The sequence below is a fragment of the Hevea brasiliensis genome, chromosome 10, assembly GCF_030052815.1.
Source record: "Hevea brasiliensis isolate MT/VB/25A 57/8 chromosome 10, ASM3005281v1, whole genome shotgun sequence".
Lineage (NCBI taxonomy): Eukaryota > Viridiplantae > Streptophyta > Magnoliopsida > Malpighiales > Euphorbiaceae > Hevea > Hevea brasiliensis.
The window spans coordinates 4,559,325-4,630,108 of NC_079502.1; the positions used below are offsets into that span (position 1 = coordinate 4,559,325).

At 35.4% G+C, this 70,784-nt stretch overlaps 1 protein-coding gene, 1 non-coding gene and 3 pseudogenes across 2 annotated transcripts; 3 read left to right on the plus strand and 2 right to left on the minus strand.

The window, feature by feature from the left end:
* Positions 1 to 10,729: 10,729 nt before the first annotated feature.
* LOC131170107 (small nucleolar RNA R71) lies at positions 10,730 to 10,836 on the plus strand. Its single transcript, XR_009141050.1, has one exon. It is a non-coding gene; the product is annotated as a small nucleolar RNA R71 (small nucleolar RNA).
* Positions 10,837 to 23,131: 12,295 nt separating this feature from the next.
* Positions 23,132 to 24,847, plus strand: LOC131169468 (high affinity nitrate transporter 2.5-like; annotated as a pseudogene).
* Positions 24,848 to 43,250: 18,403 nt separating this feature from the next.
* LOC131169000 (polygalacturonase At1g48100-like) lies at positions 43,251 to 50,347 on the minus strand (annotated as a pseudogene).
* Positions 50,348 to 53,265: 2,918 nt separating this feature from the next.
* LOC131169469 (high affinity nitrate transporter 2.5-like) lies at positions 53,266 to 54,918 on the plus strand (annotated as a pseudogene).
* Positions 54,919 to 64,947: 10,029 nt separating this feature from the next.
* Positions 64,948 to 67,515, minus strand: LOC110631649 (polygalacturonase At1g48100-like). Its single transcript, XM_058128700.1, has 8 exons — positions 67,255 to 67,515; positions 67,043 to 67,171; positions 66,661 to 66,828; positions 66,530 to 66,565; positions 66,200 to 66,407; positions 65,647 to 65,728; positions 65,451 to 65,559; positions 64,948 to 65,352 (listed from the first exon to the last, which is right to left on the minus strand). The coding sequence occupies exons 1-8, from the start codon at positions 67,513 to 67,515 to the stop codon at positions 64,948 to 64,950; spliced, it is 1,398 nt and encodes a 465-aa protein (XP_057984683.1).
* Between the last annotated feature and the right edge of the window lie 3,269 nt (positions 67,516 to 70,784).

The window sequence follows — 70,784 nt, forward strand, 5'->3', positions numbered from 1 at the left end:
CAAGCTTTTGCTTGTCCTCAAGCAAACTTTAAAATGTAATGCAAAATTTTTAGGGGTGCCTTATCCAAAGAGCTATGAAAATTACCAATTGAAGTAACTAAACACACCTTTAGCCATACCAACAATCCATATACCCATCCTTCAAAATGCAAAGAATCTAATGCTTATCCAAGCTTTCACCGCTTAGCCATCAAGTCAATTATCATTCAAAATCCCCAAACCAACCAATCAAAAGAGAGAGAGTCATGCTCAAAAGGAATTCTAGAACAATCAATAGTCAAAGTGTCTCTATATAGAGTGATGGAATTGAATGAATGAATGGATAATTTTCCAATCCCATAGGCAAATTCCCTACTCCTATCTCCACTAATGTAGCTAGTACTATCAAGAGATCAAAGGTCTTTTTAGGGATGTAATGGGGCCATGGGGTTCAAAATGAGGCTAAGAAGAAAGATGGGTAAAAAGTATTCAAAACATGAGAGTATTTTCAATTTTGAAACATAAGGTACACTTTATTATATCTTTTTCTTTCTTTTTTTATACATAGGAGAAAGAAATACACAATGAGGATTGTTAAGTGCTAGCATATCTTACAAGACACATAAAATGGAGGGACATTTTGATACTTTAGACTTGTATTTTGCATTTTCTTTTGATGCTTGTCCCTAGAATTTGCCACCCCCAAACTCATTTCTTTTAATACTTTGGGTGGATTTCTTTCAATTTGAATGACAATAATGAAAAGTACATATACTAGCACTTTTACAAAATGACAAGCATTTCTTCTCCCTTTTATTGCATTTTTTTTCCTTTTTTTTATTTTTTTTTATATTTTTATATATTTTTTTAGAAAGTGTACTTAATATTCAATATTATTCTCATGAAAAGGGTTGGAGTGTTTGGTTCATTGGCTAGGTAGCAATAAGTATTTCAAGAAAAATTAGGGATAAAAAGGCTCAAAGGGGTTTTCAAAGGTCAATTTTAATTAGGAAAAAGGCCAAAGGTTTAAAATGAGATGGTTTTAAATCGAGGAATGCCTAATCATCTCTCTTTTCAAGTACAAGCTGGTATTTCGCCTTGAAAGGTTTAGAAAATTTGTTCTAGGATTGGTGAGACATCATTTGACTACCTTATATCCAATAACTCCCTCTAAACACTTCCACCTCCAAATGACTAGTTGGGTGGCTTTTTGGCTAAGAAGATATAGGCAAGGGATAGACACTTCAAAACCTTGCACCTTTTAGGAAACTTTCAATCCACAAACCCAACTAAAAGGTGAGTCAAATCACTCTCATAGGCACATTTTCAATACTCAAGGGACTTGGCAAAAGAATTTAATGCATGATGCATGATTCCTAAAAATGAGTAATGCATTAACTAAATGGAGGAAGTCTATTTGTAAGCAATGTGTACAATTTCTAAGTGATATATAATGTGTGTGTAAATGTGTAATGAATATGTATGTATGGATGTATATGTAAAATATTTACAATATATGTAAATGGAATGGGATGAGATGCTCTTATACTCAAAATGTGAAAACTGAAGCAAAAATCAAAATGTGCACCCCCAAACTCAAAATTGGACATTGTCCTCAATGTCTCATGCAATGTATTATCAAAAGTCAAAGCAAATAGTAATTACCAGGAATTGTAAAGATTAAGAGCAAAAAGAAAGAGTTACCTGGTATGTAGCAGATGAGAATTCAAGATAAAGGGATGCATAAGAAACTGCACAGGTCATGCAGAGTTAAGTGCTGTCCTGGACATGTGCATAAGTAAGGTGCATAAGCCGTGCGGTGCTGCATAAGAGGCAATATATGTTGCATAGGCTATGCAGATGCTTGCATAAGGGAATACAACTGTGCAAAGGCTGCATAAGTAGCAGAAAGGGTTGCACAGGCTATGCAGGACATTTGCATGAGGAAATTCATAGCCTGTGCAGTGTGTACAAAAGCTGCTGCATGGGAATTGGCAAGGGAAATGTACAACCAGCAGTAGAAACATTTGAAATATATACAAAGTATGGGCAAATATGTACAAAAGGGCAATAAGTGCAATAAAAATCAAAGAAGACTAATGTAATAGCTAACTAATAAAACTTCAAGAAAAACAGAATTTAAAACAAACTAATTCAAAACAAACAAACATAATTTGAAACAAACTATAAATGTTTGAACATATTTACAAAGAAAAGGTCCTACAGGATTGAACAAAAGTAAAACAGAAGCTAATCTATGTCTATTGTTTTGCCCTTGTCCAAAGATGTTGCTATAATGGTGGGTCACTGCCATTGTCGAAATGATGGTGCTGGAGGAGGTGATGGAGGTGGGGGTGACATGCCCAGAAAGATCATGAGTTGCTTCACCATCGCCTTCAATTCTTTCTGCTTGTCCCTGGTTTCCATGACAAGGTCAAATAGGTGATCATGACGATCCTTGAGTGTATCAAGACCAGTGTCAAGCTTCCTATCCACAAAGTATATATCATCACTAAGCCTGTCAAGATAGGTGAATAAGGCTTTAGTGTTGAATGCAGGAGGGGCTGTGGATGAGGAAGGTTCAGCTGTAGGAGGTATGGGCTGAGCAGAGGCTGCTGGGGTGTCTTGTGCAGGCTGAGGGGGTGGGGTAGGTGTAGTAGGGTGCTGTGGGACTGATGGGAAAGGTTGGGTTTCTGGTTGTGCAATAGGCTCAGTTTCTGCTGCAGGGTGGGCAGTATCAAAATAGGACAAATTGAACCCTGTTTTGGTTAAGTGTGCAGTATCAAAATATAAAGTGTCCACAAGTGCTGGTATTGAGTGCTCTGCAGGATTAAAACCAAAATGCTTGGCTATGACAGTGATAAGCCCACCCAAAACAATGTCACCTATGGATTTGGTGGCAATATGCAGCACATGCTCACAAAAGAAATAACCAGGTGAAACCTTAACTTTGTGAAATGCACACCATAACATAAATAGTTCAGATTTCCCACAAAGACTTAACTAGTCCCTCTGCCCAATATGGTGCTAGCAATCAGCCCATGAATAAACCTAAGTGCAGGGTCAAGTATTTGGGATGTTTTTGATCTTCCAGCAGAGAAAGTTTGAGGTTGGTTTGTGATGATTCTCCAAAATTGGGCAGCATTCCAAATGCCCTTGTTGGCTACCTCTACTCCAGTATGTGGTACTCTAAATAACCCATCAATTGCAAAACCAAAAATGCTATGAAATTGGTCCAATGACAGCTCTCTATTTTGCCCCAAGCATCTAAATTTCATAATTGGTTTATGGTCTACATCATGCAATTTAAGGGTAGTAGAGAATGAAGAAATAAACTCCAAAATTAGAGTTGGATAAACTATCTCCTGTTTATGCACAAATTCCATCCAACCCATCCCATCAAGATATGCAACTACATTATCAAATAAACCAAGGGATTGTAGAGAATCAGCAGATATATACCTAGTGGGTTGTACCCTTCTATCCTTGAGGCATTTAAAAGCTGCTTTTTGAATTGTATCAGGAAAAGGCCAGGGTAGCTTTGATACATGTGAGGCTGCCGAAATTGTCTTTTTGCTGGAAGAGGGTGTAGAGGCTGGAGCTTTTGGCTTTTTGGGTGGCTGTTCCGATAATGGGGTGGGTGGGTCTTTGCGTTTGGACAGAGGAGGGGCAGAGGACATGGGTAGCACAGATTTGGACCGGATTTTACGTTTGTATGTGGTTGGGGGAGGTGGTGGGGGTGTCGTTTGTGGAGGAGAATTGGGAGTGGGGGGTATCGTTGACAATGGCGAGACTTCGAGAGGAGAAGCTGGACGGGAATGGGGAGGGGACTCCATTGCCGATGGAGAAGATGGAAGAGATAAGGGGGAAAGAAGAAAATCGAAGAATAATGAGAATTAGGGCAAATGTAGTGAGAATCGAAATGGAGAAGAAGGTGTGAGGAGGAGTTATGCCGGAACGAGGGTTGTGAGAGAGGAAGGAAAGTGAACAGGGTTTATCGGGATGAAGGTGGGAAAGAAAAAGGAAAAAAAAAATTGATTTAAATGGGTTTTGTAAAAGACTGCATAAGTGAAAAATGATTGATGCATAACCTGTGCACTCGTTTATACATGTTTCAGAATGATTTGAAATTCAGAGAAATAGCTTATGCACAAGTGCATAGGTCATGCACTGTCCTTATGCACTGTTCGGCAGGTATTGAAATCTTAGGTTGGTGGTCATGCAGTTGTGCATGAGTCATGCACCTTCCTTATGCAAGTTTCGGTGACCCTTGAAATTTTGAGGAGCGAAGTCATGCGGGAGTGCATAAGTTATGCACCCCCCTTATGCATCTCTCGGCAAAAGTGGTTTTTTTTAGAAAATCGGGTCATGCAGAAGTGCATAGGTCATGCACTCTGCTCATGCACTGTTCGACAATTTTTGGAATTTGGGTTGGTGGTCATGCAGATATGCATAACCTATGCACTCTGCTTATGCACTCCTCGGTGGGTTTTGAGATTCAGAGTTTGAGGTCATGCAGAAGTGCATAAGCTATGCACTCTGCTTATGCATGTCTCGGCAGCTTTTGAAATTCAGAGTCTTTGGTTATGCAGAAGTGCATAAGTCATGCACTCTGCTTATGCACTCCTCGGCAAGTTTGGTTTTTCTGGGTTTCTGGTCATGCAGAAGTGCATAAGCTATGCACTCTGCTTATGCACCCCTCGGCAGAATTGGAGTTTTGGATTTTTGGTTATGCAGAAGTGCATAAGTCATGCACTCTGCTTATGCACCCCTCGGCAGAATTGGAGATTCAGAGTTTTTTTTGGTCATGCGGGAGTGCATAAGTTATGCACTCCCCTTATGCAAACTTCGGCAGAGAGAGAAAATGAAGGATTTGAGGTTATGCAAATGTGCATAGGTCATGCACTCTGCTTATGCAAGTTTCTAAAGATGTGAAATTTGACAAAATTAGGCTATGCAGAGTTGCATAAGCTATGCACTCTCCTTATGCACTTGCAATAAAGGTGAAAAATGGCAAGAATTGTGGTTATGCAGGATTGCATAAGCTATGCAGTTGCTTATGCACAATTTAACAAGATCAAGAATGCAATAGAACATGGATTGCAAGTGTGAAAAATACCCTAGAATGAGGAAATATAATTCTATGAAGCATAAACCATGAGAATTTTCACCAAAAACACATCAATATATACAAAGTGTATCAAAAAGGCAACACACAAGCATGTAGACATTGATCCTACATAAAAGACTTTTGAGAACTATGCCATTTTGACTCAAATTCTGCAAATCAACATTTAGCACATAAAACTCCATAAAATCTGCATAAAGTTGCATCTAACCACAAATGAGAAATGAACTCTCCAAGTTTTGCCAAGAAAATACAGCATTTCTACCTTGAATTCTACAACCCAAATAAGCTCGTAACTGCAAAAATGGCTCACTTACCACCACATTAACATTAAAAGCACAAGTATTAAAAAATTACACACCCAACCTCACCAAAAACGCAAGCCATTTGCTGCAGACATCCTTTTTGCTGCAGAATGTACTTTTCCTCTGCATAAACCAGATTGCAGCCTAAGGACATAATTCATCTGCTGCAGACCTTTCCTTGCTGCAGATTTCATTTTTCCTCTCTGCATAAACCAGGTAGCAGACCCTGCACAGATTATGCAGCAAAAAACCAATCAGTTTTTGGGAAAATTTGAAGGACAAAATTTTCAAGTTAAGAATTACTTCCCCAACAGTGCACCAGCCTTTCTTCATTGAATTACATCTACAAGGGACAAGATTTAACAATGTCAAAAATTGAATTTGGGAAGATTTAAGATAAAAACAAAATCAATGAAAATGAAAGTAAATTAGCAAAAGCAAAATAAAAGGACTTGGGATGCCTTCCAAGAGGGCTACTTTATAGTCCTTAGCTGGACTCTCCATGAATTTCACTGAAAAGAGGTGAGGGATTGGAGAGCTTGTAACAGCTTGCTCCTATTATTGGGTCTCCAGTTATGTAATGTTTCAATCTATGCCCATTGACCTTAAAATTCCCAGATTTTTCACTCCAAATTTCAATTGCTCCATAAGGGAAAACCTTAGAAACTCTATATGGACCAGTCCACCTTGACTTAAGTTTTCCAGGGAACAATTTCAATCTTGAGTTGAACAACAAAACTAAATCACCTTCTTTGAATTCTTTTTTTCTCAGATGCTTATCATGCCAAACTTAGTTCTTTCTTTGTAAATACGGGCACTTTCATAAGCATCCATCCTCAATTCCTCAAGCTCATTAAGTTGTAACAACCTTTTCTCACTAGCTTGCTTAAGATCAAAATTCAAGGTTTGAATGGCCCAATATGCTCTATGTTCTAGCTCCACAGGTAAATGACAAGACTTACCATACACCAACCTAAAGGGAGTAGTTCCTATAGGGGTTTTGTAGGCAGTCCTATATGCCCATAAAGCATCATCTAGTTTGATAGACCAATCTTTCCTAGAATTGTTCACTGTTTTCTCCAAAATATGCTTGAGCTCTCTGTTAGAAATTTCAACTTGTCCTGAAGTTTGAGGGTGGTATGGGGTAGCTATCTTGTGCACTACACCATACTTCCTCATTAAGCTCTCAAATTGCTTATTACAAAAATGGGAACCCCCATCACTAATTATAGCCCTAGGAGCTCCAAATCTGCTCAAGATAAATTTCTTCAAGAATTTCACTACCACTCTAGCATCATTAGTTGGAGTTGCAATAGCTTCCACCCACTTTGACACATAGTCAACCCCAACTAAGATGTATCTATTACCATATGAAGGAGGGAATGGCCCCATAAAATCTATTCCCCAAACATCAAATAATTCCACTTCAAGAATATTATTTAGGGGCATTTGATCTCTTTTAATTTCCACTCCTTTGACATTTATCACAATCCAACACAAATTTCCTCACATCCTTAAAAAGATTTGGCCAAAAGAAACCAGCTTGCAAAATTTTACTAGCTGTCTTAGAGATTCCAAAATGACCTCCATAATCAGAAGCATGGCAATGATGCATAATACTCCGTACCTCCTCTTCAGGAATACATCTTCTAATTAGACCATCACAACATCTCCTAAAGAGTAAAGGATCATCCCATCTATAAAACTTCACCTCATGCAAAAACTTTTTCTTTTGTTGCCATGTCATTCCTAGAGGTAAAACTCCACAAGATAGATAATTCACAAAGTCTGCATACCAAGGTAGTTTAGCAACAAGAGAGAAAAGTTGTTCATCCAAGAAAAACTCATCAATAGGGATTTCATCCAATTCTTCACCATCCAATTTCAACCTACTAAGATTATCAGCAACTACATTTTCAGCTCCCTTCTTATCTCTAATCTCCAAATCAAATTCTTGTAACATCAGAATCCACCTAATGAGCCTAGGCTTAGCCTCCTTTTTACGGAGCAAATACCTGATGGCTGCATGATCTGAAAATATAACCACCTTTGAGTCAATAATGTAAGGTCTGAATTTTTCCAATGCAAAGACAATTGCTAAAAATTCCTTTTCAGTTGTTGCATAATTTGTTTGAGCCTCATCCAGTGTTCTACTAGCATAATAAATAGCATAAGCCTTTTGTCCTTTCTTTGACCAAGAACAGCCCCAATTGCATAGTTGCTAGCATCACACATAATTTCAAAAGGTAGGCTCCAATCAGGTGGTTGCATGATTAGTGCAGTGATAAGAGCTTGCTTCAACCTGCAAAAGGCATCCAAACACTCTTGGTCAAATACAAATGGTGTATCATTACTTAACAAATTAGACAAAGGTTTAGCTATTTTAGAAAAATCCTTGATAAAGCGTCTGTAGAACCCGGCGTGTCCTAGGAAACTTCGAATTCCTTTGACATTGGTAGGAGGAGCCATCTTCTCTATCACTTGAACTTTAGCTTTATCAACCTCTATTCCTCTGTTAGACACCAAATGTCCAAGCACTATCCCTTCCTGAACCATGAAATGACACTTTTCCCAGTTTAACACAAGGTCGATTCGCACATCGCAAAACTTTAGAAAGGTTAGCCAAGCATATATCAAATGAAGATCCATAAACAGAAAAACCGTCCATAAAAACCTCCATTATGTCTTCAATGAAATCTGAGAAAATTGCCATCATGCACCTTTGAAAAGTGGCTGGTGCATTACATAACCCAAATGGCATCCTCCTATAAGCAAAGGTTCCATATGGACAAGTAAAAGTGGTTTTCTCTTGATCATTTGGATGGATAGGGATTTGAAAAAAACCTGAATATCCATCTAAATAGCAAAAGTAAGAATGCCTAGCTAGTCTTTCCAACATTTAATCAATGAAGGGAAGTGGAAAATGATCTTTTCTAGTGGCAACATTTAATTTTCTGTAATCTATGCACATTCGCCAACTAGTCACTGTTCTAGTGGGAATTAATTCATTATTTTCATTTTTGACCACTGTCATTCCACCTTTTTTTGGAACAACATGTACTGGGCTCACCCAAGTACTGTCTGAGATGGGATATATAATCCCTGCATCAAGCAACTTCAAAATTTCCTTTTTAACAACTTCTTTCATATTTGGGTTCAACCTCCTCTGATGTTCAATAGATGGTTTACAATTTTCTTCCAAAATAATTCTATGCATGCAAAAATGTGGGCTTATTCCCTTAATGTCATCTATGGTGTATCCCAAAACTTTCCTAAATTGTCTCAACACTCTTAACAACTTATCAGCTTCTAAAGTACTCAAATTTGCATTTACAATTACTGGATAAGAGTTATTAGTGCCAAGAAATTCATACCTGAGCTGAGAAGGAAGTTGCTTAAGTTCTACCTTAGGTGCATCTTCTTCCTTCAGTGATGGTTGCTTAAATTCAACTTTTTCCTTTTGTGTGAATTGAAAAACTGGAGCAGAAATGAATGGTGGACTTCCCTCTAAGTGTTGGGCATATGCAGCTACATGAGGGTTGTCATAATCTATGCCTCCTCCATGAACCAAACAATTTTCAAGTGGATCTTCTGGATATTTCTTTCTGAAGTGTTCTTCAACCAGCTCATCAATAATATCAACTCTCAAGCAAGTATCAGCTTCAGAATGATGCTTTTTCATAGCATTATTAATATTGAAAACCAATTGCTCTTCACCAACCCTAAGAGTCAACTTTTCTCCTTTCACATCAATCAATGCTCCTGCTGTAGCCAGGAAGGGCCTTCCCAAGATAATTGGGATATTAAAATCTTCCTCCATGTCCAAGATGACAAAGTCAACAGGTATGTAGAACTTCCCAACCTTCAGAGGCACATTCTCCAAAATCCCTTTAGGATACTTAATTGACCTATCAGCTAACTGAAGAGAAATGTGGGTTGGCTTTAGATCTCCCATGTTGAGCTTCTCATAAATGGAGAGGGGCATAAGGCTAACACTAGCCCCTAAATCACATAGAGCTTTTGTAGAACATGATTCCCCGATGTGGCATGGAATTGAAAAACTCCCTGGATCCTTGAGCTTTGGAGGAAGTTTCCTTTGAAGGATAGCACTACATTCTTCTGTCAAAGCTACAGTCTCATGGTCTTCAAGTTTCCTCTTGTTTGAAAGAATTTCTTTCAAGAATTTGGCATAAGAGGGCATTTGTGAAAGAGCATCAACAAAAGGCACATTTATGTAAAGTTTCTTCAAAACCTCTAAGAACTTCCCAAATTGCTTATCAAGCTTGGCTTTGTGAAATCTTTGTGGGAAGGGAAGTTGTGACTTGTAGGGCTCAGGAGGTATATATTTCTCTTCCTTCTCTTCAATTTTCTCTTTACATTTTTCTGCACTCTCTTGTTTTTCACTCTCATCAGTTTCTTTCTCATTTTCTCTCTTCTCACTGTTTTCACTCTTCTCATCATTTATAACTTTCCCACTTCTTAAAGTAATAGCTTGACACTGCTCTCTTGGGTTTTCTGGTTGACTTGGAAGTTTTCCAAAAGATTTAGCACTTGAGGAAGATGCTTGTTGTGCAATCTGGTTTTCCAAAGATTCTTGTGTGTTTGCATCTGTTCCAGCCTTGCTTTCATCTCTCTCATCTCCTCATCATGCTTGTTTTGGTTAGCAAGAATCTGTTGCAATAAAGCTTCAGTGGTGGAGTTTCGTTCTTGCTGTTTTGGTGGAGGGTTCATATTTTTCTGCTGAAAATTAGGCAATGGTTGCCTATTTTGCTGATATGGAACTCCTTGTTGCTGATGTGGTTGAAAATTCTGATTTAGAACTTGACTTTGCTGATTTCCCCATGAAAAGTTGGGATGATTCCTCCAATTTGGATTGTAAGTTTGAGAGTAAGGATTCCCCATTTGCTTGTTTCCATAATTACCAACATATGCTGCTTGTTCTCCATAATCTACTCCACAGCTGGTAGTTTCCTCTGCATAAGCCACTTGTTGTGAACTTCCAGCTGATGATGATGAACTAACCAACATACTCAAATCTTCCATCTTCTTAGCAAGGACATTTGTAAGTGCATCAAACTTTGCATTAATCATGTTGAATGGATCAAGATCATACATTCCAGCAGCTTGCCTCTTTTGAGTTGGAGCTGGTCCTCTTGGACTACTCCAAAGATGAGTATTCTTTGCAATTTTCTCCAATAGCTCATAAGCTTCATCTTCATGCTTAATAATAAATTCTCCTCCTGTTTGAGCATCAATAATCCCTCTGATTGCAGGAGTGACATTGGTGTAAAAATTCTGATTTATCATCCATTTTGGAATGGCATGATGTGGGCATAATCTCTCTAATTCCTTCCATCTCATCCATGACTCATATAAAGTTTCATATTCTCTTGGTCTGAAAGCTGTCATTTGATTCCTCAATTCTTGAGTTTTTCCAGGTGGAAAATATTGTGCAAGAAATGCATCAGTGAGTTGCTCCCAATTTGTAATGGAGTTGTGAGGTAAAGAGTCAAGCCAATCCAATGCTCTATCTTTCAAAGAGAACGGGAATAGCTTCAATCTTGCTGCATCATCTGACACTCCAGGTTGTTTTTGCATGTCGCAAATCATAGCAAACTTCTTCAGGTGTGTGTGTGGATTTTCAGAAGGGTGTCCTCCAAATTGAGAATTTTGAATCATTTGAAGAACTCCAAAATCCATCTTGTAACTATTTGCATCGATTCTTGGTCTTGCTATACTCTCTCTCAAGTCATCAAAACGAGGAAAAGCATGATCCATCATACTTCCCCTAGGCACGTTTGCATTAACAACTTCTTCCCCTTGGGCTTCATTTTCATTATTTTGACCATTTCCAGCATTACCAACACCAATTCTAACTCTTTCATCAGCCATGTCTGCTTCTAATTCAGCTTCTCTCAAAGCTTCCTTTCTTTTTCTGGTTTCTTTCTTGTTGGCCTTACAAAATTTCTCAATTTCTGGATTGAACAATAAGGATGTGTCACTTGAGCTTCTGGCTCTTCTCATAAAAGATTAAAAATACCTGAAAAAGAACAAACAAACACAAAAATGAAAAGATAACAAAAATAAAACTAAAAACAACTAAAATAATCAAGAATTCAATATTAAACAAACAACTCCCTGGCAACGGCGCCAAAAACTTGATGCGTCCCTACCGCAAGTGCACGGGTCGTACAAGTAGTATAGAAAAGATATCGATCCCACGAGGAGTTGTGTTAATGATTGAATTTTTGATATAAAAGTTGACTAAATCGAAGTATTTATGAAATTAAAGTAATGAGTTGATGGGTAATGGAGCGTGAAATCTATATGTGCAAAATCAATATTCTATTCAACAATGTATTGCATTAAACTAAAATTGCATCAAATTGAAATAAGCAAGTTCAAATATGGCAATATTGAAAATGGCAAGCAATTAAATTCAATTGAAAATTAACAATGGTAAAAAGGCGATTCCGGAGTTCGGGATTTCATATTCGAGCTATTTTGGGATTTAAATCGGTTATCCAATTTTATGAAACTTATGGGTTTTAAGGAGATTAATTCTTAAATCCTTTGAATTCCCTTTCGAGTGAGACAAAGAGTGCCTTAATCAAACTAATCCTACTTTCGTGGAGTTAGAATTAATTAAGACCCATTAAGTTCTTTAATTAATCTGTGAATCCTCTTAATCCTTAGCCTATTTCTAGGTCTAAGTTAATTAAGTCCAATTTCTTGATTATCTATCACAAGGCCTTCTCCTTTCGGTGCTTCAACCATGGATTAAGAACATCACTTAATGGGATCCTACACTAAGCATGTCATTAAGCATACAAGAAATGAATAAAACTCATTAAGACCACAAAATATGGATTACCCAATCAAAATCCACAAAATATCTCAAATATTACAACCCTTACTCCAGAATCAAAAGTAAACTACTCACTATCCATAATGCTTACAAGATATGATGAGTTTAAATGGAAATAAAGCTTTAATCTAAGCTAAGAAGTAAGAAATTAAACACTAGAAATGTAGAAAAATGTAAGGAAAGAAAGAAATCTGCAAATCTTGGTTGAAAATGGTGTGGAAGGTGAAGGTGACTCTTCAAATTCTGCTCAGCCCCTCCTTTCCTTTTCTGCTCCTTGTCTCCCCCTCTAAAATGGGAAAATGAGACTATTTATAGCATTTTTCTGACATGGAGCCCTAAAATGGTATGTTCTAGGAGGAATTATTTGAGGGAATCTCCTGCCAGCTCATTAATGAACTCTTCATGGGACTGCATAAGTGGACTGCATAAGTTATGCAGTCCCTTATGCAGTTTTCGGCTGGTTCTGAGTCACTTATGCGAAGCTGCATGACTTAGTGCATAGGTTATGCACAATTCCGTGAAGGTGCATAAGGGAGGCAAGAACGTGCATAAGCTATGCAATCTCCTTATGCACATTTCGGCTGGTTCTGGAACAGTGATCTTTCTCCTTATGCAGATCTGCATGGCTTATGCAGCAAGTTATGTACAGTTTGGTCAATGCATATTTCAGCTTGAAAACTTGTTTTTTGACATCTTTGGCTGTAGAAGACACTCCTCAATGGCAAAATTCTCTTCAGTCCTTCAAAAACACCATTTTTCCTACAAAACAAAGTAAAACTTACAAATTAATCCAAAATCGACAATTATGAAAAATTAACTAATTAACTAATGAAATTAGCTAAAAATGACTAATAATCAAATAAAATGGTTATGAAATTAGACCTAAATAACTATGCAAAATGTGTGCATCAATATTTATGATTTGACATTACTGGGTGTGTGAGTGCTCCAAATTACCTTTTTGCTGTTATGATGTGAAAATATTATTGATGTTGCATTTCACTCTACAGGGTGCATTAGCTTTAGATAGTTATAGAGATTATGGTTAAAATTGATATTTTACTCTCTAAGTCGAACGCTCACTCCTGTTCAATATTTTTCCAGGCCACAGGAGGATATTTTTGAGGTTAACCTGCTTTTCTCCCTCGCAGGTCTTTTATTAATATTTGTATAAACCTGTTAACTCTTAGAATTTCAATATGTGTTAGAAATATTTATTTGAATTGGGTCTGTAATATAAATTATCATTTTGGACCTGTAAACTTATTATTTTATGCATGTGTGTTGGGCTGGATGAGGGAGCTGAGCTCCCATTTATTTTTATGTTGTTATGAGTATGTGGAGGGTGAGCTGAGCTCCCCAATTGATTATATATTGTGTTTACAGTCGGGTGAGTCAAAAACTCCCCGTTGAAAGGTCCATTTTATGGCTGGACTCTGTCCGGTTGAATTCTTGAAATTGGGCCCAAATGGGTCTTAGAGTTGAGTTAAGGAATAGTTAGGCTTACTACGGGCCTCAGGGGCTTTAGGCTGGCCCAGGTCCTAGTGTCGGTCCTGCCCATAGGTTGGGTCGTGACAAATGTAGTATCAGAGCTTAGGCTCCAGATTCATAGGGAATAATTATTTAAAGTATTGGGAAGAGTCTACTAGGAGTCACATGCGGAAAATAGGGTCCACATTCATCTTGCATTGTCATCTTTGCTTCTAGTTTATGCTTCATATAATTGTGTGTAATATGAGTCTATAGAGCTATGTAACATGCTGTTTTGAATATTGTGGGCTAATGCTGCTGAATTTCAGGAAAATACGTAGAAGCAGGAGAGCTGCCACTGCACCAGAACCAGATGTGCCTGACGAGGTGTTGGCACAGGATGAGGCGCTTGCCCCGAGGAGGCAGGGTAGGAGGCCTAGAGCTGCTCAAGTAGAAAAGCAGCTGCCACCAGTTCAGGATCAGTCTTTTATGGCACAGGGTCCCAAGGACCCCATGGCAGCTACTTTAGCTGGGTTGCAGAGAACCATCGATATGATGGCACAGTATATGGTCCACCCTCCACAGTAGCAGCAGTCCACCGCATCAAGAGGGGAACCTTATAAACAGATAATCAATTTCAAGAAGTTAGTGCCTGGTACTTATGATATGTCAGACGATGCATATCGGTTCTTGGATTCCTGCAGACAGGCAGGAACAGAGTTGCAGTTGACTGATAGAAGACTTATAGAGTGTAGCAGCATGTCATGGGGCTATGCCTAGACAATGGATGAATGATTACATATTACCTCGAATGGAAGGTTTGTCGTGGACTCAGTTTGTGGAACTGTTCATCAACCGGTTTGTACCAGAAAGTTTCAGAGATCAAAAGCAGTGGGCCTTTGAGGCCTTAAGGTAGAATGGCAGGTCTATAGATGAATATGCTATAGAATTTCTGAAACTGAGCAGGTATGCCCCTACAGCAGTAGCTACAGAAACTATAAAGGTGAAGAGCTTCCTTAAGGAGCTCGACAGGAGGTATGCAAACCTGGCCATGATGTCTGATCAGTCTTTTGATGTGGTGGTTGATCGAGCCAGACAGATTGAGATTAGCTATGCTGTGGATGACAGTGGAAGGGTAAAGAAAAATAGAGCAAAGGGTTCTTCAGGTGTTCCCCACATGGGTGCTCCGGATAGTGGTGGCTAGAGTAATTATAGAGGAAGAAGTAGGAACAAGAAGAGTGATTTTAGACACAAACCTCGAGGGTTCGGTGGCAGTGCGGATCCAGAGTGGTCATAGTTCTGAATGCAGCCTGGGTTCTGTTCAGATCCTCCTTTGCACCTTGTGCACAGTGCGGAAGAGGACATTCAGGACCTTGTATGATGGGTTCAGGAGTATGCTTCAGGTGTGGCCAACCAGATCACTTTGCTAGGGAATGCCTCGTGTTCAGCGAGCCACAGATGGGGTCACAAGTTTTTGTTGCAAATGTTCCTCGTTAGTTATATCCTGGTGCTTCCAGCATGGCAGGCAGTCAGTAGTGGTCATAGTTTGGGGTACAGTAGTTCCGGGTTTGGTTCAGGATCCTCCTTTGCACCTTGTGCACAGTGCGGAAGAGGACATTCAGGACCTTGTATGATGGGTTCAGGAGTATGCTTCAGGTGTGGCCAACCAGATCACTTTGCTAGGGAATGCCTCGTGTTCAGTGAGCCACAGATGGGGTCACATGTTTTTGTTGCAAATGTTCCTCGTTAGTTATATCCTAGTGCTTCCAAAGATGGCAGCGCCGCCTGGGCCAAATGTAGGCCGAGGACAGGGGGACGTGGATTTGGAAGTAGATCAGGAGGTAAAAGTCAGTATCAGGGTTCTGCCACCCAAGGTAGGGGTCAAGCTCGGGTTTTCACCCTGACCCACCAGGATGCTCAAGCTTTCAATGTAGTTGTGGCAGGTATTCTTCTAGTCTGTTTCTATGAGGCTCGTGTTTTGATAGATCCGGGTGCTACGCACTCATTTGTCTCTCCAGTGTTTGCCATGAGATTGGGTGGGAACCCTACAACTTTAGAATGCCCTTTGTCTATAGCTACCCCACTTAGTGACAACATAGATGTAGACATGGTTTTTTCGGGTAGCCCAATAGTAGTGGATGGAAAGATCCTCCCAGTAGACTTGGTTCCTCTACCAGTAATGGATTTCGATATAATCTTGAGAATGGATTGGTTGGCAACTCATTATGCCACTTTAGACTGCAGGAACAAAAAGGTGTATTTTCACATACCTGGTGTGGAAGAGTTTAGCTCTGACGGTGACAGGAGCGTGGCTCCATATAATTTGGTGTCAGCAATTAGTACTAGAAAAATGTTTAGGCGTGGATGTCAAGGGTATTTGGCATTGGTGAGAGATACATCTGTAGAAGGTGTCAACATGGAAAATGTTCTTATTGTCAGAGAATTCATGGATGTCTTCCCTGAGGAGATTCCGGGGTTGCCACCAGGAAGGGAAATAGAGTTCTGCATTGATGTTGTGCCGGGTACAAACCCCATATCAATGCCGCCTTACAGGATGGCACCAGCAGAATTGAAAGAGCTGAAGGAACAACTACAGGAGCTTTTGGACAAGGGTTTTATACGTCCGAGCACTTCACCCTGGGGCACTCCTGTTCTATTCTTGAGAAAGAAAGATGGGTCCTTGAGGTTGTGTATTGATTATAGACAGCTGAACAAGGTGACTGTGAAGAACAAGTATCCACTTTCTCAGATCGATGATCTGTTTGATTAGCTCCAAGGAGCTAGATTCTTTTCCAAGATAGACCTGCGATCAGGCTACCATCAGTTGAGAATCAGGAATGAGGATGTGTCCAAAATAGCATTCAGGACAAGATATGGTCTTTATGAGTTTTTGGTGATGTCTTTTGGACTCACTAATGCACCAGCAGCCTTCATGGACTTGATGAACAGAGTGTTCAGGCCATTCCTGGACCGTTTTGTCATCGTATTCATAGATGACATTTTGGTATACTCTCGGACCGAGGAAGAACATGTGTGACACTTGAGGATGGTGTTGCAGACTTTGAGGGAGCACCAGCTATATGCCAAATTTTCAAAATGTGAATTTTGGCTAGGAAGCTTCTCATTCTTGGGACACGTGGTTTCTAGTGAAGTCATTCAAGTAGATCCCAAGAAAATTGAAGCTATAACTGATTGGCTTAGGCCTACAACAGTCACTGAGGTGCGAAGTTTTCTGGGTTTAGCTGGCTACTATAGGCATTTTGTGCAGGATTTTTCCAGGAGAGCGGCTCCCCTAGCTAAGTTAACTCGGAAGAATGTTCCATTCATTTGGACAGATGACTGTGAGGAGAGTTTCCAGAAGCTTAAGGAATGTCTAACTACCGCCCTGGTGTTGACACTACCGATGAGTGGTGAAGGATATACCGTGTACTGTGACGCCTCCAGAGTTGGCTTAGGGTGTGTTTTGATGCAGAATGGAAAAGTAGTGGCTTATGCTTCAAGGCAGCTGAAGAGGCATGAGCAGAACTACCCCACCCATGATTTGGAAATGGCGGCTGTAGTCTTTGCACTAAAAATCTGGAGACACTACCTGTATGGTGAAGTGTACGAGATATACACCGACCACAAGAGTTTGAAGTACATCTTCCAACAGAGGGATTTAAACTTGAGACAGAGGAGATGGATGGAGCTTCTGAAGGACTATGATTGCACCATCCAGTACCACCCTAGGAAGGCCAATGTAGTGGCAGATGCTTTGAGCAGAAAATCTTCTGGTAGCTTGGCGCACATATCAGCGAAAAAGAGACCGTTGATTCAGGAAGTACATGAGTTGATGGATCAAGGTTTAATCCTAGATCTTTCAGATGAGGGGGTATTGTTGGCTCATTTTTCAGTGAGACCAGACCTACGAGACAGAGTTAGAGTTTCCCAGCACAGAGGCCAACAATTGATGAAGATCATAGAAAGAGTACAGCAGGGTAAAGGTGATGAGTTTGGATTTGCCAATGATGGTGCCCTAGTGCAAGGTTCTAGGATATGTGTGCCCAATGTGGACAATCTCAGAAGTGAAATCATGTAAGAGGCATACTATACACTGTACAATATCCACCCAGGCTCCACCAAGATGTAGCATGATGTGAAAGATAGCTATTGGTGGAATGGCATGAAGAGAGACATAGCAAACTTCGTGTCCAAGTGCTTGACTTGTCAGAAGGTGAAGTTTGAACACCAGAGACCGTCAGGGAAGCTGCAAGAGCTCCCTATCCCAGAATGGATGTGGGAGATGATTACTATGGATTTTGTGACTGGGTTGCCTCGTACCACGTGAGGATATGATTCGATATGGGTAATTGTAGACCGCCTAACTAAATTAGCTCACTTCTTGCCTGTGAAGACTACATATTCTGTGGCACAGTACGCTCGACTCTACATTCGAGAAATAGTCAGATTGCATGGAGTTCCTGCTTCCATAACATCTGACAGAGGGCCCCAGTTCACTTCTCGATTTTGGAGGAAGTTGCAGGAGGCACTTGGCACACAGTTGAACTTTAGTACTGCTTTCCACCCTCGCATGCATTGACGGATGCTGAAAGGACAATCCAAACACTGGAAGACATGCTTCGCATGAGTGTTTTGGATTTTGGAGGTCAATGGGATGATCAGCTAGCTTTGGTGGAGTTTGCCTACAACAACAGTTACCATTCCAACATAGGGATGGCACCCTATGAGGCACTATATGGAAGAAAGTGTAGGTCTCCTCTGTATTGGACGGAAATGGGAGAAGCGAAGGTGCATGATGTAGACCTAGTGCAGTACACTTCAGAGATAGTTCCTTTAATCAGGGAACGATTGAAAACAGTTTTCAGTAGGCAGAAGAGTTATGCAGACCCCAGACGAAGGGATGTGGAGTTTGCAGTAGGCGACTACGTATTCCTGAAGGTTTCTCCGATGAAGGGAGTCATGAGATTTGAAAAGAAGGGCAAGTTGGCACCTCGGTATATTGGACCTTTTGAGGTTATTGATAGAGTTGGAGCAGTTGCCTACCGGTTGGAGCTACCACCTAACCTTTCTCATGTTCATCTTGTGTTTCACATCTCCAAGCTCAGGAAATACATACCTGATCCTTCTCATGTGCTACAGCCGGATGTAGTAGAACTGAAAGAAAACTTGACGTTTGAGGAGCAACCTGTAGCCATAGTGGACTACCAAGTGAGGCATCTAAGATCAAAACAGATCCCTATGGTTAAGGTTTTGTGGAGGAGCCAGTCAGTGGAAGAGTGCACTTGGGAGTCAGAGCGGGACATGCGTAGCAAGTACCCTTATCTATTCAATGTGTAATCCTGTACTTTATTCTGCCTTGTGTAAAATTCGAGGACGAATTTTCTGTAAGGGGCGAAGAATGTAATACCCCTAATTTTTAAATTTATTATTTTTGGGTAAATATTGATATTTTATTTTATTTGAATTTTAGAAAATTATTTGAAATTTTTCGAATTTTAGAAATCGAATTCGATTTTCCGAAAATAAAAACTTTGATGATTTTTAAAAATTAATTTAAAGACCACGTGGCAAAAACTAAAAATATATTTGGGGTCTATGAATTTTTTTGAGTTTTCTAGAATTTTTTCTGAATTTTTGAACCTTGTTTTCGGTCCCAAGGCAGAGTAAAAATTCAAAATTTTGTATCTTGAATCGAACCGGTCGAATCGGATCGGTTTCTTCTTCCTTTTTCTTTCTCCCCGCGTGCGTCCCGACCTCTCCTTCTCTCTCTCCCGTTTTCTCTCTCCTCCCTCCTCCCCTCGCCGGCCAGCCGCCACCCAGCCCTCCCCACCTCGCCGGCGCGCCACCCCAGCCTCCCCCCATCGCCGGCCGCCGCCTGGAACGCCGGGAAACCGTGCGCGAAGCCGTAGGACGTGCAACGCGCTGCTTCGTCTTCCAGGTAGAAATTCGGCCGATCTGGCCACCGATTGGGCCGAGTCTTGTGTCAAACAACATCTACACCTTGAGAGCTTTCCATAGACACCAAGAACACTAAAATCCATTGAGCGATTTGTCCAAGTCTGGGAAGTTTTAGCCTATTTTGACTTTTGGGCTAGATTTCTCGCAAACCGTGAACCCCACGAGGAAATCGAGAGTACCAGAGCGCTCCACTCGTCGAGAGCTTCGCGGCAATATAAATTTTCAAATTTTTCGACACCGTTTTTCGATGGGTCCCACGAAACTTCGTAGTGTTTTTCCGAGTATTAAATGAGCTTAGAAAATTTCGTAAAATTTATGTACTAACCCCCGTGTTGTGAGCTTCGTGTAGGTATCTTCAATTCGTGAAAATTCGATAGTTGTCTGGGTCTGTAAATTTCCGGCCAGACAGACCGGCTACTGAAAAAGTCTTGGAATTGGATCGAGATTTTAGCTACCCCACCATTGTCAGACGCCTCGAGCGCGTTCCTGAGATTGGAATCGGCATAGGTAAACCCGAACCTTGCTTTTTCATAATTTTTTAGTACTTAAATGGGATTAAAAATCCATAAAATATTCATGGTAGCTCAGAAAATTATGATTCTTTTTGCATTAGCCTAGTAATATTGCTAAGGACCACGGGCCAAAGTTTTAGAATTTTTAGAGTTTATTTGGGTAGTTTTTGCAAAAAGGGTCAATAATAAGGACTAAACTGTAATTTTACATATTGTGATTGATGATTGTTTGGATGGGCCCAGGAGGGGCTGTGTGATATGATTGAGTTGTGGGTGTATGGTTGGTGGATATAGAAGTGTGTTTTAAACCCATTTGCAGGTTGGGTAGGTCCTAGGTATAAGAGAGACTCTGCCGGATTTTCGGCACGACTTAGGACGTATTTGGTCTTTTCTTAGTTTGTTTTGAGTCAATTGTATTAAATAATTGTAATAAAATTGTCAGGTGAGCCGGGACAGCCTTCTTCCTTTACCCAGCCGCCACAGTGACTACTATCAAGTCTGTGAGTAAAATATTAATTTTAATTGTAATTTCAATATTATTATATGTTCAAGCATGCCCATGCATCACTTATATGCATATATCTATGTAGTTAAACTCTAGGCACATTTTATATTGCATTCACAACTGTTAAAGTGCTATGGATGTTGTTGTGGTAATTTGGAGTAGTGTGCGTGCGTTGGTGTGCGTGTGATGTGGTGTTGACTATGGATAGGACGGGTAGACACGGCTTGAGATCTTCGCTTGGACCCGGTCCTTCGGGGTAGACACGGCTTGAGTTCTTCGCTGGGACCCCGATTTGGTTTATTAAGCGAAAGTCTGGCTTGAGTTCTTCGCTGGCACAGGTTGGATTTAAGAGAGCTGCATAGGGGATCAGCTCCCATATATTTATGATTTGACATTACTGGGTGTGTGAGTGCTCCAAATTACCTTTTTGCTGTTATGATATGAAAATATTGCTGATGTTGCATTTCACTCTACAGGGTGCATTAGTTTTAGATAGTTATAGAGATTATGGTTAAAATTGATATTTTACTCTTTGAGTCGAACGCTCACTCCTGTTCAATATTTTTCCAGGCCACAAGAGGATATTTTTGAGGTTAACCAGCTTTTCTCCCTCGCAGGTCGTTTATTAATGTTTGTATAAACCTGTTAACTCTTAGAATTTTCGCTTGTGTTAGAAATATTTATTTGAATTGGGTCTGTAATATAAATTGTTATTTTGGACCTATAAACTTATTATTTTATGCATGTGTGTTGGGCTGGATGAGGGAGCTGAGCTCCTATTTATTTTTATGTTGTTATGAGTATGCGGAGGGTGAGCTGAGCTCCCCAATTGATTATATATTGTGTTTACATGTCGGGTGAGTCAAAAACTCCCCGTTGAAAGGTCAATTTTATGGCCGGACTCTGTTCGGTTGAATTCTTGAAATTGGGCCCAAATGGGCCTTAGAGTTGAGTTAAGGAATAATTAGGCTTACTACGGGCCTTGAGGGTTTTAGGCTGGTCCAGGTCCTAGTGTCAGTCCGGCCCACAGATTGGGTCGTGACAATTTAAATTTGTGAAGCCTAAAAAGAATTTCAAAATCATTGAATTAAAATTAGCTAATAATTTTAATAAAGGCTACAAAAAATTTTAAAAATTAGATACAACTTTTTTACAAATCACATATAAATTGGATGAAGTATATATTTAAAAATTACAAATATAAATTATAATAAGCATGTCATTAAATTGATATATGTGGTCACTTTTATATATATATAAATTAGAAAAAATGGTCAATTGGGATCCATATATATATAATAGAAAAAATGGTCATTTGGGATCCATCATTAGTGCATTATATATCTTGCATGACCTTGCTAAAGGCAAGCCATTATTGAGTTTGTAGTGGAATGAGTAGCTAGCCGGACTAGATAAGTCATATACTATACTATATAATATAATACGGTTTGGATAATCTTACTTAATTAACTTCTCTAATTTCATATTCTAATTATTAAATGTAAAGGAAAGTAGTTAAGATGCCTTTGGATGGAAAGACGATATTACCCTTAACAAAATACTTGTTGAAGCATTTTTGCAAAGGGTTTATTAGTCCTTTGATCATATCAAATTAAATAACTAAATTAGGAAGTGTCCAAGCGGCCACAAGTTATTGTTAGACTTGTCACTTTAATGCATAATCCAACAACAAAACTGGAATGGAGGTTGGTGGTCTTAGGTTCTACTAAATTCCAGACAAAAGAAATTGGCCAATGGAGCAGTCACTCAGCTCAGTGAAAGCCATAATATATATAGATTCTAATTGCCTAATTTGTTTAATGCTAAATAAGAATTTATTCTGTTTAGTAATAGCTTTTAAGATAACATTAATAAGAACTAGAGCGGTAGGTAAAGATCAACAATTTTTTATTACAATCGAAAAATCAAATTATATTGATGCTAATTAATTTAGTCTATTTAATTTGATTAATTTTTTTAAGAATTTCAATTTTTTAGTTCAATTTGATTATATTTCCAAATTAATTGAAAAAAAATTTTAACTGAACTGAATGTTTAAAGTATTTTTCTTTTCTCTAGCTCACTAATTCAGACTCAGAGTTTAGCATTCGAAGGCCTAAACTTTTCGGTATAGGTCTTTACTCCATTCAAAATAGCAAGTTCATACACAAAATTAAATAAAAAAAATAAAAAAAAATTCCATTCAATTTAATTTTATCTAGCTAGTCAGTTCGGTTAATTATAATAAAACTATTTAGTTTTTGATTTCCCTAGCTAGTCAGTTCGGTCTTTGCATATTTTCCCTTCTTCTTTATTGACTACATCCTAGTTTGATAGATAGAAAGCAGAAAAGGTTCCAATCATTACACATGGTACTTTAAGGCATCTTTACCAGGAGCCAGTCACTCTCATCTTCTTTCCTGCACAAAGAGGAACAAGCATTAATCAATTACTGTTAGCTTGGAGGAAAAAAAGAGAGAGAGCCCAAAATTTTATTAGCTTAAAAGATTCCTCTTCTTTTAGCCCCACCAAAGGATAGGCACATGGAAGTGGAAACTACTGGGACGGGATTTCAGACTCAAAAATTTGCTCTTCCTGTGGACTCAGAGCACAAGGCAACTGAATTCCGGTTATTCTCTATAGCAGCTCCCCACATGCGGGCATTTCATTTGTCTTGGGCGTCTTTCTTCTCTTGTTTTGTGTCCACTTTTGCTGCTCCACCTCTCCTTCCCATAATACGTGACAACCTCAATCTCACAGCCACAGACATTGGCAATGCAGGTATTGCATCCGTCTCTGGTGCTGTCTTTGCGAGAATTGCCGTGGGACTGCCTGTGACCTTTTTGGACCCCGTATTGCCTCTGCTTCACTGATACTCCTTACAGCACCAGCGGTCTACTTCACTTCCGTTGTCTCATCACCTGTTTCTTTTCTCCTCGTACGTTTTTTCATGGGCTTCTCCCTTGCCACTTTTGTCTCAACTCAATTCTGGATGAGCTCCATGTTTTCAGCCCCAGTAGTTGGCACCGCTAATGGCGTTGCAGGTGGCTGGGGCAACCTTGGTGGTGGAGCAACACAGCTGATTATGCCCCTTGTGTTTGGCCTAATCCGCGACATCGGAGCAGAAGAAATTTACAGCTTGGGGAATTGCATTTTTCGTCCCTGCCCTGTTTCAAATGTTATCAGCATTTGCAGTATTGATCTTTGGCCAGGATCTGCCAGATGGGAACTTCAGGAGGCTACAGAAATCAGGGGATAAAGCCAAAGATAAATTCTCAAACGTCTTCTATCATGGGGTTACAAATTACAGAGGGTGGATCCTGGCATTAACTTACGGGTACTGTTTTGGGGTGGAGCTGACAATTGACAATATAATAGCAGAATATTTTTACGATAGATTTGATCTGAAACTACACACAGCAGGAATTATTGCAGCAAGTTTTGGATTAGTAAATATCGTTTCTAGACCAGCTGGAGGACTGATTTCAGATGTACTGGCAACGAGGTTTGCAATGAGGAGGTGTACTCTGCATCATTCTTGGACGAGTGGGATCCTTAACTTCATCCATCGCAGTGATGATTGCTTTCTCTTTCTTCTGCCAAGCGGCATGTGGGCTAACGTTTGGTGTGGTTCCTTTTGTCTCTAGGAGGTAATTAAGATTTCTACTCCCACTTAATCCCATTTCTATCTCAGAGTTTAAATTCTAATAATACAACCATGTCTCATTCTTCAGGTCATTAGGGCTAATATCTGGTATGACAGGAGGTGGTGGAAGTGTGGGTGCAGTTCTTACACAGCTAATTTTCTTCAAAGGATCCAGATACTCCAAAGAAAGGGGCATAACACTCATGGGTATCATGATTATATGCTGCACTCTATCAATATGTCTAATATACTTCCCGCAATGGGGTGGAATGTTTTGTGGACCATCATCTAAAAAGATTGCTACAGAAGAAGACTATTACACGTGTGAATGGAATTCAAAGGAGAAGGAGCAAGGATTACATCAGGCAAGCTTAAAATATGCTGATAACAGTAGAAGTGAAAGAGGAAGTGAAAGAGACAGAAGAGCAGACTCTGAAACCAGGCCACCTGATCAGACCTCATCTACAAACGTCTAGTCTATGTACTTCAGTTTCTCAAATATGAGCTTAGCAAGTAAAGGTAATGTCCATCTGTGATATTCAAGTTCCAGATTGCAAACTGTAAAAGCATTTGATAAGTAGTCTAAATCATCTCGAAGACCTTATGCATCCATATTTTCTATTAAGGCAAGCACTTAGGCTCTTCTTTCTTCCAAGCCATATTGCAGTGTTAACAAAAACTTTTTGCATGGGTATCTGAAACTTTTCATTCCTTTAATCCAGACATGGATGGTTTTCCCTTAGATGAAGAAGGTGAATTAAATTAAATAGACATGAAGGCTGATCCATGGCTGACATTTAAAGAGAGAAGAAACTATCATCTATTAACTAGTCATTGCATCTGGTTTCATAACAATATTCTTCTCATTAGCATCGTTATCCCTTGAATTGAAAGACAATAGACCTGCCAACTCACACTCCTCCCTTAGGTATAGATTCTATGTCTGCCACTGGTTGGGTATGCCAAAGAAGATATCTAAGATAGTGAAATACAAAAGCAAATTGATTTTGGGCACTATCAGATATAAATATTAGCCAAAAAGCATGTAAATACAAAGCAAGTTACAGTCTCTTACATTGGAATGAATCATATTTAAAACTGAATGCAACAAAAATTCTGATCCCATGGTCTATCTATAGAGAGATTATATTCTAATTAACCTCTGTTACGATCCCACATTGTTGCTAAACAACTTGTTAGAGGTTAATAACTCCTTAAACACTTTCCTTTTATAAATTGATTTTCAATGGTGAATTCTACCTAGAGGGTCATCCTCCTGTGTTGGCCCATGAGATACTTTATTATTAAAGATTTTAGCTAATAGGATTGAAATATATATATTTTTTTCTTAGATGATTAAGAGGCCAGTTTAATCCCACATACACACAATGAAAGAAATCATCATAATGGTATATATTCTATGCATATAAAATTAATTAAATCAATGGGATTGCTTTACATTGGACAAATTACTATTTAGTCTTTATATTGTATTTTTCTTTTGTTAAACTGTTTAGCCCCTCCGTTAATTTTTTTTGTTAGTCAATATTGGTTAAACTACTATTTGATTCATCTATTTTAGTGAAATTAATTAGTTAGTCTCTATATTTTAAAAAATTCATTAGTTAGTCCCTATAATCCCTATAATTTGACTCTATTAATTATTTAGTCACATAATTATTTCTCTCTCATATTTCTTCTCTTCTACATCCATATTCTTCTTCCCCTCATCCTCTATTTGTTTTTATCTGTTGATAAAAATGGTACAAGACTACACAGAAAAATTTATCAACTTTCTTGAATTTCTAAGTAATCAAGAAAAATTATTTTCTAGTAAAGAAAACACAAAAATGATATTTAAGGAATTGGAAATTTAAAAAAAAAATTATAAATTTATATTTAGTCTCCACATAACAAAATTTCTATTTTTATCTAATAATATATTTTTTAAAATATATGAACTAATTAATTAATTTAACTAAAATAGAGAGATTAAATAGTAGTATTTTTCAAAATATAGAATCAACTAATTAAATTTCTTAAAATAAAGAAACTAAATAGTAATTTGAATAATATGAATAACAAAAAATTTAATAGAATGACTAAATAGTTTAACAGAAGCAAAGCATGAGGACTAAATAGTATATTTTTCAAAATATAGGAATTAAATAATTAATTTTAATAAAATACAAAGATTAACCAATAATTTTCCCTTACATTTATTTAACCACAATATCTCAAACACTTTTTTTTTTCCGAAGAATGCCTCAAACACTTGACAACTACTCTTGGAAATCTAAATAATAAACTAAAGAATAAGAACCTAGCCAAGGTACATATTATTCAAGAGGCATTTGGATTACTAATGCTAATCTTCATATACACTAATTAACTAGTAACTAACAACTTAATGATGAGTTTCACAAAATTGAAACAAGCCAGGAGTCACGTAGCTGGAGAAAATGGTAAGAATTTCCTAATCATGTCCACCAAAACAATCTTTAGTCCATACTCTGAAAATACCACCGCAACCTTGGACCCGTGGAATGTCTTGACCAAACGAAGACTCAGTCCAACAAAAACCCGCATTAAGCACGGTTTCTGCACAGTTCCCAAGGTCAGGGATTTGATAGGCTGGGACTTGAGGAGGTGGCAGTGAGATTCCAGGATTTGTTGGGAGTTGAGGCGTTGATGGTGAGAATGGAACTGGATTTTGAATTGCTGGTGCGGTAGGGCTGGGGACGAAAGGGTTTGGCAAATTGGATTGGCATTGGCGTATACATGTGCAATATCTATCATTTGAACCTCGCCCCATCTGAACCCATCTTACCTCATATGGGAGCCCAGAACAATAAGCAGAACAGCCACAGTCTGCATTTGTGGCTTCTGACCTACCACTAACTTGTGCTACTTGTGACACATGAATTTTAAAGGAAAGTATCTCTTTCTTCCTTTGATTATGTAATGGGTGGGAACGAGTCTGTCACTTGTCGAACAATATGAATTTAATATACATATTAGTTTTATTATATAAATTTTACTCACAGTATTGGTATACTGCTTGTTTGCGGGAAAAAAAAAAAAAATGTTAGTGACCGTGGGCGTGGGGTACTGGGGATTAAAGTGTCTGCTGGGCGGTGCATGCTTGTTCAACAACCACCAACACCACCACCGCATTCACCATAAAACGTAGAAACGGGGTGCATATATAAAATAGCCATTCAATTAAATGGAGTTTGCAAGTAGAAATTTTCAGTAAAAAATTGAAATCGTTTGAGGTTTTTTTTTGTCGAAGATAAATATAAACATAAAAATTCAGAAAAGAAATATGCTTCTTAGTAAAATTATGATCAATTTCATTAATATATCATCTAAGATAAGAAATAAAGAAAATAAATAAATATAAATTCAAATATATTATAAGATAAAGTTACCAAAATGCCTAAAACATCTAACAACTAATTAAAATCTAAATAATATACTAATAAAATAATATTGATTAAGATAGCTAAGATCCTAATATTGAGGCATTTGTCTTCAAATATATATACTAATAAAGAAATACTAATTGACTAATGTTGAGTTGAGCAATATTGAACCAAAGCAGGAGGTACCCAGTGAGAGACAATGCTAGGAATTCTCTGATCTCCACCAAAGCAATCGTCAGCCCATTGCTTAAACACACTGCAACATCCTTGAGCCATTGGAACATTTTGAAAAGCAGTACCTAAGGAAGCTTCAGCCCAACAAAAGCCCAAATTAACCGCAGATGCTGCACAGGCTGGAGACAATGCCAATGGTACACTTGGGACTCGAGGGGTTGATGGTGCTGGTAGGTTGGGGCTAGGGAAAGAAGGGTTTGATGGGCATTGGCATACACATGTGCATTGACTCCCGATTGAACCTCTCCCAATTTGAAACGTCCTTATTTCATAAGGGCACCCAAAACAAGAAGCAGTGCAGCCACAATCATCTCCAGATGCAGCCTCTGAAAGCCTTGCTAAGCACACAAGCACGAGAACAAATATCAACCCAATTGAAGACCTCATCTTTCTTTTTGCTACAATATCTCTTCTTGCATATACTTTAGTGTGATTTTGTTTTTGTTGAGCAGCTAGCTCGGCTATTTATAGCATACCCATCAAATATTTTGAATTTATCACAATAATCAAGATTGAATTGTATTTTAATTCTTTTACCGTTTAATATGATGAATTTCTACCATAATTTAATTATAATATTTGAATTACAAAGGGAAACTATATGTGGTACAAGCTTATCATTTAATATTTTCAAGCAGAAAATTAATTTATAATTGTAATTCTACGACCCAATTTACTATTAATATAAGATAAAATCATATATTTAATAAATAAATTCTATTATATATTTTATATTTTGACATCGTGTTATCATGAATTAATTTTATAATAAGATCAAATTGTTATGCAAACAAAGTCCTTCATAGTATCTACTTACGTTCTCTCTTTATTTAATATAATTAATTATTTTTTATTTATAAACATTTAAATACTTTAATTTAATTTCTTTTATAAAACGTTAGTTGGATGAGATAAGATAATCATGTTATTTACAATATTAGGACTCATTAAAACAAGAACCAATTCAATTAAATATTAGATTTACTGACTGCATGTTCACATAGGTATTTTTAAATTCATTTATTATTGTAGTATTAATATATTAAAATTTTAATTTTTATAATTATATTTAATTAATCTGATTTATTCGAATTGACTAAAAAAAATTGATACTAGTTGGATTAAACTAGGAAACCAAGCTAGCCTTTTAAAATTCAATTTAGTTTTTTTATTTTATTTTTTTATCATTAATATGTTATTTAAAAAAAAATTAAGCATGTAGAAAGGTTTATTTTGATAGAGTTAATTTAATTGAATTTTATATACGTGTATATATATATATATATATATATATATATATATATATATATATATATATATATATATATATTCAAGTTTATATTCAAGTTCAACTCTTTTATATGTAATTTTTTTTATTAATTTTTTAATATATAATATAATATTATTACAATATATTAATTTTTAATATTTAATTAAATTTAATTATTTATTATCATAATTTAATTACCATAATATGTCAATTTTTAGCATTTTTTATTTATTTAAAATTAGAACTTTCATTAGTTACAATTGGACTATAACTCTGGAAGTCTAATTTTGGATTTCACCAACAAATTTTAGTAAAATAATTATAAAATTAATTTTAATAATAAAATTTAAAATAAATTAATATTTTTTACCACTCCATTATTCCTTTTTTTCCACTTTTATTAATTAATTTTTGTTAAACGTACGTTGCACGTACATATTTGTGATTTAATTTATTTATATATAATTTTATAATAATTTGTTGTATATAATATAATATCACCATAATGTATTTATTTCCATTGATCAATTAAATTTAGCCCTTTATTATTATAATATCAAATTATCATTACTATACTTTACTCTAATTTTAAAATATTTTTATTATATTTAAAATATTTTAAATTTTTAAATATGCATCATGTAAAAATCATTTTATAATATTATATTGTTATTTTGTCATAGTTATATTTTATAAAATAGAATAATTAATGATCAATCTTATTTAATAAATTAAGTCTAATATTTTTAGTTTGAAATACGATCTATATATAAAAAACAGTGACGTGATATATAAGAGTTATGAAGATATTATTTAATAAAAAAATTATAGATAATTTCTTTTTGTATAATTAACATTTTCTTTATTTATGAAAAAAGGCTGGCTTTCTCTTTTTTTTTTTCAATCAAATTATATTTATATAATCCTAATTTTATTAAAATTTTAATTTTAATATTACTCAACATTTTTTTTAAATTACTCAACATCTTACACGTTAAAATTGTGAAAGAGAAAATTTTTTTTTTTTTAATAGGAGATCATTTCCTTTTAATTACTCAAATTTTATTTTTATTTTTTATTATATTTTTTAAAAATTTAAATTATAATATATTTTGGAGAGTTAATATATAAAAATTATAATATAACATTTTAAATTAATTAAACAAAATTAGTTTCAAACGATTTAAATTATTATTTCACTAAATCTAGTTCATATAAATAATATTGTGTAAAATAGAATCCAAGATCATGTAGAACTATGAAAAAATAATAAATTAATATTAAGTGAAATAGAAATTAAATAAATATATGAAAAATTAATATTAATATTTTAAATAAAATAAAATAATTTTTTATTGTTATTATAATAAATTAGTTTGGGTATTTTTGACAATCTTAACATTCTCCCTTCTTCCCAGTTTTATCTATAATATCTACCTGTCATATATATATGAATGAATGAGAGGTAAACTGTCACGACCCAACCTATGGGCCGATGCCCGTAGTAAGCTTAACTATTCCTCAACCCAACTCTAAGGCCCATTTGGGCCCAATTTCAAGAATTCAACAGGACAGAGTCCGGCCATAAAATGGACCTTTCAACGGGGAGTTTTTGACTCACCCGACCTATAAACGCAATATATAATTAATTGGGGAGCTCAGCTCACCCTCCACATACTCAAATGTCATAAAAATAAATGGGAGTTCAGCTCCCTCATCCAGTCCAACATACATGCATATAATAAGTTTACAGGTCTAACATAGTAATTATATTACAGACCCAAATCAAATGAATATTTCTAACACATGCAGAATTCTATAAGTTAACAGAATTATACAAACATGAATAGACGACCTGCGAAGGAGAAAAGCAGGTTAACCACAACAATAATCCTCCTGTAGCCTGAAAAAATATTAATTTTAACCATAATCTCTATAGCTATCTAAAGCTAATGCACCATGTGAAGTGAAATGCAACATCGTTATAAATTTCATACAAATCACATCAAAAAGGCAATTTGAAACACTCACACACCCAATACTGTCAAACAATACATATATGGGAGTTGATCTCCTATACAGCCCTCTTAATCCAACCTGTGCCAGCAAAGAACTCAAGCCGAACTTTCACTTAATAAACCAAATCGGGGTCCCAGCGAAGAACTCAAGCCGTGTCTACCCCGAAGGACCGGGTCCCAGCGAAGATCTCAAGCCGTGTCTACCCGTCCTGTCACGACCCAACCTATGGGCCGAACCGACACTAGGACCTGGGCCAGCCTAAAGCCCCCGAGGCCCGTAGTAAGCCTAACTGTTCATTAACCCAACTCTAAGGCCCATTTGGGCCCAATTTCAAGAAACCAACCGGACAGAGTTCGGCCATAAAGTGGACCTTACAACGGGGAGTTTTTGACTCACCCGACCTGTAAACAAAATATATCATCAATTGGGGAGCTCAGCTCACCCTCCACACTCATATCGGCATAAAAATAAATGGGAGCTTAGCTCCCTCATCCAATCCATCAAACATGCATATAATTTTACAGGTCCACATGACAATTTATATTACAGACCCGAATCATTTAAATATTTCTAACACATGCGAAAATTCTAGGAGTAAATAAAATTACAAAACTATTGATAAACAACCTGCGAAGGAGAAAAGCAGGTTAACCACAATAAAATCCTCCTGTAGCCTGAGAAAAAAATATTGAACAGGAGTGAGCGTTCGACTCAGAGAGTAAAATATCAATTTTAACCATAATCTCTATAACTATATAAAACTAATGCACCCTGTAGAGTGAAATGCAACATCAACAACATTTTCACATCATAACATCAAAAAGGTAAATTTGGAGCACTCACACACCCTGTAACATCAATCATAATATATGGGGTGATCCCTATCTGACTCTCTTAAATCCAACACAGTGCCGTGAAGAACTCAGCTCGGACTTCCACTTAATAACCAAATCGGGGTCCCAGCGAAGAACTCAAGCCATGTCTACCCCGAAGGACCGGGTCCCAGCGAAGATCTCAAGCCGTGTCTACCCGTCCTATCCATAGTCCACACCACATCACACGCACGCCAACGCACGCACACTGCTCCAAATTACCACAACAACATCCATGGCACGCTAACAGTTATGAATGCAACATAAATCGTGCCTAGAGTTTAACTACATAAATATATGCATATAAGTGATGCATGGGCATGCTTGAACATATAATAATATCGAAATTACAATTAAAAATTAATATTTTACTCACAAACTTGACGATGGTCACTGAGGCGGCTGGGCGGAGGAAGAAGGCTGTCCCGGCTCACCTGACAATTATATTACAATTATTTAATACAAATGACCCAATACAGATCAAGAACAGACCCAATACGTCCTAAGTCGTGCCGAAAATCCGGCAGAGTCTCCCCTATACCTAGGACCTACCCAACCTGCAAAAGAGCTCAAAACACACTTCTATATCCACAATCCATATATCCACAACTCAATCACATCACACAGCCCCTCCTGGGCCCATCAAATCAATCATTCATCACAATATGTAAAATTTCAATTTAGTCCTTATAATTGATCATTTTTGCAAAAACTGCTCAAATAAGCTCTAAAAATTATAAAACTACTTGTGTCCTTAGAAATATTACTAAGCTATTGCAAAAAGAATCGTAATTTTCTAAGCTACCACGAATATTTTATGGATTTTTAATCCTATTTAAGCACTAGAAAATTATGAAAAAGCAAGATTCGGGTTTACCTTTGCCGATTCCGACTTCGGGAACGCGCTCGGGATGCCTGACAATGGTGGGGTAGCCAAAACCTCGATCCAATTCGGAGACTTTTCCGGTAGCTGGTCTGTCTGGCCAGAAATTCACAGATCCGGACAACTGTTGAATTTCCACGAATTGAGGATACCTACACGAAGCCCAATAATAATATATAAAAAAATCAGGGGTGTTACATTCTTCCCCCCTTACAGAAAATTCATCCTCGAATTTTTCACAAGGCAGAATAAAGTACATGATTACACATTGAATAGATAAGGGTACTTGCTACGCATGTCCCGTTCTGACTCCCAGGTGCACTCTTCCACTGACTGGCTCCTCCACAAAACCTTAACCATAGGGATCTGTTTTGATCTTAGCTGTCTCACTTGGTAGTCCACTATGGCTACAGGTTGCTCCTCAAATGTCAAGTTCTCCTTTAGTTCTATTACATCCGACTGTAGTACATGAGAAGGATCGGGAATGTATTTCCTGAGCATAGAGATGTGAAATACGGGATGAACGTGAGAAAGGTTGGGTGGTAGCTCCAACCGGTAGGCAACTGCTCCAACTCTATCAGTAACCTCAAAAGGTCCAATATACCGAGGTGCCAACTTGCCCTTTTTTCCAAATCTCATGACTCCCTTCATTGGAGAAATCTTCATGAATACATAGTCGCCCACTGCAAACTCCACATCCCTCCGTCTGAGGTCTGCATAACTCTTCTGCCTACTGAAAATTTGTTTTGATCGTTCACGATTAAAGGAACTATCTCTGAAGTATACTGCACTAGGTCTACATCATGCACCTTCGCTTCCCCCATTTCCGTCCAACATAGAGGAGACCTATACTTTCTTCCATATAGTGCCTCATAGGGTGGCATCCCTATACTGGAGTGATAACTGTTGTTGTAGGCAAACTCCACCAAAGCTAGCTGCTCATCCCATTGACCTCCAAAATCCAAAACACTCATGCGAAGCATGTCTTCCAGTGTTTGGATTGTCCTTTCGGACTGTCCGTCTGTCTGAGGGTGGAAAGCCGTACTGAAGTTCAACTGTGTGCCAAGTGCCTCCTGCAACTTTCTCCAAAATCGAGAAGTGAACTGGGGCCCTCTGTCAGATATTATGGAAGCTGGAACTCCATGCAATCTGACTATTTCTCGAATGTAGAGCGAGCGTCTTGTGCCCGCACGAATATGTAGTCTTCACAGGCAAGAAGTGAGTTGATTTGGTTAGGCGGTCTACAATTACCCATATCGAATCATATCCTCGCGTGGTACGAGGCAACCCAGTCACAAAATCCATAGAAATCATTTCCCACTTCCATTCTGGGATAGGGAGCTCTTGCAACTTCCCTGACGGTCTCTGGTGTTCAAACTTCACCTTCTGACAAGTCAAGCACTTGGACACAAAGTCTGCTATGCCTCTCTTCATGCCATTCCACCAATAGCTATCTATCACATCATGGTACATCTTGGTGGAACCTGGGTGGACACTGTACAGTGTATAGTGTGCCTCTCGCATGATTTCATTCCTGAGGTTGTCCACATTGGGCACACATATCCTAGAACCTTGCACTAGGGCGCCATCATTGGCAAATCCAAACTCACCACCTTCACCCTGTTGTACTCTTTCTATGATCTTCATTAATTGTTGGTCTCTGTGCTGGGAAACTCTAACTCTATCTCGCAAGTCTGGCCTCACTGAAAAATGAGCCAATAATACCCCTCATCTGAAAGATCTAGGATTAAACCTTGATCCATCAACTCATTTACTTCCTGAATCAACGGTCCCTTCTCTCTGCTGAAATGTGCGCCAAACCGCGGAAGATTTTTCTCGCTAAAGCATCTGCTACTACATTGGCCTTCCCAGGGTGGTATTGGATGGTGCAATCATAGTCTTCCAGAAGCTCCATCCATCTCCTCTGTCTCAAGTTTAAATCCCTCTATTGGAAGATGTACTTCAAACTCTTATAGTCGGTGTATATCTCGCACACTTCACCATACAGTAGTGTCTCCAGTTTTTAGTGCAAAGACTACGCCATTTCCAAATCATGGGTGGGATAGTTACGCTCATGCCTCTTCAGGTGCCTTGAAGCATAAGCCACTACTTTTCCATTCCGCATCAAAACACACCTAGGCCAACTCAAGGCGTCACGACACGGTGTATCCTTCACAACTCATTGGTAGTGTTAACACGAGGCGATGGTTAGACACTCCTTATCCTCATCATTATAAGCGACTCTATCGAGCTCTCTTCCCGTCCTTTGGATCTTATCCACTTCCCTTTTCCTATTTTTGGTATTGTTGGTATCTTTTCAACTCTTTGTACTTATTCCTTAAATTTAGTCCTATCTCATCCTTACACCTTTTCCTTCAAAGATGTCTATCCCATCATCAACTTTAACTTTCTTTTTATTTCTTAGTCTTATCTTGATTACTAGTTTCATTACTTCAGAATTCTAACCCTATGATTTACTCCTATCAAGACATTCTTCACCTTATGTAACACTTATAATTACCCATAGAGAATTTTTTTGTACCCCCTTTTTCCAACTTAACTATCGTAACATTATCATTCCCTACCAGCCTTAGTAGGAAATTGCTTATCTGGATGAATATGAGCCCCATAAACTATAAGTTCCATCCTGAACTAACACTACTGTAGGAAATATGTGTCATGCCTTAATTCCAAACAAGATACTTCACATGTTCATTCTCCTTAATATAATCATATATCGCCCATAGCTTTCTAAACTTCAACCTCAAATTACCCATCAGAACAATTTCATCTATTGAAACTCATCCATAAATAGTACTTCATCTAGCTCATAGTTTAAAACAGTGCAAGCCTTAGTAGCTAACTCAATTTAACTCCTGTCATTACTCGATCGTCCTTTCATACTTAACACTAGGTATGCACTTCTGTCATTCTCATATCGGAAATTGTATATGAATTGGTGCCTATCAAAATCTCAAATAACTAGGTCTCCTTGCCTCAGTCTCTGCTCCTTATATAACGCTCTGGAATCAAAAACACGAGCTAAACTTGAAAAGAAAGAAAAATATCCTCTATATTCAACTACGCCCAATTGTCCATATAATAATGTTTAACCTATGTTTCTTAGTTTTTCTCTTCAAATTTCATCATCTCCTAGCACAATTGTTCTCTACCTATAAGGTATCATCTGCATGAACCCTTTACTATACCATCGTCCTTCCTGACATAATATTTTATAATTTATTAACTTTACTTATACTCGACCTATGATTCATATCTATCATCGTTTATATTGTGCCCTTAACCCTTGTTGAATCCTGAAAGATTTCTCTCGCTAATAGATTATTCAAACACTAATTCCACCCTTATCTATGGTCATTAATTTGATCCTTAAACTTTCTAGTGATTTATTACCATCCATACTTGTCACTTTTTATTCTACCCCTACTGTTGCTCTGTCGTTATTGCGTCACTGCAAAGTGATTCTGTTGATCACACTAAAAATGTTTGCCTGACATTCATAACGAACCTCTAACTACCTTCTCACTATCTCAAAAGTCTAACCTAAAACCTATGTGTCATTATCTATCATTCTTTTCCTCTCATCATACCTATTTGATCCCTTAGACTGACTTTTATTCAACTTACTGCTTACTAACTTCTCTTTCTCTACCTATTTAGGTAGTCCACAATACCATCGCACACCTTCTAACATTTACTCATTATTATTGTATTCCATACCTCCATCACTTTTCTCACTAATGTAGTCCCATTTTGGGTTTTCCATCCTTGTCATTCTCCTTGCCAAGAATAACACGTAGCCTATCCTATATCTTAACTTTGTTCCTTTTATTATGCGCTCTTTAGGTTGTCCTTTCATTTATTTCCTTTGTCTTACCCAAAATAGAACTTGACTATTCTATCCCTGGTTCCATTCTTCTTCCTAACATAATAGCTGTACTTGCTAACTATATCTTTCAGAGTCTCTATCGCGTTATCATATGTCTGTGCTACTCAGATTTGGTCCTTTGACCACTCTAGCTAGTACTTCCACTAGCATTTAGATTATATTGCATCTGCAATCAATTGTCCAAACTTTCATTCTGCACTTTCTTTATCCATTGGCCTTCTGTGATTTATCTTCGCTAATTTATTACTCTTAACACTATTATAATTAGATTATACTATTGTTTTGAATAATTTGAAATTAGAAAGGAACTCAGCAAATTACAGTCATACTTTTATTTTATGATCTCTATTCTTATCCTTTAGCTTACATAATACCCTTACCACCTCGAGAACTGATTCTGTAGTAATTTTATTTATTTGTTATTATTATTATTATTATCCATGTTTACTCAATTAGCCAAAACTTAAGGTTCCGGGCACCCAAACCCGTCATCCAATTCAAAGGATTTACATCCATCGTGATCTGATTATATATGATTCCTATAATAGAACTTGCATCCTCCGCAGGATACCTGAGCCAACTTCTCTCTACCACACTCTACAGTCCCATCTGGGGCACTATTTTGTTGGTCACCATTATTAGTAATAACTTTCGATCCCTTCTGAAAAGATAGGACTATACCCTAACTTGCTGCAACAAAGATACTACATTTACCACCTTGCCCAAAACCATGTCAAATTAATGACTCTCCTATCATATTATAGCTCTGTGAATCATCAATTCATAGTTCCGACTTTCCCTAGGTAGTAGGGTTGTACTTTATTTCATACTGATACACACAAGGTATACTATTCTCACTAAGTTCTAACCAAATTTTTGTCATACTGCAAAAACCATCCAAAATTCCATACTGAATACTAGATAATCTCACTCTATAGGTGTCACCTTTACTTTGCAACTAATCCGAAACCTCTGGTCTGATGGCAATTCTTATTGTAACTCTAGCTCATGCTAGGGTAACTGAGTCACTGACTCTAGTTATCACCCCACTGTGACCTCTCAATATTCTAACTCTAGACCCCTAACTAGGAGTTCCCAACTCCTCTGCAGATATAGAACTCTGTTATGGTATTACTGTACCAAAACAGAGACTGCCTGCAAACATCCTCATCATAAGCACTACAGGGAAGTACGCAGCTCTACACACCAGTAGTGGTATCCTCATCCTTATCTAGGGCAACTGTACTTTTAAGACTCACTTTTATGTACTCGTGCCTTACACGAAATGGGCACACCATTTAAACCCATACTGACAAAAATATAACATTTCTTGGAGTACGTATCCTCATGATAGACCTCACATGTCTACTAACTCTATTTCACATTTACTCGTACTCCACGAAAATCAAGACACTAAGCGAGGTAATCTTATATTCCCGAGGTATAACGTAGAATCTAGAAACAAAGAATTACAGGAAAAGACGAAACAGAATCCTATACTCCGCATGTGACTCCTAGTAGACTCTTCCCAACACTTAGATAATTTTTCCCTATGAATCTGGAGCCTAAGCTCTGATACCACATTTGTCACGACCCAACCTATGGGCCGGACCGGCACTAGGACCTGGGCCAGCCTAAAGCCCCCGAGGCCCGTAGTAAGCCTAACTGTTCATTAACCCAACTCTAAGGCCCATTTGGGCCCAATTTCAAGAAACCAACCGGACAGAGTCCGGCCATAAAGTGGACCTTTCAACGGGGAGTTTTTGACTCACCCGACCTGTAAACAAAATATATCATCAATTGGGGAGCTCAGCTCACCCTCCACACTCATATCGGCATAAAAATAAATGGGAGCTCAGCTCCCTCATCCAATCCATCAAACATGCATATAATTTTACAGGTCCACATGACAATTTATATTACAGAACCGAATCATTTAAATATTTCTAACACATGCGAAAATTCTAGGAGTAAATAAAATTACAAAACTATTGATAAACAACCTGCGAAGGAGAAAAGCAGGTTAACCACAATAAAATCCTCCTGTAGCCTGAGAAAAAATATTGAACAGGAGTGAGCGTTCGACTCAGAGAGTAAAATATCAATTTTAACCATAATCTCTATAACTATCTAAAACTAATGCACCCTGTAGAGTGAAATGCAACATCAACAACATTTTCACATCATAACATCAAAAAGGTAAATTTGGAGCACTCACGCACCCTGTAACATCAATCATAATATATGGGAGCTGATCCCCTATAAAGCTCTCTTAAATCCAACCTGGTGCCAGCGAAGAACTCAGCTCGGACTTCCACTTAATAACCAAATCGGGGTCCCAGCGAAGAACTCAAGTCGTGTCTACCCCGAAGGACAGGGTCCCAGCGAAGATCTCAAGCCGTGTCTACCCGTCCTATCCATAGTCCACACCACATCACACGCACGCCAACGCACGCACACTGCTCCAAATTACCACAACAACATCCATGGCATGCTAACAGTTATGAATGCAACATAAATCGTGCCTAGAGTTTAACTACATAAATATATGCATATAAGTGATGCATGGGCATGCTTGAACATATAATAATATCGAAATTACAATTAAAAATTAATATTTTACTCACAGACTTGACGATGGTCACTGAGGCGGCTGGGCGGAGGAAGAAGGCTGTCCCGGCTCACCTGACAATTATATTACAATTATTTAATACAAATGACCCAATACAGATCAAGAAAAGACCCAATACGTCCTAAGTCGTGCCAAAAATCCGGCAGAGTCTCCCCTATACCTAGGACCTACCCAACCTGCAAAAGAGCTCAAAACACACTTCTATATCCACAATCCATATATCCACAACTCAATCACATCACACAGCCCCTCTTGGGCCCATCAAATCAATCATTCATCACAATATGTAAAATTTCAATTTAGTCCTTATAATTGATCATTTTTGCAAAAACTGCTCAAATAAGCTCTAAAAATTATAAAACTACGCCTGATCCTTAGAAATATTACTATGCTATTGCAAAAAGAATCGTAATTTTCTAAGCTACCACGAATATTTTATGGATTTTTAATCCTATTTAAGCACTAGAAAATTACGAAAAAGCAAGGTTCGGGTTTACCTTTGCCGATTCCGACTTCTGGAACGCGCTCGGGATGCCTGACAATGGTGGGGTAGCCAAAACCTCGATCCAATTCGGAGACTTTTCCGTAGTGGTTCATGCGATCGTAAATTCACGCATCCGACAATCGTGAATTTCCGCGAATTGAGGATACCTACACGAAGCCCAATAATAATATATAAAAAATCAGGGGTGTTACACGTCCTGTCCATAGCCAACACTATACCACACACACACCAACTCACACACACTGCTCCAAATTACCACAACAACATCCATGGCACTTTAACAATTATGAATACAACATAAAACATGCCTAGTGTTTAACGACATAGATACATATTTATAAGTGATGCATGGGCATGCTTGAACATATAATAATATCGAAATTACAATTAAAATTAATATTTTACTCACAGACTCAACCGAAGTCACTGTGGCGGCTGGGCGGAGGAGGAAGGCTGTCCCGACTCGCCTGACAATTTTTATTACAATTATTTAATACAATTGACTCAACACAAATCAAGAAAAGACCAAATACGTCCTAATTCGTGCCGAAAATCCGGCAGAGTCTCCCCTATACCTAGGACTTACCCAACCTGCAAAAAGGCTTAAAACACACTTTTATATCCACAAACCATATATTCATAACTCAATCACATCACACAGCCCCTCTTGGGCCCATCCAAACAATCATCAATCACAACATGTAAAATTACAGTTTAGTCCTCATAATTTAACCCTATTGCAAAAACTACCCAAATGAGTTCTAAAAATTCTAAAACTTTGCCCGCGGTCCTTAGCATCATTACTAAGCTAATGCAAAAGGAATTATAATTTTTTGAGCTACCACAAATATTTTATGAATTTTTAATCTCATTCAAGCACTAGAAAATTAAGAAAAAGTGAGGTTCGGGTTTACCTATGTTGATTCCGACTCCGGGGACGCACTCAGGATGTCTGACAACAGTGGGGTAGCCAAAATCTCGATCCAATTCCAAGACTTTTTCGGTAGCCGGTCTGTCTGGCCGAAATTTCACAGACCCGAGCAACCGTCGAATTTTCTACGAATTGAAGGTACCTACATGAAGCCCACAATACGGGGGTTAGTATATAATTTTTACAAAATTTTCTAAGCTCATTTAATGCTCGAAAAAATACTACGAAGTTTCGTGGGACCCACCGAAAACGGTGTCGTAAAATTTTGAAATTTATATTGCCGCGAAGCTCTCAACGAGTGGAGCGCTCTGGTACTCTCGATTTTCTCGTGGGGTTCACGGTTTGCGAGAAATCTAGCCCAAAAATCGAAATGGGCTAAAACTTCCCGGACAAATATTGGGCAAATCGCTCGATGAATTTTGGTGTTCTTAGTGTTTATGGAAAGCTCTCGAGGTGTTGATGATGTTTGACACAAGACCCGGCCCAATCGGTGGCCGGATCGACCGGATTTTGACTGGGAAACTGAAGCGGAGCGCTACGCGTAAGGTGGTCTTCACTCACGTTTTCCCGGCGTTCCAGGCGGCAGCCGGCGAGGAGGAAAGGGCAAGGCGGCGCGCCGGCGAGGTGGGGAGGCTGGGGCGGTGGCTAGCCGGCATGGGGAGGAGGGAGGAGAGAGAAAACGGGAGAGAAAGGAAGAGAGAAGGGACGCGCGGATGGGAGAAGAAGAAAAAGAAAGGTCAGTCTGATTCGATTGGTCAGATCCGGTCTGGTTCGATTCGGCCGGTTCGATTCAGAATATAAAATTTTGAATTTTTACTTTGCCTTGTGACTAAAAATGAGGCCTAAAAATTTCGAAAAAATTCTAAAAAACTCAAAAAAATTTGTAGACTTCAAATATATTTTTAGTTTTTCCGCGTGGTCTTTAAATTAATTTTTAAAAATCATCAAAGTTTTATATTTTCGGGAAATCAAACCCGATTTCTAAAATCCGAAAAATTTCAAATAGTTTCCTAAAATTTAAATAAAATAAAATATTAATATTACTCACAAAATAATAAATTTAAAAATTTGGGGTGTTACAAACTTATAAATCATCAAAATACTTACTTTTTAAAATTATTTACAATATTATAAAAATACAAATAAAAGGAATTATAAAAAATAAAGAAACATGATTATTATATAACGTATATTTTAATAGGATTAAATTTTAAATTAAAATAATTTGTATATTATAATAAAGTAATAAATTTTAATAATTAATTAAAAATCAGCCTCCATAAAACATTGTTAGTTCAATCTTTTATATATATATATATATATATATATATATATATATATATATATATATATAAACATAACACTTTTTTAAAACTTTTTTTTAATGTGAATTTAAGATTTCTTAGTAAAATTTATGCTTTCTTAAAAAATATATAAATTTATAATTTCTTAGTTAGTTATTTTTCATAAAATTGATAATTTTTTTGAAAAAATTTCCAAACACAATTGTTTTTAAGAAATATGAATTTCTTTTTCAAAAGTTTATTTTGAATCAAGTAGAAATTACATATAAGTAGATTAAGAATTTTAAATTTATAATAATTCTAAAATTAGTTTGAATAATAATAAAATTATATAATTATAAATAATATAAACGTTGAAACGTGTTGTTGGCATTCCCAATGTTCCCCTTCTCACTTCTATATAGTATATAGATTTAATGCATTCCCAATGTTCCTCTTCCTACTTTTATATAGTATATAGATTTAATTAAATAGTACCCATGCTTTAATATATAGTATGTAGTACACTTCTATTCTTTTATTAATTCTTTTTAACAAAAATGGTTAAAAATTTTTAAAAACAATAAAAAGCACAATTTTTTTTTAAAAAAAAATAAGAATTGATGATTTTATTTTTTTTTATAAAATTTTTATTTTAAATTACAATAAAAAATTTAATTAAGAAGTTAAGTACAAATAGAGCTATATAATATATGTAATTTGCAACTTCTTTCGTTAGTTAATGTATAAAAAAGAAAAATATTGGTATTATCTTTTAAACAACAACTAAATTAAATTTATTAATTAAAAGAACTATTACAATCATCGCCTTCCCACATTAAAAAAAATTTGCAGAAGGGAAGCATCTAACAGAAAAGTCACAATTAACTATAATTTAAGAGTCATGAGTAGCTAGCACACATGCTCGTGCGAAGACCTTGATGTTCTCTTAAAAAAGCCACCATCCCTTCTTAAGCAATAATCTATACTTGAAGGAACAAGGGGTGCTTGCGATTTCCCATAAGAGTTCCAACACAAAGCCTGCTTGAAACTTGTGTATCCTTGAGAGGGTTTCAACTGAATATTAATCAGATCAACATCTATGCATGGCACATTACTGCTGCAAGCTAAATAAATAGGTTGCACTGTGTAACTCCCAATTATTTGATCATATCTAACACCAGAAATTGCTACAGCTTCTGTTTGGTTCTTGCAGATATGCTTGTCACAATAGAATTGATCTATTATTATGGGATACTTGACGTTTGATACTTGGATGTTGGAAAATGATATGTTCTTCACCAATCCAATCCCTCCCTGCTAGATCCAAATTCTTTAGCTAAAAAATAGAATTATGCAGTAATTAATTATTTATTAGTTTTGATCAATATCAGAAGCATTTATTTTAGGTACCTGCCATGTCTTTATTCTAGCTCCAGCTAGAGTATTTTGCAGTGAGACTTTCTCCACAATGATATTGGAGACACATGCAACACTTCTATCCTTCCCAAGTCCTCCTACACTGAAATTATATATAAGAAAATAAAATATTATTCAATTAATGTTGATCAATATGAGAATTAAATTCTTTGTAATTAATAAAATCTACCTTATACCATGTCCTGGACCACAGTTGATATGATGAACATGGATGTTGGAGCAACCAATTTGTATGGATATACAGTCATCTCCTGCCAAAAGTGAGTCCAATAATATATTAGCATAGGAATTCAGAAACCATATCCTATATATATATATATATACCTGCAGGCTAGCCTACTTGCTAATAATTAAAACAAGGGCCAGAGAATACACTAAACTGAAAAGTTGGCTGTATTGGAACTTTTTGTTCATGCTTGTCTCAAAAGTTAGTTTAGTGACAGTTATACCGTGTTGGAGCAAACTAAGAATTAACAGAGAAAGAGAAGAATATTTCAGTGTATTATATATTTTTTTATTAACTGCAAATGAGCTTAAATACAGCTCAAAATATAACAGAAATTCCTATATTTCAGCTCAACCATGGAACATGCCTCCATGTTTAACAACTTAGCTAGAAAAATGGAAATAATGACTAAAATGCAGTAGAACAAGTCAATTAATAAAAAACATAACAGAAAAAAGAAAACTATAGCAGCTAAATAGGAAGTGCAGCAGCTAAGTCAACTTCTTAACACTCCTCCTTGGCTTTGATGCTGCAAACTCCAAGTTTTTCCCTTGGAAATTCAAATTTGCTTCTTTTTAAAGGTTTGGTAAAGATGTCTGCAACATTGTCATCAGTTTTGCAATATTTCAGAACAACAGAACCTTCTTTCTGCACATCTCTAAGGAAAAACAATTTGATATTAAAGTGCTTCGTTTTTCCATGAAAAACGGGATTGTTTGAGATTGCTATCACTGCTTGATTATCCACAAACACATCTGTGCCTTCATTTTGCTTCAGGTTCAGATCAAATAGCACATTTCTGAGCCATAAAGCTTGATTTGCAAATAGCAAAGAATAAACTCGCTTCGCGAATCGATTGTGCAACAACTTATTGTTTTTTACAACACCAAGAGAACATTCCTGACCCCAGATTAAAACAATAGCCTGAAGTACTCTTCATATCATCAGAACTACCATGATCACTATTAGAATAGCCTTGCAGAACATGAATCTGACTAGCACAAAACTTGATTCCATGCTTCAATGTTCCTTTCACATATCTTAGAACTCTCTTAGCAGCAGAAAAATGAGTTTCAGAGCACACCGTAAATCTAGATAGCAGACTCACAGAGTGTAAGATGTCAGGTCTTGTGGCTGTTAAGTACATCAAACAACCCACTAGACTTCTGTAAAGAGTTTCATCAACCTTTTCCGCTACATCTTCCTTGCTGAGCTTTACATTTTTACCCATAGGAGTTGTAGCAATCTTGCACTCATCCATTCTGAATTTCTTCAGAATTTCTTTGGCATATTTGGTTTGGCAAATGAACACCTCTTTCTCCTTTTGTTGAACCTCCATTCCAAGAAAATATGCCATTTCTCCCAAGTCAGTCATCTCAAATGTCTGTTGCATATCTTTCTTGAATTTGTTTACAAGTTCCAAGTTGCTTCCTGTAACAAGTAAGTCATCCACATACAGGGAAACAACAATAAAATTAATCTCATCACCTTTAATGTAGAGGGTAGCTTCATTGAGACTTTTTTTGAATCCCAACTGCATCAAATGCTCATCAATTCTGCTATACCAGGCCCTTGGTGCCTGTTTCAAGCCGTATAATGCTTTTTTGAGCAAATACACATCTTCTTCTTGCTCTTTCACAACAAACCCCTTAGGTTGTTCAACTTAAATCTCCTCCTCAAGAAGACCATTTAGAAACGCTGACTTTACATCTAACTGGTACACTTTCCAACCCTTTTGAGCAGCAATGGCCAACAGCAATCTGATTGTTTCAATTCTGGCAACAGGAGCAAATGTGTCAGAAAAATCAACACCAGGGATTTGGGCATAACCTTTCACAACAAGCCTTGCTTTATGCTTGTTTATAGAGCCATCTCCATTGAGCTTTGTTCTGAATACCCACTTTACTCCAATCACCTTTCTATCATCAGGTCTTTTTACCAGCTGCCACGTTTTATTTTTTTCAATCATGCTTAAGTCCTCCTTCATTGCAGCTATCCATTTTGGATCTCTTTTTGCCTCCTGAAAATTTTCTGGTTCCAGAACTGCAACGTTGCACTTTTGATAGATTTCTGAAAGTAATCTTGTACCTCTGATAGGTTCATCATCAACCAAATCAGATTCGGACAGCTCTAGCAATTTTGAATCTTGACTTGGAATTGTACCAGCCTGATCTCCTTTCCAATTCCACTTAGCATCTTCCATAAAATGCACATCTCTGCTTATCAAAATTTTTCTCGTATTAGGTTGAAAAACTCTATAAGCCTTCAAAACTGAGCTGTATCCGACAAAGATTCCAGCTTCAGCTTTTCTGTCGAGCTTGTCTCTTTTGATCTGAGGCACATAAGTGAAACACAAGCAGCCAAACACTTTTAAATTTTTTAAAGAAGGTTTGTAACCATACCAAGCCTCAAAAGGTGTCTTCCCATCAACTGCCTTTGTAGGAAGTCTGTTTAGCAGAAACACAGAAGTGTTAGCAGCCTCTGCCCAGTATTCTTTTGGCAACTCTTTCTCATGAAGCAAACACCTGGCCATCTCCATCACTGTACGATTTTTACGTTCACTGACTCCATTTTGTTGAGGAGTATATGGAGCAGTGAGTTGGTGTTCAATTCCAGCCTCTTCACAGAACTCATTGAAAGTTTCAGACGTGTACTCCTTCCCATTATCAGACCTCAACGTCTGAATTTTGCAGCCACTTTGTGTTTCAATCCAGTTCTTGAATTTCCAGAACACACCAGCCACTTCTGATTTGAACCTGAGAAAATATATCCAGCACATTCTGCTATAATCATCAATGAAAAGCAGATAATACTTACTCCCATTAAGTGAAGGAGTTCTATGTGGACCAGCCACATCAGTATGAATCAACTGAAGCTTTTCTGATGCTCTCCAGGTAGCTTTCTTGAAAGGAAGCCTTGATTGCTTTCCATATTGGCAAGCCTTGCATTCTGGCAGTTCAACTTCAAGATTAGGCAAACCTTGAACAAGTTCATTCTTTTGCATATTCACCACTGCTCTATGATGAAAATGACCCAGCCTTCTATGCCACACTTCTGCATTCACTGTTGTTGCAGAGTAGACTGATTGCTTTGCCTGTAGAGGATCTAGTGCAAAACTCTTCCCTTTCATGCTCACTTTGAACATATCTTCATCTTTTGAGTTTTTGATTAAGCAATGATTGCCCTCAAAAACCACTTTAAAACCATTTTCAAGAAGCTGGCCAACACTCAGCAAATTTTGGTTAATGTTAGGTACAAATAACACTTCTCGGATAAGCTTTGTACCTTTTGAAGTTTCCACTGCAATTGTGCCTTTCCCTTTCACTGCGATACATTCTCCATTGCCAATCTTCACTTTGGAAATGAATGACGTATCCAGCTCCTTGAATAGATCCCTGTCAAATGTCATGTGGTTGGTGCAACCACTGTCAATGAGCCACTTGTCACTTGAATGACTTGCTGCAAGACAGGTAGCTACGAATAGTTGCTCCTCTTCATGATCAGCTACTTGAACAACATTTTTCTGCTGAAGATCAACTTGAGCTACAACCTTCTGAATGTTGCTCTTGCATATTTTCTGATGATGTCCCATTTTCTGGCACTTCTCACATTTCACATCAGGTCTCCTCCAGCATTTTGATGGTGGATGACCCTTTTTGTTGCAGTGCTTACAAGGAGGAAAGTCAGACTTTGATGAATCTGAACCTTCCTTCTTGTTTCCTTTATACTTCCCTTTCCCTCCTTGATTAGTTTGCACCTTTGCAGCCAATGCTCCTTCAACAGAACCTTCACTTCTCATGAGCCTTCTCTGTTCTTGAGCCTGCAAAGCATGTATCAATTCTGCCAAGCCAATCTTTGATAGATCCTTAGTATTTTCCAAAGAAGAGATGGTAGCTTCAAATCTTTCAGGGACAGTAACAAGAATTTTTTGAACTATTCTTGTATCAGCAAATTCAGTACCAAATAATCGTACCTTGTTTACGATATTGAGAAGTCTATCTGAATACTCTTTAATAGTTTCAGATTCCTTCATTTTCTGCATCTCAAATTCTCTAACCAGATTCAGCACTTGCATTCCTTTGATCTTCTCATTTCCCTCGTACTCCTTCTTGAGATAGTTCCATATATCAAAGGCTATTTTCAAGGACATGATTTTGGTGAAAATTGAGGATGAAACTGCAGCAAACAAGCAGCTTTTGGCCTTGGACTTCCTTGCCTTCCTTTCTTTGAAACTCTTCATTTGAGCCATTGTAGGATTGTCGGGTAGTGGAAGCACTTGGTAGTCTTCCTCAACAGCCTCCAAGAGATCATTTGCATCCAGGTAAGCCTCCATTCTGATTGCCCAAACTTGATAATTTTCTCCATTGAACACAGGAGTTGCAATGGCATTGAAAGGAGTTTCAGCACTTGAAGCCTCCATTTTGGTGGAAAAATTACACTCAAATTCCTCACAAGTCCCTTAAGAAGAGGGCTCTGATACCAGTTTGTTGGAGCAAACTAAGAATTAACAGAGAAATAGAAGAATATTTTAGTGTATTATATATTTTTTTATTAACTGCAAATGAGCTTAAATACAGCTCAAAATATAACAGAAATTCCTATATTTCAGCTCAACCATGGAACATGCCTCCATGTTTAACAACTTAGCTAGAAAAATGGAAATAATGACTAAAATGCAGTAGAACAAGTCAATTAATAAAAAACATAACAGAAAAAAGAAAACTACAGCAGCTAAATAGGAAGTGCAGCAGCTAAGTCAACTTCTTAACATACCGTTTAAAATTTAATTGAACCTAACATATTTTCCTCACAAACAGATAACCTTTTTATTTTCTTTTATTGCTTTTTTCGTATGTGGCAGAAGTAGATTGCTTTTTCTGTGCAATTCTAGCATGCCATGCACCATTGAGTCAATACCCAACTCAAGTTACGTGATCGAACATTAGCCACCTATTGAAGCATGACCTAATATGTTCTAAATTCATCTTATATGATATAATTAACATAAGTGAATTTCTTGGTTCTTACCAGATCCAATACTAGAATGCTGAATTTCTACATCTTGTGTGTTCTGCAGGTGAATTCCATCGGTATTGGGGCTATTCTCAGGTGATGAAATGGTTATATTGTTAACCTTGATCCTCTTTGAATTGTCAAATTTCAGATGGCATTGTGGGCTATTTACAATTTCAATGTCTCGAACTGTGACATTATAGCTAGCATAAAATCTCAAAGCCTTCAAAGAAGAGGAAATTAATTCATAACGTTCCAATTATCAGTAGATATAGTCAGACAAAATTAAAACAGTGATCATAAAATAAAAGCAACAAAAACAAAACTTGGAAGAAATGTCCTACTGTTGGTTTCAAATCAGGAATGTGCTTGGATTTCTTCTGCAGAAATACATCACAAAACAGCTTTAGCATTTTTCCTATTTCTTTTTGACTTTTTATTTTCCAAATGTTTGAAGAATATATAATTGCCAAACCTGAATAAAATAGACACTAGAGGGACTCCACCAATCGAAGCCTTGACCATTGACAGTGCCAGTACCTTGAACAGTGAAGTCATGCACCCACTTGAAGTTAAGCCATTGAAACAGGCTGGATTTAGGCCATGAACCCGCTTCTGGAGGAGCTAAGAGAGTTCCATCAATCTGTAATTGGCATGGAATTCCACTTACATTACATCAGCTTGGTGTGTAAATCATTTTATTATAAAGATATGTAAATATTAATTCATGACTTCAATGTACAATTAAATCAAGGTTAAAAAAAGCCTGACAAAGAATATACCCCTTTGCCCTGTTGCATTTCTTTATTCAAGTGTAGTAGTCAGTGAGATCAGCTAAAAAAGAAGAGAGAGCAAACCTGAAGAACAAGGTGAGGCACACATGGACCTTGAAGAGTTATGGGCTTGACAAGGAACTTGAATTCTGCTGGGATTTCTACTGTAGCTCCAGGGACCTCACAGGCAGCTTTCCATGCAGATAGAAGGGCCTGTTTGGTTCAACATTTCACCAAATTATAATGTAGCAAAGGTAGGAGGAGAAAGAATTGTTGAACTTTTGGCCATTACATACCTTAGAATCATCAGAAACTCCATCACCCTTGGCTCCAAATGACAAATTATTGAAAAAACTCGATTGGGTAGGATAAGAACCACGGTGAGGAAGAGGGGCTGGTGCTGGGCCTGGAATATTAGCTGAACCTTTGAGATGCTTACTGGGTTTGCTCTTCTTGCTGTGTTGCTTTCTTGCGTCCACAATGATGGCTAACATAGTGAAGGCAGCCATTATGACAAATATGAAAAATAGAAGAGATATACTCTTGTTTCTCTACATCTTCACAATCCTTTTCTTCTCCTTTCCTGGAATATGGTCTCCTGGAGAATTAATGAGAACTAGTCTGGCTCTGGTTGAGATTGTGGAGTGAGCCGTTATGCATGGTTAAATAATGGTATAATTTGCGAGCAAGCTTAGAGTATTTAATAATAAGATTATATTAACACTTTTTATCTATTTGTGGTTTTCTTTATTGCCATCAAGTGTACAAGAACTTTTTTTTTGTGTCAGAAGAGCGTACAAGAACTTTAGTGTATTTTAGGAGAAATTATAAAATAAAATGGTGATTCTATATAAAATGTTTATATAAAATGACAAGTCAATAAAATATAAATAAGTATATATAAATAAATCCCATTAAATAATAACTGTCTGATGGTGAATTTAAAAAAAATAATTACTTAATTATTTTAAATATTTATTTATATCTGATTGATTTGTCATTTCATGTAAACTCTCTACATAAAATGAAATATTTAATGTAGACAAATATTTTTGTTCATGGAATGACAAGCCAATGAAATATGGACAAGTGTATAGAAATATGTTCATTAAATAATAATTTTTTGATGGTGAATTTAAAAAAAATAATAATTACTCAATCATTTTAAATATTTATCTATCTTTGATTAGTTTGTCATTCCATGTAAATTATCTGTATGAAATGACGACTCCATAATATAATTATTCAATCAGATGTTTAGTTTGACTCGGTTAACTTTATGTATAAGTAGAAATCATAAGTAGATTAATATTTGATTTAGTGTATAATTTAGTGTATAAGTTTAAAAAATACTTAAAATAATTCAGAAATTATATATAAAAATATTTTACTTATAACTATTCTATTTGTTTTAAAACTATTCTTTAACCAAATAAAAGAATATATTATACTAATAATTTTTTAAAATATAAATATTATCTTATTTTAATAACAATCGCACTTAATTAAATATTCTTTTTGTAATTTTAATAAATTATATTACTTTTAAACACTTTTTAATCAAATAGTTAAATTATTTAAAAATTATTTTTAAATAATTTTACCAAACAATTAACTATTTACTTTTAATTTGACTTATAAATTTAAAAATATATTTTAAATTAAAATTTAAAAGTAAGAAACTAAACCAAATATTTTTTTTCCTAAACTTCTCTCTCTCTCTCAAATTAAAATTTATGGTACACAAAAGTTATAACACATGCATGCCGTATGGGAAATCCCAATAAAAGAAAATAAAAACAATTTAGCGTTAATAATGTTAATAATTTTTTAATCGATAAAACATATAAGTGCTCCCATAAAATTAAGAGCTTGAATTTTATTAACGCCTTTTATAATGAGCGATATGTAAATTTCATTGTAATTCCTCAATAAAGTTAGTAACATACCCTAATCTCTTAAACTGGAACCCTCACCTAAACTTTCTTTCAACTAAAAAAAATTCTAATGATTTAAATTTGTAATTTTTATTAAAATTTAAATCTGTGAAGCCTAAAAAGAATTTCAAAATCATTGAATTAAAATTAGTTAATAATTTTAATAAAGGCTACAAAAAATTTTAAAAATTAGATACAACTTTTTTACAAATCACATATAAATTGGATGAAGTATATATTTAAAAATTACAAATATAAATTATAATAAGCATGTCATTAAATTGATATATGTGGTCACTTATATATATATATAATAGAAAAAATGGTCAATTGGGATCCATCATTAGTGCATTATATATCTTGCATGACCTTGCTAAAGGCAAGCCATTATAGAGTTTGTAGTGGAAGGAGTAGCTAGCCGGACTAGATAAGTCATATACTATACTATATAATATAATACGGTTTGGATAATCTTACTTAATTAACTTCTCTAATTTCATATTCTAATTATTAAATGTAAAGGAAAGTAGTTAAGATGCCTTTGGATGGAAAGACGATATTACCCTTAACAAAATACTTGTTGAAGCATTTTTGCAAAGGGTTTATTAGTCCTTTGATCATATCAAATTAAATAACTAAATTAGGAAGTGTCCAAGCGGCCACAAGTTATTGTTAGACTTGTCACTTTAATGCATAATCCAACAACAAAACTGGAATGGAGGTTGGTGGTCTTAGGTTCTACTAAATTCCAGACAAAAGAAATTGGCCAATGCAGCAGTCACTCAGCTCAGTGAAAGCCATAATATATATAGATTTCAATTCCCTAATTTGTTTAATGCTAAATAATAATTTATTCTGTTCAATAATAACTTTTAAGATAACATTAACAAAAATTAGAGCAGTAGATAAAGGCCAACAATTTTTTATTACAATTGAAAAATCAAATTATACTGATGTTAATTAATTTAGTCTATTTAATTTGATTAATTTTTTTAAGAATTTCAATTTTTTAGTTCAATTTGATTATATTTCCAAATTAATTGAAAAAAAATTTTAATTGAACTGAATGTTTAAAGGGTTTTTCTTTTCTCTAGCTCACTAATTCAGACTCAGAGTTTAGCATTTGAAGGCCTAAACTTTTCGGTATAGGTCTTTGCTCCATTCAAACTAGTAAGTTCATTCACATAATTAAATAAAAAAAAAAAATTTCCATTCAATTTAATTTTATCTAGCTAGTCAGTTCGGTTAATTATAATAAAACTATTTAGTTTTTGATTTCCCTAGCTAGTCAGTTCGGTCTTTGCATATTTTCCCTTCTTCTTTATTGACTACATCCTAGTTTGATGGATAGAAAGCAGAAAATGATCTAATCATTACACATGGTACTTTAAGGCATCTTTACCAGGAGCCAGTCACTCTCGTCTTCTTTCCTGCACAAAGAGGAACAAGCATTAATCAATTACTGTTAGCTTGGAGGAAAAAAAGAGAGAGAGCCCAAAATTTTATTAGCTTAAAAGATTCCTCTTCTTTTAGCCCCACCAAAGGATAGGCACATGGAAGTGGAAACTACTGGGACGGGATTTCAGCCTCAAAAATTTGCTCTTCCTGTGGACTCAGAGCACAAGGCAGCTGAATTCCGGTTATTCTCTATAGCAGCTCCCCACATGCGGGCATTTCATTTGTCTTGGGTGTCTTTCTTCTCTTGTTTTGTGTCCACTTTTGCTGCTCCACCTCTCCTTCCCATAATACGTGACAACCTCAATCTCACAGCCACAGACATTGGCAATGCAGGTATTGCATCCGTCTCTGGTGCTGTCTTTGCGAGAATTGCCATGGGACTGCCTGTGACCTTTTTGGACCCCGTATTGCCTCTGCTTCACTTATACTCCTTACAGCACCAGCGGTCTACTTCACTTCCGTTGTCTCATCACCTGTTTCTTTTCTCCTCGTACGTTTTTTCATGGGCTTCTCCCTTGCCACTTTTGTCTCAACTCAATTCTGGATGAGCTCCATGTTTTCAGCCCCAGTAGTTGGCACCGCTAATGGCGTTGCAGGTGGCTGGGGCAACCTTGGTGGTGGAGCAACACAGCTGATTATGCCCCTTGTGTTTGGCCTAATCCGCGACATCGGAGCAAAAGAAATTTACAGCTTGGGGAATTGCATTTTTCGTCCCTGCCCTGTTTCAAATGTTATCAGCATTTGCAGTATTGATCTTTGGCCAGGATCTGCCAGATGGGAACTTCAGGAGGCTACAGAAATCAGGGGATAAAGCCAAAGATAAATTCTCAAACGTCTTCTATCATGGGGTTACAAATTACAGAGGGTGGATCCTGGCATTAACTTACGGGTACTGTTTTGGGGTGGAGCCGACAATTGACAATATAATAGCAGAATATTTTTACGATAGATTTGATCTGAAACTACACACAGCAGGAATTATTGCAGCAAGTTTTGGATTAGCAAATATCGTTTCTAGACCAGCTGGAGGACTGATTTCAGATGTAGTGGCAACGAGGTTTGCAATGAGGGGTAGGTTGTGGGCTTTGTGGATAGTGCAGACATTAGGAGGGGTACTCTGCATCATTCTTGGACGAGTGGGATCCTTAGCTCCATCCATCGCAGTGATGATTGCTTTCTCTTTCTTCTGCCAAGCGGCATGTGGGCTAACGTTTGGTGTGGTTCCTTTTGTCTCTAGGAGGTAATTAAGATTTCTACTCCCACTTAATCCCATTTCTATCTCACAGAGTTTAAATTCTAATAATACAACCATGTCTCATTCTTCAGGTCATTAGGGCTAATATCTGGTATGACAGGAGGTGGTGGAAGTGTGGGTGCAGTTCTTACACAGCTAATTTTCTTCAAAGGATCCAGATACTCCAAAGAAAGGGGCATAACACTCATGGGTATCATGATTATATGCTGCACTCTACCAATATGTCTAATATACTTCCCACAATGGGGTGGAATGTTTTGTGGACCATCATCTAAAAAGATTGCTCCAGAAGAAGACTATTACATGTCTGAATGGAATTCAAAGGAGGAGCAAGGATTACATCAGGCAAGCTTAAAATTTGCTGATAACAGTAGAAGTGAAAGAGGAAGTGAAAGAGACAGAAGAGCAGACTCTGAAACCAGGCCACCTAATCAGACCTCATCTACAAACGTCTAGTCTATGTGCTCCAGTTTCTCAAATATGAGCTTAGCAAGTAAAGGTAATGTCCATCTGTGATATTCAAGTTCCAGATTGCACTGTAAAAGCATTTGATATGCAGCCTAAATCATCTCGAAGACCTTATGCGTCCATATTTTCTATTAAGGCAAGCACTTAGGCTCTTCTTTCTTCCAAGCCATATTGCAGTGTTAACAAAAACTTTTTGCATGGGTATCTGAAACTTTTCATTCCTTTAATCCAGACATGGATGGTTTTCCCTTAGATGAAGAAGGTGAATTAAATTAAATAGACATGAAGGCTGATCCATGGCTGACATTTAAAGAGAGAAGAAACTATCATCTATTAACTAGTCATTGCATCTGGTTTCATAACAATATTCTTCTCATTAGCATCGTTATCCCTTGAATTGAAAGACAATAGACCTGCCAACTCACACTCCTCCCTTAGGTATAGATTCTATGTCTGCCACTGGTTGGGTATGCCAAAGAAGATATCTAAGATAGTGAAATACAAAAGCAAATTGATTTTAGGCACTATCAGATATAAATATTAGCCAAAAAGCATGTAAATACAAAGCAAGTTACAGTCTCTTACATTGGAATGAATCATATTTAAAACTGAATGCAACAAAAATGCAGATCCCATGGTCTATCTATAGAGAGATTATATTCTAATTAACCTCTGTTACGATCCCACATTGTTGCTAAACAACTTGTTAGGGGTTAATAACTCCTTAGACACTTTCCTTTTATAAATTGATTTTCAATGGTGAATTCTACCTAGAGGGTCATCCTCATGTGTCGGCCCATGAGATACTTTATTATTAAAGATTTTAGCTAATAGGATTGAAATATTTTTTTTTTTTTTAGATGATTAAGAGGCCAGTTAATCCCACATACATACAATGAAAGAAATCATCATAATGGTATATATTCTATGCATATAAAATTAATTAAATCAATGGGATTGCTTTACATTGGACAAATTACTATTTAGTCTTTATATTGTATTTTGCTTTCGTTAAACTGTTTAGCCCCTCCTTTAATTTTTTTTGTTAGTTAATATTGGCTAAATTACTATTTAGTTCATCTATTTTAATGAAATTAATTAGTTAGTCTCTATATTTTAAAAAATATATTAGTTAGTCCCTATAATTTGACTCCATTAATTATTTAGTCACATAATTATTTTTTATACCTAAATTATTCTAATCCTCTCCCACTTAATCTTCTCTTATCCACTATTATTTCTCTCTCATCTTTCTTCTCTTCTACCTCCATATTCTTCTTCCCCTCATCCTCTATTTGGTTTCATCTGTTTATAAAAACGGTACAAGACTACACAGAAAAATTTATCAACTTTCTTGAAGTTTTAAGTAATCAAGAAAAATTATTTTCCAGTAAAGAAAACACAAAAATGGTATTTAAGGAATTGGAAATTTAAAAAAAAATTATAAATTTATATTTAGTCTCCACATAACAAAATTTCTATTTTTATCTAATAATATATTTTTCAAAATATATGAACCAATTAATTAATTGCACTAAAATAGAGAAATTAAATAGTAGTATTTTTCAAAATATAGAATCAACTAATTAAATTTCTTAAAATAAAGAAACTAAATAGTAGTTTGAATAACATGAATAACAAAAAATTTAATAGAATGACTAAATAGTTTAACAGAAGCAAAACATGAGGACTAAATAGTATATTTTTCAAAATATAGGAATCAAATAATTAGTTTTAATAAAATACAAAGATTAATCAGTTATTTTCCCTTACATTTATTTAACCACAATATCTCAAACACTTTTTTTTTTTTCGAAGAATGCCTCAACCACTTGACAACTACTCTTGGAAATCTAAATAATAAACTAAAGCTAATAAGAACCTAGCCAAGGTACATATTATTCAAGAGGCATTTGGATTACTAATGCTAATCTTCATATACACTAATTAACTAGTAACTAACAACTTAATGATGAGTTTCACAAAATTGAAACAAGTGAGGAGTCACGTAGCTGGAGAAAATCGTAGGAATTTCCTAATCATGTCCACCAAAACAATCTTTAGTCCATGCTCTGAAAATACCACCGCAACCTTGGACAAACGAAGGCTCAGTCCAAAAAAAACCCGCATTAAGCACGGTTTCTGCACAGTTCCCAAGGTCAGGGATTTGCTAGGCTGGGACTTGAGGAGGTGGCAGTGAGAATCCAGGATTTGTTGGGAGTTGAGGCGTTGATGGTGAGAATGGAACTGGATTTTGAATTGCTGGTGCGGTAGGGCTGGGGACGAAAGGGTTTGGCAAATTGGATTGGCATTGGCATATGCATGTGCAATATCTATCATTTGAACCTCGCCCCATCTGAACCCATCTTACCTCATATGGGCACCCAGAACAATAAGCAGAACAGCCACAATCTGCATTTGTGGCTTCTGAACTACCACTAACTTGTGCTACTTGTGACACATGAATTTTAAAGGGAAAGTATCTCTTCTTCCTTTGATAATAATATGGGTGGGAACGAGTCTGTCACTTGTCGAACAATATGAATTTAATATACATATTAGTTTTATTATATAAATTTTACTCACAGTATTGGTATACTGCTTGTTTGCGGGAAAAAAAAAATAATGTTGGTGACCGTGGGCGTGGGGTACTGGGGATTAAAGTGTCTGCTGGCCGGTGCATGCTTGTTCAACAACCACCAACACCACCACCGCATTCACCATAAAACGTAGAAAAGGGGGTGCATATATAAAATATGCCATTCAATTAAATGGAGTTTGTAAGTAGAAATATTCAGTAAAAGTTCCGTTGCTTTAATTACTATACTTTTTATATGTTATAAAAAAATTGAAATCGTTTGAGGTTTTTTTTTTGTCGAAGATAAATATACACATAAAAATTCAGAAAAGAAATACGCTTCTTAATAAAATTATGATCAGTTTCATTAATATATCATCTAAGATAAGAAATAAAAAAAAATAAATATAAATTCAAATATATTATAAGATAAAGTTACCAAAATGCCTAAAACATCTAACAACTAATTAAAATCTAAATAATATGCTAATAAAATAATATTGATTAAGATAGCTAAGATCCTAATATTGAGGCATTCGTCTTCAAATATATATACTAATAAAGAAATACTAATTGACTAATGTTGAGTTGAGCAATATTGAACCAAAGCAGGAGGTACCCAGTGAGAGACGATGCTAGGAATTCTCTCATCTCCACCAAAGCAATCGTCAGCCCATTGCTTAAACACACTGCAACATCCTTGAGCCATTGGAACATTTTGAAAAGCAGTACCTAAGGAAGCTTCAGCCCAACAAAAGCCCAAATTAACCGCAGATGCTGCACAGGCTGGAGACAATGCTAATGGTACACTTGGGACTCGAGGGGTTGATGGTGCTGGTAGGTTGGGGCTAGGGAAAGAAGGGTTTGATGGGCATTGGCATACACATGTGCATTGACTCCCGATTGAACCTCTCCCAATTTGAAACGTCCTTATTTCATAAGGGCACCCAAAACAAGAAGCAGTGCAGCCACAATCATCTCCAGATGCAGCCTCTGAAAGCCTTGCTAAGCACACAAGCACGAGAACAAATATCAACCCAATTGAAGACCTCATCTTTCTTTTTTGCTACAATATCTCTTCTTGCATATATTTTAGTGTGATTTTGTTTTTGTTGAGCAGCTAGCTCGGCTATTTATAGCATACCCATCACATATTTTGAATTTATCTCAATAACCTAAAAATGAATTTTATTTTAATTCTTTCACCTTCTAATATGATGAATTTCTATTATAACTTAATTACGATATTTGAATCACACAGAAAAATTATATATGGTACAAACTTATCATTTAATATTTTCAAGCAGAAAATTAATTTATAATTGCAATTCTACGACCCAATTTTCTATTAATATAAGATAAAGTTGTATATTTAATAAATAAATTCTATTATATATTTTATATTTTGACATCGTGTTATCATGAATTAATTTTATAATAAGAAAAAATTGTTATGCAAATAAAGTCCTTTACAGTATCTACCTACATTCTCTCTCTTTATTTAATATAATTAATTATTTTTTATTTATAAACATTTAAATACTTTAATTTAATTTCTTTCATAAAATGTTAGTTGGATGAGATAAGATAATCATGTTATTTACAATATTAGCACTCATTAAAACAAGAACCAATTCAATTAAATATTCGATTAGCTGACTGCATGTTCACATAGTTATTTTTAAATTCTTTTATTATTGTAGTATTAATATAATAAAATTTTAATTTTTATAATTATATTTAATTAATCTGATTTATTCGAATTGACTAAAAAAAATTGAAACTACTTGGATTAAACTAGGAAACCAAGCTAGATTTTAAATTCAATTTAGTTTTTTATTTTATTTTTTTATCATTAATATGTTATTTAAAAAAAAAATTTAAGCATGTAGAAAGGTTTCTTTTACCTATGATAGAGTTAATTTAATTGAATTATATATATATATATATATATATATATATATATATATATATATATAATGACATGTGCTGAGTGCTGTTTATATTCAAGTTCAACTCTTTTATATGTAATTTTTTTATTAATTTTTTATATATAATATAATATTATTATAATATATTAATTTTTAATATTTAATTAAATTTAATTATTTATTATCATAATTTAATTACCATAATATGTCAATTTTTAGCATTTTTTATTTATTCAAAATTAGAACTTTCATTAGTTACAATTGGACTATAACTCTGGAAGTCTAATTTTGGATTTCACCAACAAATTTTAGTAAAATAATTATAAAATTAATTTAAATAATAAATTTTACAATAAATTAATTTTTAATAACCAATTAAATTAAGTCCTTCATTATTATAATATTAAATTATTATGAATATTTTTTACCACTCCATTATTCCTTTTTTTCCACTTTTACTAATTAGTTTTTGTTAAACATATGTTGCACGTACATATTTGTGATTTAATTTATTTATATATAATTTTATAATAATTTGTTGTATATAATATAATATCACTATAATGTATTTATTTCCATTGATCAATTAAATTTAGCCCTTTATTATTATAATATCAAATTATCATTACTATACTTTACTCTAATTTTAAAATATTTTTGTTATATTTAAAATATTTTGTATTTTTAAATATGCATCATGTAAAAATCATTTTATAATATTATATTATTATTTTGTAATAGTTATTGTAACATCTTCACTTTAGCTAGTAAGTACAGTCTACTGTTCAGGCGACCAATGTCAGTCTGGGCAGTTAGAATGTTTGAAATTATAAATAGATTAGAGTGAGGAGTTATAAAGAAACCAAATAATGCTCATAAAAATCAAGAAAAATTTTTAGGAACGAAATACACTAAGGTTAAACGAGCCGAAACCCCAGTGATGAGTAACCCGAAGGGGAAGTGACGGTGAAGGCCGTTAGTAACCCTAGACCCGAGAAAAACTTTATGAAATAATTTTTGGGACAGGGAAGGATTATTGGGGTTCCCATGACAATAGAATGTTAAGAAAACACAAGGAAAAATTAATCAATCGGTACACACAATTTTGGCTCGTTAAGTCAAACGAAGGGCATTTTGATCATTTCGTCTTCAGATATGATTTTTGACCACCTTGTACATTTATATAAGTGAGTTATATGACATAAAATATGAACAAACATTGATAAAAAAAATTAATTAAAAATGAATAGCAAAGGAAAGAAAAGAAAATGAAAATAAATTGGATTTATTACCTAATCCTTAAGTAAGCATGAGGTCATTAAAATCTTTGGCCAATCCAAATTCAAGAGATACAATTATAACACATAAAAAATAAAGAAAAGAGGGCAGAAATCTGGAACAAACCAGCAGCCCTCTCCCTTCTTCAAAAACGTCACCCATGCTCTCTCTCATTCCTCCATAGCCAAGCTTTACCAAGCTTGATTTTCTTGGTCTTTACCCAACTAAAGCCTAAGTTCCCAGCATAAAAACTTGTTCTTTCCTCATAGTAAAGCTTTTGGGAGCAAAAAGAAATAAAAAAGAAGAGTTCTTGCAAGCTTTGGATTAGCTCCATTAGAGGTTAGTGACTAAACTTGATTTTTCTCTTTTCATTCATGATGGAGGAGTGAAAATGAGTGTAAATTTGTAAAGAAACTTGATAAATATCTTGTATATGCCCATCCCAAAATTTTGGCAGCCTTGAACTTAGTAGAGTTTTGAAGATTTCTTAGAGTTAAATTGAAATTTGGCTGCCTTTAACATCAATACATTGCTTAGGACAATGGAAGGTATGTAAATGCATGACTTGAGATATTAGGTTTAGGGTTTGGGCATGAATTTGAGACCTTGATCATTTAATGGTGAAAGTAGGTTTTAATGGTCAATTATTGACCATTTGGCTGTGTGCAAATCAGAAATAAAGTGGTTTGTGTAGTAGAAATTGAAGTTAGTGTGGCTGCCCTTGGTGACCTGTAGGATTAGGCATGCTCCAGCAGGTTTGAGCAGCAATAACTGGAGTTGTAGAGGTTCAATTGGTGCAAGGCCAATTGGACATGAAACTAGACACATAATGGCACAACTTTGGTGAAGAAACCATGCCCATAAAACAAAACCAAGTTGACCTAAAGATTGCTCTAATCCGGGTGACCTGCATTCTGCTTGGGCAAAATGACCAAATAAATAGTGTTTAGTTATTTGGCCATAACTCAGTGTAGAAAGGTCCAATTGACCTGAAATTTTACCAGCAATAAGTTGAGATATAGACCTACAACTTTTATGAAGAAACCTAATAAAAATTATGACCATAACATATTCAAAAAATGACCTGTATTCATTGCTCAAAATACTATAGATTTAGTCAGTCCAGAAAATCTGGAAAATTTGTAATCCGACCAGTTGTGGTTTTTGGGCTATAACTTGAGCTACAAAACTCCAAATGGAGTGATTCCAAAAAAGAAATGTAACTAGACAAAATAAGGAACAACTTTCATGTTGACTATTTTGCTAAATTCCCACTGCAAAAATAACTAATAGAATAGTAAACACAAAACTGAAAATCTAAAAATTTTGAACAATTAACATTAAGCTTAGAAATGGTATTGGCAACCAATACCAACAATTTTAGAATGCAAAATGTGGTATGTTGGGAGTATTAAAACCAATGTACCTATTGTCCATGTAAAAGTCAATATTTTTGTTGACTAATGAATTGAATAGTAACACATAAACTTGAATTTCAAGAATTGTATAATTTAATAGTGTAACATACCCTAGTACACCTAGCAAGATTGGTTTGGATAGGTTGGCATGCCAATAGGGTTCTGTTAGCAGTACTGCATATGGCTTCATGCCATTCTGTGTTTTATGGCCTCACGTGCCATTCTGTGACATAATAGCCTTTGGCTATGTTGATTGAGTTGTTATACTTGGGTTTTATCCCTGATAATTATTACAGCTTATTAGCTGTTCTGTTGCACACCGGGAGACACAATGTGACCGATGGTGTAATGGTCCGAGGTACTTAGTACCAAGTGCCAGTTTACCCGTTTATCCAGTCCAGTCTACTAGTATGGGTTACTCGGGCAATGATAATAAATCTTATCAAATTTTAATTGAATAATACTGCAATAAATATCAGAAATTAAGTCTACCAAAGATGTAAACATACATTCTGTATATTTACTTTATTTTAGTTATTTTATTTTATATTGTCACCACTAAGCAGAATTGCTTAGCGCGTCGCTTTTGCCACGCGCAGGTACTGGAGACATAGCTGGGGAGTCCAGTAGACCTCATACAGGGTGAGCTTTCAGATCTGCACACGTAGTCCAGAGTCACCTTACATTTGCAGTGCATTTAGTAGGACATTAGGCCACTTTTGGTATTTTATTTTTTGTAAACTTCTGTAATGAATATTATAAACTCATGTAATTATGCTTTTGATGTAATTATCTATGAACTATGTTCAGTAATAAATGTGAGCATTTCTCATTGAATTGAGTGTGATATGGAATGAATTGAATTTTGAGATATTGAAGTGATTTGATAAATTGTTGAAAATATGTTGGTGGTTGACTGTGATTGAAATTTTGATTATATTGGAAGTGTTTTTAACAGATTTAGAAGAACTATTTTTCCAATCTACAGCCGATACTCTGCCGGATTTTCTATAAAATTTACGGAAAATTCAGATTAATCATAAAATTGTAAATAAATAAGTAAAAAAGGGTAAATTGAATTGAAATATTATTTGGTGCTCCGGCACACTGTGTGGCATATCTTGCTCGGCTACACTGTAGACGAGTAAGGGGTGTCACAGTTATATTTTATAAAATAGAATAATTAATGATCAATCTTATTTAATAAATTAAGTCTAACATTTTTAGTTTGAAATAAGATCTATATATAAAAAACATTGACGTGATATATAAGAGTTATGAAGATTTTATTTAATAAAAAAATTATAGATAATTTCTTTTTGTATAATTAACATTTTCTTTATTTATGAAAAAAGGCTAGCTTTCTCCTTTTTTTTTCAATCAAATTATATTTATATAATCCTAATTTTATCAAAATTTTAATTTTAATATTACTCAACATTTTTTTAAATTACTCAACATCTTACACATTAAAATTGTGAAAGAGAAAATTTCTTTTTTTTTTTAATAAGAGATAATTTCCTTTTAATTACTCAAATTTTATTTTTATTTTTTATTATATTTTTTAAAATTTTAAATTATATTATATTTTGGACAGTTAATATATAAAACTTATAATATAATATTTTAAATTAATTAAATAAAATTAGTTTCAAACGATTTAAATTATTATTTCACTAAATCTAGTTCATATAAATAATATTGTGTAAAATAGAATTCAAGTTCATGTAGAACTATGAAAAAATAATAAATGAATATTAAGTGAAATAGAAATTAAAAAAATATATCAAAAATTAATATTAATATTTTAAATAAAATACAATAAAATAATTTTTTTATTGTTATTATAATAAATTAGTTTGGGTATTTTTTACAATCTTAACATTCTCCCTTCTTCCCATTTTTATCTATAATATCTATCTGTCATATATATATATATATATATATATATATATATATATATATATATATATATATATATATATATATATATAAACATAACACTTATTTAAAACTTTTTTTTAATGTGAATTTAAGATTTCTTAGTAAAATTTATGCTTTCTTAAAAAATATATAAATTTATAATTTCTTAGTTAATTATTTTTCATAAAATTGATAATTTTTTTAAAAAAATTTCCAAACACAATTGTTTTTAAGAAATATGAATTTCTTTTTCAAAAGTTTATTTTGAATTAAGTAGAAATTACATATAAGTAGGTTAAGAATTTTAAATTTATAATAATTCTAAAATTAATTTAAATAATAATAAAATTATATAATTATAAGTAATATAAATGATGAAGCGTGTTGTTGGCATTTCCAATGTTCCCCTTCCTACTTCTATATAGTATATAGATTTAATGCATTCCCAATGTTCCCCTTCCTACTTTTATATAGTATATAGATTTAATTAAATAGTACCCATGCTTTAATATATAGTATGTAGTACACTTCTATTCTTTTATTAATTCTTTTTAACAAAAATGGTTAAAATTTTTTAAAAACAATAAAAAAGCACAATTTTTTTTAAAAAAAATAAGAATTAATGATTTTATTTTTTTTTATAAAATTTTTATTTTAAATTACAATAAAAAATTTAATTAAGAAGTTAAGTACAAATAGAGCTATATAATATATGTAATTTGCAACTTCTTTCGTTAGTTAATGTATAAAAAAGAAAAATATTGGTATTATCTTTTAAACAACAACTAAATTAAATTTATTAATTAAAAGAACTATTACAATCATCGCCTTCCCACATTAAAAAAAATTTGCAGAAGGGAAGCATCTAACAGAAAAGTCACAATTAACTATAATTTAAGAGTCATGAGCAGCTAGCACACATGCTCGTGCGAAGACCTTGATGTTCTCTTAACAGAGCCACCATCCCCTCTCAAGCAATAATCTATACTCGAAGGAACAAGGGGTGCTTGCGATTTCCCGTAAGAGTTCCAACACAAAGCCTGCTTGAAACTTGTGTATCCTTGAGAGGGTTTCAGCTGAATATTAATCAGATCAACATCTATGCATGGCACATTACTGCTGCAAGCTAAATAAATGGGTTGCACTGTGTAACTCCCAATTATTTGATCATATCTAACACCAGAAATTGCCACAGCTTCTGTTTGGTTCTCGCAGATATGCTTGTCACAATAGAATTGATCTATTATTATAGGATACTTGACGTTTGATACTTGGATGTTGGAAAATGATATGTTCTTCACCGATCCAATCCCTCCCTGCTAAAGCCAAATTCTTTAGCAAAACAATAGAATTATGCAATTTAATTAATTAATTATTAGTTTTGATCAATATCAGAAGCATTTATTTTAGGTACCTGCCATGTCTTTATTCTAGCTCCAGCTAGAGTATTTTGCAGTGAGACTTTCTCCACAACGATATTGGAGACACATGCAACACTTTTATCCTTCCCAAGTCCTCCTACACTGAAATTATATATAAGAAAATAAAATATTATTCAATTGATGTTGATCAATATGAGAATTAAATTCTTTGTAATTAATAAAATCTACCTTATACCATGTCCTGGACCACAGTTGATATGATGAACATGGATGTTGGAGCAACCAGTTTGTATGGATATACAGTCATCTCCTGCCAAAAGTGAGAGTCCAACAATATATTAGCATCAGAATTCAGAAACCATATCCTATATATATATATATATATATATATTTGGCTATACCTGCAGGCTAGCCTACTTGCTAATAATTAAAACAAGGGCCAGAGAATACACTAAACTGAAAAGTTGGCTGTATTGGAACTTTTTGTTCATGCTTGTCTCAAAAGTTAGTTTAGTGACAGTTATACCGTTTAAAATTTAATTGAACCTAACATATTTTCCTCACAAACAGATAACCTTTTTATTTTCTTTTATTGCTTTTTTCGTATGTGGCAGAAGTAGATTGCTTTTTCTGTCCAATTCTAGCGTGCCATGCACCATTGAGTCAATACCCAACTCAAGTTATGTGATCGAACATTAGCCACCTATTGAAGCATGACCTAATATGTTCTAAATTCATCTTATATGATATAATTAACATAAGTGAATTTCTTGGTTCTTACCAGATCCAATACTAGAATGCTGAATTTCTACATCTTGTGTGTTCTGCCGGTGAATTCCATCGGTATTGGGGCTATTCTCAGGTGATGAAATGGTTATATTGTTAACCTTGATCCTCTTTGAATTGTCAAATTTCAGATGGCATTGTGGGCTATTTACAATTTCAATGTCTTGAACTGTGACATTATAGCTAGCATAAAATCTCAAAGCCTTCAAAGAAGAGGAAAATTAATTCATAACGTTCCAATTATCAGTAGACATAGTCAGACAAAATTAAAACTGTGATCATAAAATAAAAGCAACAAAAACAAAACTTGGAAGGAATGGCTTACTGTTGGTTTCATATCAGGAATGTGCTTGGATTTCTTCTGCAGAAATACATCACAAAACAGCTTTAGCATTTTTCCTATTTCTTTTTTACTGTTTATTTTCCAAATGTTTGAAGAATATATAATTGCCAAACCTGAATAAAATAGACACTAGAGGGACTCCACCAATCGAAGCCCTGACCATTGACAGTGCCAGTACCTTGAATACTGAAGTCATGCACCCACTTGAAGTTAAGCCATTGAAACAGGCTGGATTTAGGCCGTGAACCCACTTCTGGAGGAGCTAAGAGAGTTCCATCAATCTGTAATTGGCATGGAATTCCACTTACATTACATCAGCTTGGTGCGGAAATCATTTTATTATAAAGATAAATAAATATTAATACATGACTTCAATGTACAATTAAATCAAGGTTAAAAAAAGCCTGACAAAGAATATACCCCTTTGCCCTGTTGCATTTCTTTATTCAAGTGTAGTAGCCAGTGAGATCAGCTAAAAAGGAAAAGAGAGCAAACCTGAAGAACAAGGTGAGGCACACATGGACCTTGAAGAGTTATGGGCTTGACAAGGAACTTGAATTCTGCCGGGATTTCTACTGTAGCTCCAGGGACCTCACAGGCAGCTTTCCATGCAGATAGAAGGGCCTGTTTGGTTCAATATTTCACCAAATTATAATGTGGCAAAGGTAGGAGGAAAAAGAATTGTTGAACTTTTGGCCATTACGTACCTTAGAATCATCAGAAACTCCATCACCCTTGGCTCCAAATGACAAAATATTGAAAAAGCTCGATTGGGTAGGATAAGAACCACGGTGAGGAAGAGGGGCTTGTGCTGGGCCTGGAATATTAGCTGAACCTTTGAGATGCTTACTGGGTTTGCTCTTCTTGCTGTGTTGCTTTCTTGCCTCCACAATGATGGCAAACATAGTGAAGGCAACCATTATAACAAATATGAAAAATAGAAGAGATATACTCTTGTTTCTCTTCATCTTCACAATCCTTTTCTTCTCCTTTCCTGGAATATGGTCTCCTGGAGAATTAATGATAACTAGTCTGGCTTTGGTTGAGATTGTGGAGCGAGCCGTTATGCATGGTTTATATAATGGTATAATTTGCGAGCAAGTTTAGAGTATTTAATAATAAAATTATATTAACACTTTTTATCTATTTGTGGTTTTCTTTATTGCCATCAAGTGTACAAGAACTTTTTTTTTTGTGGTAGAAGAGCGTACAAGAACTTTAGTGTATTTGAGGAGAAATTATAAAATAAAATGGTGATTCCATATAAAATGTCTATATAAAATGACAAGTTAATAAAATATAAATAAATATATATAAATAAGTCTCATTAAATAATAACTGTCTGAATTTAAAAAAAAATAATTACTTAATTATTTTAAATATTTATCTATATCTGATTGATTTGTCATTTCATGTAAACTCTCTACATAAAATGAAATATTTAGTGTAGACAAATATTTGAGTTCATGGAATGACAAGCCAATGAAATATGGACAAGTGTATAGAAATAGGTTCATTAAATAATAATTTTTTGATGTTGAATTTAAAAAAATAATAATAATTACTCAATCATTTTAAATTTTTGTCTATATTTGATTAGTTTGCCATTCCATGTTGAAGGAGCGGAAGCATGAAAAACACAAGTTATATCATTGAATTCAAAAATTTTCACATAGGGTCACATGCATCATGTAAGATTTATTTTTAACTATTTGATTTCAATGATAAACAACATATTAAAACTCTTTTAATATGTTTTTGGATCTGTATTTGCCATTTAAGATTTTAGAATTAATTAGATTAATTTTAGAACCTTAGATTAGATCAAGAACAAATACACTAACCTCTTGATGCACTGCAGCGTATTTGTACTTTTGGGATGCGTCTTTAGGACACCAGATGTTGTCCTTCTAGCTTGTCCACACTAAGATTACCTATGGCAGCCCTTGAACAGCTTCTAAAGTCTTTTTTCTATGAATTAGAAAATCAAGTTTTGCCTTTTAAAATATTAAAGATGTAAACAGGACACTAGAAATAATTTTTAGTATTTTTAATTCAAGAGATTGTTTGCTAATCTCTTAGAATTGATGAGAGATGAAGAAGATGAGAAGGTAGAGGAGCCTTTGGGTGGCGGCACAAAGAGGAGTAGCAGCTGGTTATAATTTTTCTTTTCATAGCAACACTTGTATAGCTAGGTCACCACATAAAACTCTTGCCACATGTTACCTTCTGATTGGTTCTAGGTTTAATTGACCCAATCACATTGTGCCAAGTGTCAAACCTATATTTAATCTTAATTTTAATCATCTTACATGATTAAAAGATATTTGGCAAGCTTATGTGTAATGCCATGTGTTACCATCTCATTGTCCCACATGTCACCATCTCATAATCCCACATGTCACCCTGTGAAATGACCAAAATGCCCCTGTGTCTTAATTTTGAGTTCTCAACCCAAAATAAGTATTTCTCTTCTTCTAATCAATTTATATCAAATATAAATTAATTAATTAATCTCTATTAATTAATTTCTCATTAATTAAATTCATATTTAAATACTTTAAATATAAATTTAACTTATACTATACATCCAATAATCTAGATTTGGTTTCAAGTCATGCTAGGGACTTTGCAATCTAATTGCAAACCAAACCTATTTAATTAATCAATTAAACTCTTTAATTAATTAATTAAATCATATTTAATTTGGTGATTACTTGTGTATGTGTGTGACTTACTAGGCTCATTACTAATTGACAATGAGACATGATATCAACTCTTAATATCATCAGAACTCTTTCTTACCATAAATGATTTCTCTAAATCATTTTATGCACCTCATAGACCATGGTTAACACCTAGCATAGCATGCCATGGCCACCCAATTAGTAATAAGGTTTACCTTAAATGAACTTATAATCATATGTTACCATGCACTAGAATCTCTCTGTTACAAAATCCCAACTCAAGCTGGAGTCATGGTTTATGTCAAACCCCATTTGCTATGAATATTATGTTCTCTTTTAATTCCAGTTCTTGATTAAAAGATTTTCTCATTATAAACTCTTTTCTGATTAAATTTATCTGTCCTGGCCAGGAACTTGAAACATCAAGAACAATTAAATGAACATAAGATTTTATCCCTATTTACTTAGAGGAACAGATTCCATCTTGATCAACACCTACCTCCATATATAACTAGTAGGAGCCAATACATGCCCATATACCCATACATAGTACAAGTATGAAAGCAGTATCAAACTCAAACCACCTATATACAAGATAACTGTGCTATCTCAGGTCTAAAGATTATATGCACTGATATGATTTATGACAATACATTGACAAGAGTAAACTCCATGTGCTTGTCATAAGTGTCACTGGTTCGGCCTACTTATCATGTATAAGTGCCTATCATGTTTGTTATATGGCATGAGACTCACCATTCCATCTTATTTATATCTCATATAAATAACTTGGGAACAAACATGAATACAATCTTTCTGGATAAGTCATGTCCTTATTATGAAGTATCCTCGATTGTGAACCTATTTATGATACTTTGTACTATAAATACTGTCACTCATATTCTTAATAACTTAAGAATAGAATTTCTAACAAAATATCAATGGACATTTTCTATTACACATAAATATATTATGTAAACGAAAAAGTGAAAATGCCTTTTATTAATAAAAGATGTACAAGATACATACTAAATGATATAGGGCATACTACCAACAATTTCTCACTGGCACTAGAGCCATTCATCACAATATCTTAGACCTATCTTCTCAAGATGTCGGTCTAGCTGAGTCTATGACATGGGCTTAGTGAATGGATCAGCTGGATTTTCAGCTGATGCTATTTTCTGCATGGCTACATCGCCTCGCCCAACTATTTCTCTAATAATGTGGTAGCGCCTTTCTATGTGTTTAGATTTCTGGTGAGACCGGGGTTCCTTAGCCTATATGATTGCTCCGTTGTTGTCACAGTAAAGTGGAACTGCTGACTCAATGAAAGGAACTACTGCAAGTTCTGTCACGAACTTCTTTATCCAAACAGCTTCCTTTGCAGCATCTGATGCAGCAATATACTCAGCCTTGGTAGTGAAATCTACAGTCGTACTCTGTTTAGAACTCTTCCAATTGACTGGACCTCCATTACAAATGAACACATATCCAAAGGTAGACTTTTTATCATCGATATCTGATTGAAAATTAGAATCAGTATAACC

Bases quoted from the DNA above. Each gene is read 5' to 3' on its own strand.
- LOC110631649 (XM_058128700.1), bottom strand. From the start codon at position 67,515: ATGAAGAGAAACAAGAGTATATCTCTTCTATTTTTCATATTTGTTATA. The intron at 66,829-67,042 runs GTTTGCTCTCTT...TGCCAATTACAG, and splicing joins TGCCTCACCTTGTTCTTCAG to ATTGATGGAACTCTCTTAGC. The intron at 65,729-66,199 runs GTAAGAACCAAG...CACTTTTGGCAG, and splicing joins GCATTCTAGTATTGGATCTG to GAGATGACTGTATATCCATA.